This window comes from Bactrocera neohumeralis, chromosome 6 (genome assembly GCF_024586455.1).
Source record: "Bactrocera neohumeralis isolate Rockhampton chromosome 6, APGP_CSIRO_Bneo_wtdbg2-racon-allhic-juicebox.fasta_v2, whole genome shotgun sequence".
NCBI lineage: Eukaryota > Metazoa > Arthropoda > Insecta > Diptera > Tephritidae > Bactrocera > Bactrocera neohumeralis.
In genome coordinates, this window is record NC_065923.1 from 40,943,350 (window position 1) to 41,015,438 (window position 72,089).

The 72,089-nt window shown below is 36.7% G+C and overlaps 5 protein-coding genes and 1 pseudogene across 5 annotated transcripts; 5 read left to right on the plus strand and 1 right to left on the minus strand.

Annotated features, from left to right (window-relative positions):
• Nucleotides 1-7,688: 7,688 nt before the first annotated feature.
• LOC126762864 (cuticle protein 12.5-like) lies at nucleotides 7,689-8,420 on the plus strand (annotated as a pseudogene).
• Nucleotides 8,421-23,990: 15,570 nt separating this feature from the next.
• LOC126762775 (uncharacterized) lies at nucleotides 23,991-24,696 on the plus strand. The gene is made up of 2 exons (XM_050479820.1): nucleotides 23,991-24,002; nucleotides 24,076-24,696. Exons 1-2 carry the CDS (start codon nucleotides 23,991-23,993, stop codon nucleotides 24,694-24,696), a joined length of 633 nt encoding a protein of 210 aa, XP_050335777.1.
• Nucleotides 24,697-44,090: 19,394 nt separating this feature from the next.
• Nucleotides 44,091-44,758, plus strand: LOC126762863 (nematocyst expressed protein 3-like). Its single transcript, XM_050479904.1, is given in 3 exon segments — nucleotides 44,091-44,102; nucleotides 44,173-44,588; nucleotides 44,590-44,758. Coding segments are annotated over 3 exon segments (597 nt in total).
• Nucleotides 44,759-47,282: 2,524 nt separating this feature from the next.
• On the plus strand, nucleotides 47,283-48,047 carry LOC126762861 (uncharacterized). The gene is made up of 2 exons (XM_050479903.1): nucleotides 47,283-47,300; nucleotides 47,370-48,047. The coding sequence occupies exons 1-2, from the start codon at nucleotides 47,283-47,285 to the stop codon at nucleotides 48,045-48,047; spliced, it is 696 nt and encodes a 231-aa protein (XP_050335860.1).
• A 7,767-nt stretch (nucleotides 48,048-55,814) lies between these two features.
• On the plus strand, nucleotides 55,815-56,471 carry LOC126762874 (nematocyst expressed protein 3-like). The gene is made up of 2 exons (XM_050479918.1): nucleotides 55,815-55,961; nucleotides 56,044-56,471. Exons 1-2 carry the CDS (start codon nucleotides 55,944-55,946, stop codon nucleotides 56,455-56,457), a joined length of 432 nt encoding a protein of 143 aa, XP_050335875.1. The 5' UTR covers nucleotides 55,815-55,943; the 3' UTR covers nucleotides 56,458-56,471.
• Nucleotides 56,472-59,853: 3,382 nt separating this feature from the next.
• Nucleotides 59,854-60,545, minus strand: LOC126762879 (uncharacterized). The gene is made up of 2 exons (XM_050479924.1): nucleotides 60,412-60,545; nucleotides 59,854-60,267 (listed from the first exon to the last, which is right to left on the minus strand). Exons 1-2 carry the CDS (start codon nucleotides 60,430-60,432, stop codon nucleotides 59,878-59,880), a joined length of 411 nt encoding a protein of 136 aa, XP_050335881.1. The 5' UTR covers nucleotides 60,433-60,545; the 3' UTR covers nucleotides 59,854-59,877.
• Nucleotides 60,546-72,089: the final 11,544 nt, after the last annotated feature.

The following is a 72,089-nucleotide window of genomic DNA, read 5'->3' on the forward strand; positions in this document are numbered from 1 at the left end:
TATGACACTTTATAGGTTTTCGGTTTCCGCCATTTTGTGGGCGTGGCAGTAGGCCGATTTCGCCCATCTTCGAACTTAACCTTCTTATGGAGCCAAGAAATACGTGTACCAAGTTTCATCATGATATCTCAATTTTTACTCAAGTTACAGCTTGCACGGACGGACAGACAGACGGACAGACATCCGGATTTCAACTCTACTCGTCACCCTGATCACTTTGGTATATATAACCCTATGTCTGACTCTTTTAGTTTTAGGACTTACAAACAACCGTTATGTGAACAAAACTATAATACTCTCGTTAGCAACATTGTTGCGAGAGTATAAAAAGTAAGGTCTAATAACCCGCGTATGTATTATACAAATCACACAGTCTGAAAAATTCTTTCTGCTCAAATACAAATGTTTCTGAATATTTATGAAACATATTTATCACATAAATCGGGGTTACATATTTGGTATATTTGAGAATATAAGATATTAGATGTTGATTAATATCTTCATTAAATTAATAATTATATACTCAATTCATTAAATACATTTGAAAAACAAAAACTCATGCTAAGAAATTTATTAAAAATTGATGACTGAATGCTTTGGGTGGGTGTTTCTTGAATTAAATTTGTGCAGAAATAATAAAATAAATTAGTTGTCACTGCAAAATATGGCAGCATTACTTTTAAGAGTCTCTTATATATTTGTACATATACATACATATATGTATGCATGAGAGCGTGTGAGAATTAAATAACGGCTTTTATAATAAATCTACTTCGTCTTTTCAAATTTGCGCACCTGCCATAACCAGTTTAGATATTATTTTTATTAAAAACATATTCGCACGCCGAGTGCTAGTCGGCCATTCTTGGTCGCTTTTTTCACGTTGCTTCAACGCATAACAGTAAATTCATATGCTTATGGCATACATGAAAACATAATAGGTTACAATTTACCGACGCACTGATTGACCTATATGGCAAGACAAATTTTTAAAATTGCAACGAAACTGAAAGCCCAACAACAACAATTAGGAGTGCTCATGGGATTTCGCGGCATACCATATACCCGATTGCACATTCGTAAGCGGATTTATTCAATGCGTTCACATGTAGCTAATCAAATATGCACAAAACAGTTATGTTAATTTTACAATACTCAATTTTGAAAATTTATGTCACTCCTAAATTTAGTACAAACAGCAATTTACAAAGCAACGTGTTACTTGCCATCACATGACCGGCTAACTGACTGACATTTCAAATAATGGAATAATGGCAATCAAAACGTTTGTTTTGCTCCATCACATGATCACATTTTTACTTTGTTTTATTTTTTCAAACAGCAAAACAAAATAATAATGAAGTACCTCAAGTGGATGCGTCAGCCGCAAGCTAGTACAGCCGTTATGTTGGTGTTTAGTGCTTATGCAGATGGCTTTGTTATTGTAGTAGTATATTGCCCTCAATTATAATTAAATAATTTTACCGAAATGAAGTCAAAATAAAGTCGAAAACTGTAATTTATTCAATCGAATGCATTGACCTCGCTGCAGTCGGCTCGAAAGGGTAACGAAAAGATAAAGACAACGGCTCATCGATAGCTATCATGTATAACAAAATATGATGGAACGTTACTTTTTATGGCGAAGATGCCATAAGTGCACTTTAATGATTTTGAATCTTAAAATGGCAGTTTTCGTTAAAGTTCAAATTAATTTGCGTTGACTGATTAATGGACTGATGATTGAAGTGGATATGCCAGACAAGAAAGCATGCCCCGTAGGAATATGTTAAGTGATGAAAGCTTTTTTCAAATAATTATTTACTAACTTGACGTAGCCCTACATGAAATACTCTAACGGCGTCAAATCGCACGACCGAAGCGGCCAATTGACTCGTGAGATAACACGTTCACCAAACTTGGTTTTCAATAAATCGATTGTGACATTCGCTGTGTAGCTTGTGGCGCTGTCCTGTTGAAACCACATTATGGTCCAAGTCCATATCATGCAATTCAGGCCAAAAATATTCGGTTATCACAGTAACGTGCCGGTCATGATCACCACGGAAGAAGTACCGCCCAATGACGTCGCGGATCGCACCAAACCGTAACTCCTTCGGGATGCAATGGTGACTCATGGAGTACGTGTGGATTAGTGCCTGACTAATAACGCATATTTTGCTTATTGACGAAGCCATTTATCAAGAAATGAGCCTCATCTCTGAAGATGAATTTTCGATGAAAATCCGAATCAATTTCAAGTTGTTGCTCCGCTTAATTCACGAACATACGACGATACTGGTGGTCAAGCGGCTACAGTTCTTGCGTCAATTTGATTTCGTAAGGATGTAAATCAAGATCTTTTCGCAAAATTCACCACAACGACGTCACAGAGATGCCTAACGCTTGATAACGACGTGTGAGAGATTGATTTGTTAGCGGCAGCAATTTCTTGACTCTACGCGAACGTTTTGGACTGTGCACCACAAACAATTTCAAACCGTATGAAACTATGGAAAAGATCCAAAAGTGTGGAAAATGGATACCACATGAACTGAATGAAGAGTAATAGAAAACCAAGAAAAATTTCGCTTCAAAGACACAAAAAAATCAAATGATGAAGAACAAGTAAGGGGCTAAGTTCGGGAACGTTTTACTCTATGATGTAATCAGATTTCATTATACGTCATTTACAATTTTTCAAACCGTGTAAAGTTTTATGAAATCATTGAAAATGATACATATATTATACAGAAAGTGCATGGAAAAAATGGATATTGGAAGAAGGCGTGGTTGTTTCAATGTTTCGAATTTCATTGAAATAGGTAAAGTAGTTCCTGAGATATGGTTTTTGGTCCATAAGTGGGCGACGCCACACCCATTTTCAATTTTTAAAGAAAGCGTGGGTGTAGCTTCATTCTGCCATTTCTTACGTAAAATTTAGTGTTTCTGAAGTTTTTTGTTAGTCGGTTAACGCACTTTTAGTGATTTTCAACATAACCTTTGTATGGGAGGTGGACGTGGTTATTATCCGATTTCTTCCATTTTTAAACTGTATATGGAAATGTCTGAAGGAAACGACTCCATGGAACAGGGTTGACATAGCTATAAGTTTTCGAGATGTACAAAAAACTTAAACGTCCACTTTTCCAAAAAGTAACGTCAAATATGCTCTCTAATGAATTTTATTTTAATTGACACTTTATGTTTTCGGTTTCCGCCATTTTGTGGGCGTGGCAGTTACTTTTGCCCATCTTTAAAAATTTTCATCAAGATATATCAATTTTTATCAAGTATTGCACGGACAGACGGACGGACAGACGTCATCTTTTAGTTTTAGGACTTACAAACAACCGTTATGTGAACAAAGCTAGCAACTTTGTTGCGAGAGTATAAAAATGTATTCGATTCCTAAGCAGAAGTTCGAAAATTCTATTGACATGGTATCCAGAAAATGCCAGAAACCGCTCATTTCGCCTGATATATGAGTATCACTTTTAAAGGTACGGATTTCTTAGAAGGTCACCATGTGGCAATTCACAATTATTCTTGGTAATTTGCTTATGTGGTTCAAGTGTCAAAGTATTTGTATGCATATGTATGTATATTGTAAAAGAACTAAAAATTATGCACAATTTGGCAATTTATAGTAAACCAAAATTGTACTTGACATTGAAATTTCAAAATATGCATTATAATGGCTTACACATTGAGTGAACAAAATTATATAATGATATATATTTTGCTTACAGACTTTTCTTTGGAACCACTGCATGTGATATTGGTTATCAAATAGATAGTGTGGATGCCTTTGATTAAGGAAAAACTCTGGGCAGAAATATATGCACTTCAATGTGTTTGCTGTTTTAGCATTTTCTGAGAAAATTTACTATATTTTTATATTTTTAAAATCATCAGAAAGTAGAGATTTCAGCAAATATGAAATCTACTAACTTTAAAATAAAACTTAATATTTTTAGATAGGAATTTTTGATTGAAAATTAGGGTATTGTTGGATTTTAAGTTGAAAGAAAGTTTTCTCTTAAATGTTTTAAATTACAAAAAACGATTGTTTTTGGAACATAAAAAGATAATTCCCAATTCCCTAAAAGAAAATTATTTTTGTACAAGATAAAATCAAACAGCGCAAAATTTTGGATATTTGAATTTTTCACAGAAATATTGAGTGTATATAAAAAAGTGTTAGCTCAAAAGTTGTAGAACTTTTCATACCCTACAACTTTGTCATATAGTTTTTTTCTTAGCACTTGTAGTTTTGTCGGAAATCAAGATTAACCGTTTTTGACTATTAAAAATTCAACCACGTCCCTTGACGTCCTCTTCCGGACCAAAGATCTCCCGTAAATTATTTTTCGTTTAATTTTTGATACTTTATCTTTCATGTTTTTACTTTCAGAAATGATTATAAAATACTTATATATTATATTTAAATTTGTTTACTCAGAACAAGTCATATATGGTACATATCGAGTTTGTGGTACAGTTTAAACATCCAGAAATAAACGTCAAGGGCCTTACGAAATATATTTAATGTAGTACAAGTGATGAGCTTATCGAGCTGAGTCGTTTTAATCAAATCCAGTTTCACCAATCCAATATCCTATGAGAAATTGTATATTTTAGATTTTGAGATATCGAACCAAAATTTTGCACAAATGCTTTCCTTACCAAGCCTATCATTAGCTGGTACCGCCGATATCGCACTATTATAAAAAAGCTGCCATTCAAACTGATCGTAGAAATCAAGTTCTTATATAGAAAACTTTTTTATATGAAAAGACGTATCCAAGTAAATTGGCATAGCTTGTTCTCCAAGACAACGTTCCAAACTCCGAATATAACTTCCGTTCAGTTGATCGTTCAAACTCAAGTTCTAAGGTCCTTAAGAAACTACCTCAGACTAATTTTTAAAGGAAGCTTTCATGAAAACTAAACATAGACACTAGAGTAAAGAAAGCAGCTAAATCACTTTACAGCTGTGAAAGAATGGTGGGGCTCAAATTGGGACTAAAGCCTCGGGTAACACATTGGCTCTGCACAGCAGTTTTAAGATCGATTATGATATTCGGTATATTGATACCAATAAAAAAATATGAGATAAAGCGAATGGATAGCATACAAAGAGCAGCTACTTAATACATACTTATATGCATCAGTGTAGCTTTCAGAAATAACGCCAAATCAGGCACTAAATGTCATTATACATTTACTGCCAATAGTTGTTCTGTAAGTAACTAGCAGAGAAGTCAGTACTTAGACTGACGGTTTCATCTCTATTGGTCGCCTATACTAAGGAGCCGTCAAAAGTATTTAGTAAGTTCCCCTCCGCATTGGCAACGGCGAATACCGCAGTCGATGGAACGATGAGCTGTACGAGATAAACGACGACATTGACTTAGTTCAGCGGATTAAGAGGCAGTAGTAAATGTTGAAGGAAGTGGAGGAAGAGTAAGACCGCCACTCCGTTGAAAAGACCAGGTTGAGAAGGAGCTGGCTACACTTGGAATTTCCAATTGGCCCCAAACAGCGAAAAGGAAGAACCACTGGCGCGCTGTTGTAAACTCAGCTATAACGCGTAAGCGAAATTTCGAAATCCTACTTATATGCGGTCTCTAATATAGCCTTCCCATCCAAAGAAGAATCACAACAATGAATATATTTATAAGTACTGAAAGCTAAACGGCTTTGAAGTCAATAAAATCTCTTAAGATTTCTTCAAGCATAATGAAAGAATGCCTTGATCTCTTTGTGGATCTAACATCCTATTTCCTATTTCATTGACCGAATATGGGTCAATGTCTAATTGGAAGACGTGGTAGCAGGCTGGTAACAGTATAGAATGGCTAGAAGTAGCCGGAGCATAGGGTTACCAAGAATATCACTATGTCTGCAGAAACTGCCAGAAGGTAGAAGAAGAGGCGAATGCAAAGATTTGTATAGGAAAAGAATCGCAACTATCAGTCGATGTTTCGGAGGTTTCACAGATAAAACTTTCTGTAGTATTGAACTTCATTAGAAGAACAGGGGGGTACAGCAAGGGCATAATGAAGTCAGAGGATTCCAATGGTTTCACAATGGGCCTAGGTGTGTCGTCAGATATCCACTATACCTATCTACCTACCAATACAATGCAAAAATATATACGCAAAAAAAAATAAAAACATTCTGCTTGTGGATTATTTTTATTTCTTTTAAAAAATGAAAAAATATGATATCATTGTAAATGGCCGCCGCCACAGTTGATTGTCATTTGAGCCCTTTTTATGGCATTTTCTATCACACATCCTCACATTCTTAACGGATATTGTCTTTAAGAGCTGCAAGAGTCTGAGGTTTGTTGACATAAACCAGCAACTTCAAAAAGCCCCACAAATAGAAGTCTGGAGCGGTCAAATCAAGCGATCTTGCTGGCCAGTGCAAATCGCCAAAACGGGAGATTATGCGCTCGGGAAATGCATATTTCAGCATATCGGTTGTGGCACGTGCAGTGTGTGCCGTTGCACCGTCCTGTTGGAACCACATGTTTTCCAATCCCAATTCATCAAGTTGCGGCAAAAAGAATTCGTTGATCATTGCTCTGTAGCACTCACCACTCACAGTAACCGTTTGGCCCGCGACGTCTTCGAAGTAAAAAGTTGCGATGACTCCTCTAGCGAAAACAGCACACCATACAGTGACTTTGAGCGGGTGTAATGGCCCTTCGTGGGTTACACGCGGATTTTCAGTGCCCCAGAAGCGTAAATTTTGCTTATTTACGTACCCGCTAAAATGGAAATGGGCCTCATCACACATAATTATTTTTGATGAAAAATCATCTTCCTCTTGGTGGTGATTAAGGATGGCTTGAGCGTATGTTAGACGCGATTGGCGTCGCAGTGCTTCACCAGTAGGCGTCAGATGGCCTGGAAATCTTCGACGAAATTCACGTTGCGCCAAAGTCACCGACCGATTATTGGTCAAATAAATAGTCACCAATAACCCGCGTTCTGGAGCAGTGTAGCGTACCATTGTCTATTTACGTGTATTTCGCATGTGTTTACTACACAAATTGTCAAAACAGAACTGACATTAGAGGTCAATTGCAAAATTTATAGCATCTTCTGATAGGAGGATTACTTTTGCGCCACCCTGTATTTGCAATAAGAAAGTGAGGGAGGGGTTACGTGCAACCTACTAAATGCGAAAATAACCCTTTTTTCTTAGCTACCATTTATATAATATATTTAAATGAATTACGCAGCGCTACTTACGCAACATGGCATTGCATCAGCACATACATATGTCACGTACGAATTTTCGTGTATCGATCGATTCATGAGCGATTATTTTGCGGCGGCGACTTAACTTGCCACAAGTCAAAACGAAAGTGACGGCAACGTTTAATATACTATACATATATTTTTTCGATATTGAATTTAGACTTTCTGAAGCAGAAGAGTTGTGCGTGATTTGAAGGCACGACTAGCTTGTCAATAAGTGGAGTTTTACTGCTGCGTGTAATCCAAAGTACAGCATAAAGTGTGTAAATAACGGTGAATAATATGAGACCCAACCATCCGAAGACACTGTTTTTATTGTATAAATTCACTTTCGTAAAGTAAAGGACCATCATTCGATTGAAGGAAGTGGAAGTGACAACTCTATTGTTTCCGAAATAACTAAACAAAATGCTTCAAATAGTAAGTGAATAAAGTAAAATAGCTAAAAAGTAGCTATCACAATTTTTGATATCTTCAATGTGTTTTTTCAGCTACTGTCAACTTTGCTGTGCCTCCTTTTTACCACTCATGACACTGTCGTGGCAAGTTATATAGACGCACCACACGTTTTCAACGAAGCACCAAATGTTGCTGCATTTGCCACGCCCATACCATGTGACTCGCCGTCCTTGCAGGGTTATGGCGCCGCTGCCTTCGCTAAGCCACTCGTTTTCGCTTCTTACCCTGTTGGTTATGCGCAAGTGCCACAGTACAACTACGCAGCGCCTGCGCCTCCGTTTGTGAAATATGCCGCTCAGCCACGCGTAAAAGTCACCGCCGGCTTGCCTGTAACCACCACATATACAACAGCTGTTGGCTTCGCAGCAGCAAGCGCCAAATATCGGTGCACCACTGGCATTTCCAGCTGCGCCCGCACCAGCCGCATTTGCGGCGCCAACTGCAGCTTATGGCGCAGCGGTGGCTTTTGCTGCGCCGTCACCCTTCTTAGGTCCAGCGAGTTATGCCGCGCCCACAGTGTTTTCCGCAGGCTCCCATTTTAAGAAATTTCGCGCCCCTCTGCCGGTGGCAGGATACTCATACGCCCAGGGTATACCGAACGCGGCGTGGTAGGAAAAGTGGGAATTACAAAGCTTAAGTGTAAATAATTTTTAGTGAAATAAATATGGTTTTTGAGAAATATTGAGTGAATATTTTCTTGTTTCGTATAACTAAGACAAAATATTCGAAAATTTTGTAAAAATTTAGTCGACCATACAGTTATTGAGAGCGATTAAAACGGTTGCATTTTAAGTTATGCGTGCCTACAAGTGCCATTTGGGTTTGAAGGTCAGTGAAGATAACAAAAATTGTTCTTCTCTTTAATCATTTGTCTTCGTAAAAGCCATTTTTTATGACTAAAAGCCCTGTCAATGAAATTAACTTAATATTGACTTTATATATCTTCTTAATCCACATTTCTTGTGTTTATTTGAGCTAATCTTTAAATTGGCTTAAAACCGCAAACATTTATTTAATTTGCCAACAAATCCGAATTTTGCATTGATCAACAGTAATTTACAATGGCATTGCCGTCATCCTAGCCTCAGCAGATCAATTAGTAGTAAACAAAATCGTCAAATCCATAAAATGAACAAATAAACATAATTATAAATTGTTAAAAGCTTTTGAAAGACAATGCGACTGCATATAATTGGACTTAGAGTGAGCGGTGAAGGGAAGTTAATTGGCAGCACAGAAGCGAGAAAAAACAATGTAAACGGCAAAAATGAGATGAGGGAAAAACAAAAAGAGTGTGTAAGTCAAAAACAGCTGATTTTATGGTGAGAAACGCTTCGACAGAAGACACGTCATTTCTTTATATGCAAATAAGCACATACAACGGAGGTGAAATTGCATTAATTGATATATAGGCTTTGAGTCTGTCTTCTTCATGGTAACTGAGGCAAAGCTAACGAAGCCATATCTTTAATATTTTGGAATTAAACAAAGCTAGAACAATTTTTTTTCTTTCCGACATAATTAAGTGCCAAAAAGCAGGGTTATATTGACATTTCGATTCCGAATAGCAGTTACTGAGACAATCATCTGAATCCACTTTCCCAAGGGAGCCTATACGGGCAACAGAAATTCTAGGAACCGGTGCTGTCAAAAGCAAAACAAATAAGAAACAAGTAAGGAAGGGCTAAGTTCGGGTGTCACCGAACATTTTATACTCTCGCATGATATAGTGATAATCGAGATTTCATTATCCGTCATTTACATATTTTTCAAATACCGTATTTGTGTAAAGTTTTATTCCGCTATCATCATTGGTTCCTAATGTATATATTATACAGAAAAGGCATCAGATGGAATTCAAAATAGCGTTATATTGGAAGAAGGCGTGGTTGTGAACCGATTTCACCCATATTTCGTACATGTCATCAGGGTGCTAAGAAAATAACAATTTTTAAAAAAGGCCTGGGTGCAGCTGCCTTCTGCAATTTCTTCCGTAAAATGTAGTGTTTCTGACGATTTTTGTTAGTCGGTTAACGCACTCTAAGTGATTTTCAACATAACCTTTGTATGGGAGGTGGGCGTAGTTATTATCCGATTTCTTCCATTTTTGAACTGTATATGGAAATGCCTGAAGAAAACGACTCTATAGAGTTTGGTTGACATAGCTATAGTAGTTTCCGAGATATGTACAAAAAACTTTGTAGGGGGCGGGGCCACGCCTACTTTTCCAAAAAAATTGCGTACAAATATGCCCCTCCTTAATGCGATCCTTTGTGCCAAATTTCACTTTAATATCTTTATTTATGGCTTAGTTATGACACTTTATAGGTTTTCGGTTTCCGCCATTTTATGGGCGTGGCAGAGGGCCGATTTTGCCCATCTTCGAACTTAACCTTCTTATGAGCCAAGGAATACTTGTACCAAGTTTCATTATGATATCTCAATTTTTACTCAAGTTACAGCTTGCACGGACGGACGACGACGGACGGACAGACAGACATCTGGATTTCGACTCTACTCGTCACCCTGATCACTTTGGTGTACATAACCCTATATCTGACTCTTTTAGTTTTAGGACTTACAAACAACCGTTATGTGAACAAAACAACAACATTGTGTTGCGAGAGTATAAAAAAGTGGAAAGCTTATACTCGTAATACCCTTCACAAATACAAAATATATCATAGAAGATCTAGATTTTGATCAGTCAGCGGCTATATGCTATGTTGGCCCGTAGCCCGTATGCTACGATATTAAGAATGTGATTGCGCTTTTTTGGTAGAACGTTGCTGATTAGTAGGCTTCTAGATCACTTCTTTTTAAACGTGTTTGATGTTCGCGCAGTTTAGAAATATATGTATGTATCTCATTCTGTTGTCCTCTATTTCCTTCCTTACCATAGGAATATCAAGTTATTTATGAATGTTTTCATTACGCATGTTGCACCCGTGATTGTTCTAAGCATTTTAGATTGGAACCTTTGTATTATATCAATGTTGGTTGCACAGGTCGTACCCCACAGTTGAGTGTCATACATCCAAATCGGTTTTATTATTGCATTTTATAACAGGACTTTGTTGTCTAGGTTAAGTTTGGAATTTTTGTTTAAAAACCAATTTAAATTTGCTGCTCTTAATTTCAAGGCAGTTATTTTACTCGCTATATATTTTCGCCAAGTGATCCTTCGATCCTGGTGAATCCCAAGATAAGTTACTTCATTCGCTTGGAGTACTAGGATATTATTTATTTTATCTGTCCGACATGTGTCTGGTCTTAGAGAGAATGTAACAGGCTTACATTTCTGCTCATTAGTATTTATACGCCAGTTGGCTAGCCATTCTTCGACAAAAGTTAAGTGCTGATCTAATACTCTACGGCTTACTAGAGCTGTGTCATCCGCGAAAGTGGATGTCAATACGTTAATAGCTGTTGGAATGTCTGCTGTATATATTATGTACAGAGTTAGGCCTAGCACACTACCCTGAGGTACATCAGCCCTTAATGCTCGTTCTTCTAATATGAATTCTGCTACTTTACCTGTAAATTTCCTTTTTCTTAAATATGTCTCCAAAGTTTCATAGAATTTGTAAGGTAAAATGTTTTTGATTTTCCCTAAAAGGCCTTCATGCTAGACCTTATCGAACGCCTGAGCTACATCTAGAAAAATAGCTGAACAGCTCAAATGTACGTATGAAAATCTATAGCAATGTTTGTGCAGCGCAAATGTAAAATGTAGTAGTATTGAGGCGTGCGCACCACTGATCTAAAGTGAAAAATGTGTGTTTTAGTTAAAACCATAACTTGTAATTTGGATGAAAAAGTGAAAATTTCCCGAATATTTTTTTCAAAAAGTTTTTATTGAAAAAAATTCTTCTTCCAAGCCTTTGGGAATTGTTTCTCAAATACCTGTAAAAAATTTCATGAAGATCGGTTGAGTAGTTCTCGAGAAATCCTTTTAACCGACTTCAAAACACATTTTCGAGAAAAACGTGTTTAAAGACAGCGTACTTAGTCTAGCTAGCCTCGAGCGCACAAGTTTTCAAGGCTGTATCTCCGAAACCATTACTCTGATCAACTTGAAAATTTGGTAAAATATTCTTGACGTTTTGTAGAATTTAATAAGACAATAACTTTTTGAAACCCGTAAATTCATGTAATTCCTTAATTTCCAACAATTTGTTATGTTGTTTTTGAGTATTTTCATATTTCTTTTGCCAAGTCTCGATTATTAACAAAAACAAATAACGCTTCACCGCATTAGGGTCTATTGCCAGCCGAGGAGGGCACATTTCACAAAACGACGTGCTTAGTTCAAGTGTTATGTTGGTTTAACTCTCTCTAAGGCAAGAAAGCCCGTTAACTTCAGGCGCACCGAAAGCTGCAGGGTTTCTTATAACACAACAGGATAAAAAGATCTTTGTCTTAATTTTTTCGGTCAGTTTGCCTAGCAGCCATTTGCTAAGCTACTCCAATCTAAAAAAATTGTTTAAGGATTGTACCGTTGAATGTTAAATTATTCTGTAATCTGTGTCAAATTTCGTTAAGATATCTCGTCAAATAGGAAAGTTTTTCGTACATGGACTTAATCCCGATCATTCAATTTGTATGGCAGCTATAGGCTAGGCTGGTCCGATATCGACGGTCTCGGCAAATATCCGACCGTTATCTCAGAAACAGAGATACTTGTTATATAATCAGACAGACGAACCCGGCTAAATCGACTCTCATCATTAATCTAATCATTTATATTTATATATTTTATAGGGTCTCAGACTTTTCTTCTGGGTGTAACAAACTTCCTGGCAAACTTAATATACACTATTCACTGTATAAAAATAAATATCACTGCTTATGTACATGTCATTTGTCACCACAATTTTTGAACTGATTCCATAAATCGGAAAGCCGGTGAATAAATCTGAACAAACATAAGTGCCTCAGAGCTTCATTCACATGGAAGAAGCAAGACTTTTTGATATCGGAGACAGTTTGATTTTTATCACTACTATAACTTTTGAGTCTGCTACATTTAATCGGAATTAATTTTATTTTATTCGAGTAAAAACAAAATAAGACTTATTTATAAATAATCAATAACTGCGTAATGAAAAAAAAAACTGCAGCTCAACCAGCAGAAGATTATTTTTTTTACGCATGTATATTTGATTTATCCGAGCGGGTATTAGTGTTTGGTCTCTTATGACTATTATAGCCTTGACAGACGGCAGCGTTAATCCGGATTAACGGCATGATTAATCAGATCCAAATTTGTAAGTGACAGACGGCAGCTATGAGAGTTTTTAAGTCTCGTAAACAGCTGATTGTCATTTTTATAATATTTTCAATGAAGATGAATAGAAAAGATAAACATTGCGGTTGTTAGCCGACCAAGTTTTAGGAAACCATTTTATATTACAAAAACGCGTTATTTTTAAAACTGCATCATATCATAAAATTTCTTGTTTTATTATTGAAAATTTGAAAAACAGCTGTGAATGTTGCTTGTTTTTCATTCACAATAGATTAAAATTGGCATTTTTTAACAATGTTGCCAACGAAAATTCAGCTAACTCTCTAAAATTTTGAGGATTAAAAGGGAGTTAGCAACGGAGTTATCTTCACTAACTCTTGAATTAATTCAGATTAATGCAGTTAATCCGGATTAATGCTGCCATCTGTCAATGTTATTGTAAAGCGTTGACAGTTAAAAGAGGTGACTAACGCATTGATTAAATTTTGCTGCATTCCCCGTTGGCCAGCTGGCTTTATGCCTGCGATTTGTTACAACTGGTCTGTTGCAATTATATGCATATAGTTTAGAAATCCAGCTGTCACTTCACGAATCTGACGAAGCTGTTTTCTGTAGCCAAACAACCGGGATTGCGTGTTACCACCCGTGCAGTAGTGTGAACCAATCGATGGATGCCAGTTTGATTAGATATGCAAATTTGAGTAAACTTCAAAATCTTCGTTCCGTGCTTACTAGCCGTTGTAGTTTTTCTTGTTCGTTTCGCACGACACTGAGCGAAGCTGACGCAGCAACTATTCAAATTGATTGGCTTGGAAAAAAAGTTGTCTTAGGTCTTGTGACATTTTTTCCTGCTCTTCGCGTTGCTTTTGTTGTTGCGGTTAAACAAATTTTCTCGAAATTCTTCTGCTCATTCTTCAACGAGTTTAAGCCAAGCCATTTGTTTTTGTTTTTGTTTGATAATTATCATTTTTGAAGCGATCGCGTTGAGCAGCCGACGTTCGGCCACAATTGACCGTGATAAGTGAATTCGTTAGGCATCATTTGTGCGCAGCAGCAACAACAAATGCCAGAGACATAAATATTAACTCTACTTTAGATATTTACTTCGAGTGCATTCGATATAACAATTTTGTATGCTGAGCCACAACGCCAACAATGCCAGCCGTACTCGCGTTTATATGTATTTGTACATTTCTGTGCGTATTTATGGTCATTTGGGCTTTTGTTTTTGTGCGGCGGCACTCATGCACATATAATTATCAGAAAATTCAAATTAGAGTAATCAAAATAGAAGCACGCTTTTACCTTACCACGTAGCGGTTGAGTGGAAGTATTTATGATCGCACACAGATACACATGCGATTATATGTTTTCTGCGAAGACCCATTTGTAACGACGCTGTGCTTTTAACCCTTGTGTGTTACGCTTGCCTAAGCCCATTTTTTGTTCATAAAAGTTGTACTTGAGCTATGCATTTTACAAAATTATAAGCGTCCCAAGTTTGGTTTATAGAGGAGAAATCCAATTTGGCCGTGGATGTTAAGACTTATAATCTAAAAAAAGGATTAATGGATGTCTAACTGTTCGAACAAGTATTAAAATGCTTTTCGAAAATAGTAGTTTCGTTTCGAATTGATTTAAAACTTAAAAAAAGTGCCATCCAAAAAGTGCCATGCCTCTCACTATCAATATTGAGGAAGTTGCGTTGATAACGAGCTTTCAAAAAATTACTCTTGCATTTACGAATTCTATGAAACCAATTTTCGAGTACTTTTTTCACTACAGGGTGCGGCAGGATAACTTCTTACAGGATCATCTAAAGTGAAAAATATGTGTTTTAGTTAAAACCATAACTTGAAACTTGGACGAAAAAGTGAAAATTTCCCGATTTTTTTTTTTTTAAGTTGTAATTGAATAAAATCCTTCTTCCCAGTCTTTAGGAATGGTTCTCAAATACCTGCAAAAAATTTCATGAAGATCGGTTGAGTAGTTCTAGAGAAATCCTTTTAGCCGGCTTCAAAAACACATTTTCGAGAAAAACTTGTTTAAAGACGGCGTACTTAGTCTAGTCCTCTCACTATCAATATTGAGGAAGTTGCGTTGAAAACGAGCTCTCAAATTAAGCGGCACATCTAATGTGAAATTTCGAAAAAATGACTTTTGCATTTACGAATTCTATGAAACCAATTTTCGAGTAATTTTTTCACTAAATTAAATCTTATGTCATGAATAGCACGTAGAATATTAACTTCTAAAGCTTTAAGAAAGCCTGGTTTACTGCTAAAGACCAATGATTTCAAATAAGCCTACAAGTAGTAGTCCAATGGTGTTAAGTCAAAACTTCTTTGAGCCGTTCAGTGTCAAAATTTCTTGAAACAATCGAATCTCCAACCTTTTCTTGAAATAGTTCGGTTTTTGCACGTGTTGTGTGGCACGTAGCTCCGTCTTGTTGTAACCAGATGTTGTCAAGATCAACTGCTTTCCATAAAAAATGACAGTAGTGATGTTTCACACAATAAAGTCACACCAAACTGACACCAGAGCAAAAACCACACCAAACTGACAGCTAAAGCGAATTTAATAGTTGTTCATGAATAATTTTTGGGCTTTCTTCACACCAGATTTGACAGTTGTGTTTATTTACCGCACCACTCAGATGAAAGTGAGCTTCATTGGAGAAAATGATTTTTTTTTTTAAATTGTTATCGTTTTCAAGTTGTTCAAAGGCAAAGAGAGTAAATTCACGGCATTTAAGATGGACCAATGGCTACAGTCCTTGAGCGCGAACAATTTTATATGAATGCAAGCGCAAATCCTTTCTCAAAATTCGCCAGGCTGTGGTTTGAGGCGGTCCCAATTCGTGAAAATGCCTTGAAATCGGCAAATTGCGGCCTTCAGCAATACCTCCCTGAACGGCAGCAACATTTTTACTACTTCAAGCGGTTTTTCGTTTTATTGGCACTTGAACATTATGTACATATCTTGGCAGGTCAAAAACAACCAAAACATTATAACATTAACATTTTTAAACACCGCCGTTTGTCATTTTTTTACTTTCTTTTCGACCGTAGGTCATTGTATAGACAATATCTTCTAGTCGACGTTTTTTATTTAGGTTCATCCACGCAAAAGGCCGAAATCATTAAAACAGTAGACGATCTTGATATAGAACCGCCCAAGATCACGTGTAACTCAAAATTCTCAAAAATTTAATTTTTTTTAGCTGTCAGACTAGATCTTACCTATTTTCCACAAATAGTTTTATGTTGTTTATGGCCGTCCAAATACCTTTCCTTCTTGTGTTTCTTATGTCCGGTTTCATAGTCCATACTTAAGTTGTGCTTAAGATAAAACAAGAAAATATTGTTTTACAGTTCATACTTGAGTTATGCTTAAGTACTTAAAATGGGAGAGTTAAACAGTGCTTAAGTAACAGCTGATTTTTGTTTTGACTTGTTTTGAATTTTCAGTTATTTGCCAAAAGAAGAATAATAAGAAATAAGAAATTATTTTTCGTGAAAAAATATAGAATCGGATTGGGATTTCCACCAGTTCCAATAGGTGCTCCGACTCACTAGCGGTGAAATTCAGGGTTCTTTTGTTGTTTTCATACATTTTAGATATAACTTTCCTCGAAAATTTATGTATTGTCTGTTATTATTTAAATATTTCAAACATATTTTTATGGATGACATTTGTAAAACATATGTTGCCCATAACGTTGCCATATATCATAATAAAAATTTTTAGAAATTAAACATTGACTGTGAAACGCAATTGACTACTCAGTCTGCAAAAATGCTTAGCTAAGATTTTATTTGGGCACAACTTAAGTATGAACTGTGAAACCGGGCACTAATAATCTTTTATATATTTTCCTTAAATTAAATGTTTCATTTCCATACTCATATTCATATTCATTGTTATAATATAAAATATGTACTATTTGCATTCAATTGAAGACTTTATTTAGCATAGTTAGAATGATCTCAAAATGATTGGCGAAAAAACTAGAAGAGTCAATGTTTACAAGCTACAAGTAGACAGGCACAAGTAGTTAGAACTTGATACCAGGTCCAAACCATAATATGCATGCATAAAAACGTCAAAATCAAACCCGAAGCTTCAAGCGAACCATTATTTATGTATTTATGTGGCCCGGTGTTGTGCTGACGGAACATAATTCTCCTTGGTCCAAGCTGGCCGCTTTTAGACGATTGCTTTATTCAAACGGTTCAATTGTAAACAGCATGCGATTTAAGAGTTTGGCATTCCGTAAGGGAGGAGCTGACTGTAGGGGATTCTTAATATTAATCTCACCAAACTCATATCAAAACCATCTTTACCGTCGACCGTTTAGTACATCTTATCGCAAGTGACCACTTTTCATCAAAATTAATCATCCCTCTGGAATGGATAGATTTTGTTGTGCTTAAGCAGCGATTAGCTGTTGGAAATGCGGTCAAATAGATTTCTGTGCTATGTTTATCTCCTGGGTAGTCGACAATTATTAAATAATCGCGCTCTATTTTCAATCTTTAAACTATATTTTTTTACCAATCAGCCTTCCAGAGCGAGGTGCATTTTTGACGTCAAAACTACCGGATCGAAATCGACGAATTTGACCGTGATTGGCTGTTATAGAATCAATAATCATATTCTAGTTAGTCACATTCTAGTTATGTTCATATTCATACTGATAGTAATAGTCATAATATTTTCAAAAACACATACCCTTCATAGTCATTTTCATAATTATGCTGAATCATTTTCACATTCCTTCTTATACTACAACTGAAATCAGTGCTCAATTTTACGCTATATGCATTATATTTCTATATAAAGTTATTAATAAGATTAATGCATATTCTTAAACTGCTAGTTTTTGCTTTCAGAGTTTAATTCTTATTTACACTCTTTTTCGCATTCATGTTCGCTTTGTCATTAATTTTTTCACATTCCTACTTCAAGTAATGCTGCGCACATAAGGGTTAAATAGCGTGCGTGCGCGACCTTCCTCACGCTTCTTCCCGCCCTCTTATGGACTTAACTATATTGCTTAATCGCTTCTGTTTTAGCATGCAATAAAGGCAAATAAATAGTAATAGGCAGACAGAGAATTAAAACAAAAAATTCACACACATACACACATTCATAATGAAGCAACAAATTCTCAATGCAAATATGTTGTCTGTACAACTTGAGACTATGCGCATGCGCAAGCTGTGTTCAAGCTGCAAATGAGCGGTGATTCTGATTCTTCTTGGACAACACCATATGTCTAAGTTGTTTTTGCTCTTCTACAACGTCACCTTCACGCAAATGGATTTTTAAGGTTTTTCGTCGCCTAATAATAGCGCATGAATATTTCCGAATACCACACTAACTGCTATCGATAGTTTTAATCTGTTTGGGTGGCATGTTGTGATTATGTGTTTGGCTTAATTCTGAGGCGCTAAGTTTCAGTTTCTGCAATAACGTCCGCATACCGTATTATTTGCGAAATTCTGTTAATGTATTTTTGTGTGTGTTTGTTGTTATTCTTCGCATTTTGTTTTTATTCAACTTTTAATTAGTTTCACACTTTAAGCGAGCGCTACAGATCGAAGCGCACCTGGTTTGCTTTCCTTGGTCGGTTTAAAAATATATTTTTTTATACTCATTCAACATGTTACTTCGTAGTATAACAATTTTTTCATCTAACGGTTGTTTATGATAACTAAAATCAACAGAGATTTGTTTCCGGATACCTGTTTGAACGTGCGTTCGTCCCACTTTACGTCAAGTCCTATAATCCCTATAGAGGGGTACATGTAATAGGTTTAATGTAGACTCTTATATCCTACTAAACTAAAGCGACATCTCCATATATACTCCACGCCTTTAATTCAAACCAATTACGTATTTATTGTTCGATACGGCTCGTCTTTGGTACTTCTTCATTCGAAGATTCTATGAATTTGCGTTTTTACGGATTTTCAAATATATGAGGCTTTACTGCGTTAGTTGACACGAGTGGAATTGTATAAGATTTTTCTAATTCTAAAGTTCGAATATTTGCATGAATTTTGATTTGACTAATTTATATATACTCTTCTAACATAATGGTACAAAATGTTATAGATTTATTCACTTAACTGTTGTCTGTAGCACCAAAACTATTCGAGTTAGATAAAAGGTTAAGTATGAGTACATAAAAGATTTTCAGAATGACGAGACTAGTTGAAATCTGGTTTAGTTGAAATATGGCTTGCAAAGGAGCCGGTATCGATAGTGGACAATGAGAGTAGCTCTGCCTACCTTCAAATCCCTTATCTGCATACATACTTGACCAACCTACACTAAACTCGGGTACATTGTATGCAAATTATTTTCCATACATCGGAATAAAACCTTGCACAAATAATGCCTTAAAGCTATGCCATCTTAAGTCTACAAATTGTCAAAATCGGACTTTAACTCTTGAAGATCGAATATGTGAACTCAGGATATATGGCTGATTTTTTACCGAAAATATCGGTTAATCTTCGAGATCTATTATTATAATTCAGAGAGCAGCTTCCAGCCAACGCTTACCCGCCATATAGCCGATATAATTATTTCCTACTTTCCACCTGAACATAAACCGTTCTTTTCGGCCATATAACTTAATATTGGGTCGCTTATTTGGTAATTTCGTTTGATGAGAATATCTGAACTTATTGATTTTTTTCCCAACTTAACGTCCAACTGCTTTGCAGTTATTTATTAGAACAGTTTGGCTTGTTTAAAGTTTCTTAACTTTTTTGGAACAGTTTTTCTTTGGGCCCTATGGAAGATAGAAGATCGAAAACAACATTTTCGACATATTTTGCTGTTTTACTAACAAAAGATGAAAATACAGTACTATGAAAGGCGTCCACACCGTCCTAGAAGGCCTCTAGAAGCCGATGTCGTTAAAGCGAATCATTTGATCGAAGCAAATTGTCGAATAACAACTCTAGATATGAAGCTGAAGAATTAAATTTGACTAACGAGACCGTTTACAAGCACATGAAATATCTAGGCTTAATTTCGAAGCTTGACACATGTGTTCCTCATACCATCAAAGACCACCAAAAAAGTTTGAGCCAAAAGCATGTTAAATGTTGCACAAAAAAAATTTCAGACCGTTTGAAAGCTATGGAAAAGATCTAGAAGTGAAAGTGTGGAAAATGGGTGCCACTTGAATTCAATATAGGACAAATGGAAAACTGACAAAACACTCACACAAAATTTCACTTAAAAGACACGAATGAAAAGTAGTTTTGTATCGAATTGTCACTGGCGATGAAAAATAGATTTATTTTAGGAATCCTAGACGAAGAAAATCATGGGTTAATCCACAACAAGGCAATGTTCTGTGTTTGGTGGGATCAGAAGGGTATGGTATTTTATGAGCTTCGAAAATATGATGAAACGCTTAATACTAATCTCTCCAGACAACAAATGTATTGTTCAAAAAACGACCAGGCCAGAAGACATGGCAAAGCAATTTTTTACACGACAATGCACCTGCACACAGAGCATAATCGGTTCAGGATACAATCAAAGTATTTGGCTGGGACTTACCACACCTGCCGTATTCAAAAGTCTTGGCGCTTTCCAATTACTATTAGTTTTCATCAATGGAACACGCATTGGCGCAGACCAGTTCGATTCTTTGGAGGATTCAAAAATTAGGTGTCTGATTGATTTGCTTCAAAAGATGAACCCTTCCATTGGCACGGTATCCACAAATTGCCAGAAAGATGGTCAAAATGTAAAAACAACGTTCAAAACTTTGAATTATATTTTTTTTTACTTTCCCATTCAAAATTAGTATTTCATTTTTACAAAACAACGATATTCTTACAAAACGAAATCAGCCACGTAACATTAAGGACTGTGATTATTTTCTAGAAAGGATGAATCAGCTCAAATTACTTCGAAGGGCGATAGCCACCAAAAAAAGTTATGTGGGATTTCAAAGGCATCGTTTATTTTTAGCTTTTTCCCGATAATACCGCTATTAATTCCGAAATGTATTGTGTTCGAGTTAACAAATTGTTGCACTCAAACAGGAAAGGCCGAAATTGATCAATAGAAAGGATGTTGAATGGGATATGCTATCACATCCGCTATATTCTCCAGACTTAGCCTCTTTGAACTATTAGTTGTTTCGGTCTCTGTAAAATTTTGTGGATGGGAGAATCTTCACCTCAAATCAGGACGTCAAAAACCACTTGGACTAGTTTTTTGCCTGTAAGGATTAAAAATCTAATGAGCGTCGAAACAATCTGTTGCCCAAAAGATGGTAAACGGCATTTGATGAAATTGAAGAATATATATGTAATTTCGTTTTTAAATTGTACTAAAAAAACGAAATTACTTAGTAAATCACTTAACATCTTAATAAAATTAATAATATGAATGAATCTTCACAATGACCGCGAATTCATACTAATTAATTCTTATCAATCTAGTCATAAAAGATCAAAACACTACAGGTTCAGGAGTATTAGGAAAAGTTCGCCAATCTAACAAAATGAAACGCAACCACCAATTTTGGGTATCGAATATGGCAGAAACATGCGGAGAAGACCAGACAGATGAACAAGTTCCTTCAGAAGCGTTCGTTACGACATTAAAACCAGAACCATGCTTTGCAATGGGATCTTATATTATAAAGGAAAAGTTCTGAAACGAAAAAAAAATAGTATAAGGGAGAAATTCTGAGAAGAAGAAAAGGCGGAAAGCCAGAAACACTCGCTTCAAATGACAGTTTTAAGTTAAGTTAAATTACTGTTCGGAACAAACAACCCGTAAAGGTTCAATCAAATAATAAGACTTGTTAGAGATAATATTAGGGTAGTTGGGATATTACACGTAGACTACTGCAGAGTTTATTATGCCCAAGACCACTTTCTTCTTGACGGCGAAGCACACTAGTTTGATCAGGAAGCATAAATCAAAATAGTGTGCTACGTCATCAAGAAGAAAGTGATATTGAACAAAATCTATGACTCTTTGATGCCAAGTACAAACCCTGACTTTAATAGAGTATTGGTCTGTATCGTTAAGCCAGTTTGTGAAAATTGGTGGGGGCAATATACCAACGGACATATCCAGGTCAGTGAAGTAGAACTGTGTATCTCTGACAATGACAACCGCCATCACGTTAATGTTGAGAAGTATTGGAAACAAAATGTTTTTTTTTTAAATCTACATGATATTCATAAAAATTCTTTGCATACTCATCTGCTCAAAGCAGCAAACAACAGCTATGTGATTAATATACATTATCAAACTTAACGCCTAACCAAAATAAGAAAACACTATGAGCTTTTAATAAACTACTTTTTGGAATTTAATTAACTGCACAGAAACAACAAAAACAAAATGTATAAAACTGCCGCTTCACGTCACGCCGAATTCAACGGTTAAGTTTTCATGGTCAAAAACTCAAAGACGACCATCCAACTAATCACGTGGTACGCAAAATCAACCGACAATTTCGCAAAGGGGGAAAACAACGAAGCCAAAGCATAAAGCACTTAAGCCTACAATTAAAACAACGCAGCAAAACTAGCGCAGTCTACACGGACAACAATTCATAGAGGCACCTAATCATTAAAAACGAAACCCAACAATGTTAACGGCACAGTTTTGAAAAATTAGAGGCAACCAGCAAAATAACATGAATCCATGAATCTGGCTTTGCGTAGAAAATGCGGGGTAAAGTCAAATTTTCCCTAGTTGCGCCATTGTATTACCGGAGGCACACTTGCTTAGCGCATCACGAGTGCTGCGAGATGACCCGCCACCACAATCACCGGAAAAACACCAAAACGACAATACAAAAACAATTTGTATGCGAAAAAAACAACTTAATAAGCACAACAAATGAAGGTGCACGCGAAACAAAAACAAAAATGCAACGAAACCAAACATTGTAAAGACTAAAGTCAACGCCGCCGATGGCTGATGAACGTCGGCGCGGCAGATGAGCGCCGCTTGACACTGTCAGCTAAGGCAGTAACTGCGACCAGAGCACGCCAGCACCAAAAATGACCTGAGAGCAGCCAAAGATTTGTTGGCGAGCAACAGGTGAGCGTTAAACACAGCAACAACAAGCAGTTGCTCGGTTTGCGGTGGCTGGCCAACAAGTTGGCGCAGTAAAATGAAGCAATGAAAATGTCAAAAGCAGTAAAGAAGAAGAAAAAAGAAAGAGCAATATAAATTGAATTCGAAAAACACAACGCATTGTGAACGAAAATACACAAATGACTATAAATTCAGGCGAACGAACGGCGAGCGGGCAGCAAAAATGTGTATTAAACGAGCTGAAATGAACGAAATGAAGACAAAAAGCGTCGAATTCATATAAAAAGCATCTTTAGCTTGCGAACAAAGTTTAATCAGTTAAAAAAGCTCGACAAGTTGACAACGGACAGCCGCCTTAGACGATTAGACGAGATCGCGCGATTGCATTGAAAACAACATAAAACAATCGAAAAAATAATTAATAAAAAAAAGTGAATAAAAAAAGTTGAAATTAAAAACGCGAAAAAACGACGAGCTGCCGAGCATAAATACACGTTCAATAGCAGACGACCGAGTTGGCCTTTGAACGCGCGCGCGCAAAACGAAACGAAACGGTGTGTCAATAAAGGAGCTGCCAGACACTTGATTAACACTGCTGCTGGCTGGTGTCTGTGCGTGTGTGTTTATTGCAGTGACTTAGTGATTGCACGGTGTCAACAAAAGACGCAAGCAACGAACTTGCAGTGCAAAAAAAAAAAAGAATTCTGAAAAATTTGTACGGGTGAAAAAAAATTTGCAACGAAACTGTTAGTGTGTGTGTGCTATTTACGCTTAAAAGTTTCAAAACAATTTTCAAACACCATTCGAAAAGCGTTGGAATTTCGCACCAGCGCCCATAAACAAACAAATATTTGTTTCGCCTAATAAACCGAGCAGCAAACAGCGCCTACCCCAAAATGTGGCACTATGTGAGCAAACAAAAGCAAACACAGATATACATACTTGCGTTCAATTATCAATAACCAACACTACCTTTTCCAGACACCCGCAATCTGCCTGTGCGCCGCGCTCGCCGTCATGCAAGCCGCCCGTGCCGCACAGCTGCCCAACTACGTGCCACCTCAGTACTACCACTACCCGACGCCGCGCCATCCGCTCAACATACCCGCCAATGTGGGCGCAGCAGCACAGTATCAATACCAACAACAATACTCCGCGTACGCGCCGCAACGTTACGTGCAACCCCAACAACAGCAACAACAACAATACTACCAACAAGCACAACCCTCCGCCAAGGTGACACAGCAATTCTCCTCGCCTGCGCTGGAAAATGCCGCCTTCACTTCAGCCCTCACCAGCCAGGGTTACACTTTTGGTGGCAATAGCCTTGCGGCCGCATCAGTGTCAGCGGCACGCGCGCTGCCCTCAGCGCTGTCGCTGCCACCATCCATTGCGCAGTCGCTTGAGTCCAGCAATGATATTGCGTCGGAAGGCACCATCGATTCCTCGGATTCTTCCGTAAATCTGAAACTACCGCTACCAGTGAATATAGCGCCCATCAAGGTGCAACCGCTGCCGCTGCAGGCAGGCGCTTCCTTCAGCGAGCTGGCCAACGCAGTGACTTCGTACGGCACCGTTTATCCGCAGCGCAAGCGCCGTTGAAGCACTTAGCTTAGTTTTAATGCGCTGCCTCGTGTGGCGCTGGTGCAAAAGAGGCTGGTTAGTTCCGAGCTAATTTCATACAAATAGCAACAACAAGCACGTCAGCAAAGCAATTTGTTTTTTTGTAGTGATTTAGCTGAAGACCTAGGCGCTGCTCATCATCAATCACCAGTCATAGTTTAAGTTCTACGTAGAGGAGCTGTGTTCTGCTCTGCCGTTAAATATAAGTAACTGTTAAATTTATTGCTAACACGATTGCCAACACATACATACATACACGTTCAATAGACGTTCCAGCCGAAATTGTGCACTTTTAGGCATATTATTTTTCGCAGCACTATTTGTGTTTTCTTAAGGAATTCGTTAATTAAATATTTTATATTTTTTAAAATTTCTAATTTTTATTATTTTTTTTTATTTTAAGATTTTATATTTTTAATAATATAATTTTTTTAAATTTTTTCTAATTTTTTTTATTGATTAAATTAAAAAAATTAACAAATAAATATTTGAAGAAAAATAAAAAATATTGATTCAAAATTTTAGAACAAAAATGCAAAAATTAAAAAAAAGACTAAACAAAATACGAAAATACAAAATATCAATAAAAAAAATTATAATAAAAATTAAAGTTTTAAAAAAATATTAATAAAATGGTATATTAATAAAATGATATTTTTTCAAAATTTTAATTTTCATAATTTTTTTATATTGATATTTCTTATTTTCGTATTTTGTTTAGTTTTTTTTTTAATTTTTGGTCTAAAATTTTAAATCAATATTTTTTTATTTTTGCTTTAATATTTATTTGTTAATTTTTTTTATATTTTTTTCCTTTACAAATTGTTTTTATTATTTTCTATTTTTTGATGTATTTTTTCTCATATTTTTATTTTATAAATAATTTTATTTCATTTTTATTTTTTGTATTTTATTTATCGTTTTAATATTTTTAAATTATTTTTTTTAAGAATTTTGTTTTTTTAATTTTTTACTTTTATACATTTTATACGTTTTTTTTCTTATATTGTTTTCTTTTTTTATAATTTTTTTTTATTTTTAATATTTTCATTTAATTAATATTTTTACTTTGTTTGTATTTTATTTGGTCTTTTAAATTTGTTGTTGTAATATTATTAAATTATTGATTTTTATTTGAATATCTTTTTATTTTTTTTTATTTGAATTATTTTAATTTTTTTAATATTTCAATTTTGTTTGCATTTTATTTGTGCCTCATTTTATTTTGTTTTATGTTTTTTTCATTTTTTTATCATTAATATTTTCATTTGATTAATATTTTTATTTTGTTTGTATTTTATTTGGCCTTTTAAATTTATTGTTGTAATATTATTAAATTATTGATTTTTATTTTAATATTTTTTTTTAATTTTTTATTTTTTATTTATAATTGTTTTTTTATTTGTATTATTTTAATTTTTTTAATATTTTTATTTTGTTTGTATTTTATTTGTGCTTTATTTTTGCAATATTGTTTTAATTTTTGTTGTAATAATTTTTAAACCACTCTTTATTATTTTTGTTGAAATTTTCTATTTGTCTCTTTCATAAATTTTTAATTATTTGCTTTAGTTTTTAAATTTTTTATTTTCAATTCTCTGTATGTGTTAATTTTTTATATTTTTTTTTGATAATCATTCTTAACGGTAATTTTTAATTAATTCTTTTTTTTTTTTAATTTTTAGTGTATAATTTTTTATATTTTTTTATAACTGTTCCTGAATTTTTTTAGCTACACATAATTTTTTATGTATTTTTACTCTCATTGTGTGTGAATGTAGCTTTACAAGTGGTTGTTTAAAATACTTGCCATACTATTTACATATCGACAAAAACAAAAAATACAAAAATCTCAAAAAAAATTTAATAGCGTGTGACTTTTTCTCAAAGGTTTGCAAATTAGCATTATTAAAATTTGAATCCGTTTACTGCGTTATAGTTTCTATATAGCGGATCAAAGCCACTCTTCTGCCGCTCGCTGACTTTGGAGGCCGCCTAAGAGCTACACATATAAACACACATACGTAGATATAACATACATAAATGTATATGTTTGTATGAATATGTGGACTATTGTTTTTCAGATGGAAACTCGTTCATGTCGGTCGTTTTGGTTTATTAATTACAAAAACAAGCAACAAAAACGCACCAAAAACTTCCACTATGCACCACCAACCGATTTGAAGGCTTTATTTCTATTTAGCTTTACAGTTTAACAATTTGTTGTTATCATTTTCATTGACATATTTATGGCTCTGCCATTGTTCGTGGCTTGCCGCCACATGAATTGCACTAAGCAATGCTGGAATTTGCAAAAATAGTTAATTCAATTAATTTTTTTTAGGTTATGGTTACTGGTGAATAGCGTTGTCTTACAACGTCACAATGCTTTGTTAGACATTCATTAATCTTTACGCTTTTGCATTCTGTTTGCTGCCACTGTTGTTGTTGTTGCTCGCTTGAGAGTCACATGACTACTGTTTTTGGTCGTTTGTTGTTTGGCGATGAACCCTTTCACTTTTCAAGCGATGCTTTTACTAAATTTCAAGTTTTCGTCATTCCATTCGTCTGAGGTCGGCGTCCGAAATCGAGTTTTACTGCTACCCCTATAAGAAATAGATAAATGGCTAAATTATGTATGCGTTCAACATAAAATGAAAAATTATACACAGATCGAGAATTCCATAACTTATTCAAGTATTATGACTTTTATTCTAATAGCTTAAGTTATTTTCGGAATTGCAATTTTCTGTTTAGTTTTCAAGTTTCAGATAATTTTGCTGGTTTTAGTTTTCGTTAGGAATTCGAACACATACTAAATGCGTATTTTCTTGTTCGTTAAAAACAATTTCATGAAAATTCAGCTCAACAATTTTTCGTAGAGTTATAAACTATTAACCGAGTTTATCAAACGAAGCTTAAGTCGCATATTATCTAGAAAAAATTCTCTAACGAAAGGAACTAACTATCAGTTGAAGATATTCTCATCCCATACGGGCGTAGTTCGCTGCACTATTTTACTAGGGTCAAGAGCTATACAAACCTTTGGTGTTTTATATGAACAAACGCGGAAGGGACAAGATATCGGAAACCTAACTTTTTAGCAGCTTTCGATTTTAAAAGGAAAAAAAGATTTGAATGAACCTATATACCAGATTCGTTACTTAGTTATTAGGCGATGGTTGAGAGCGAATATAACATTTGATGGTGTCAAATTATCTGAAAATAAGTTTAGTAAACTTTGTTTAAAAAGCGGTGGCATTCGCTTTTTTGTCGTCGTCGTTTTTTAAGGTACATCTTGACATTCAATAAAGACATTGCAAAATTACATTGCATATTCGTTAGTTTTGAATTAGCTGAAGACGTAAATTGGTCCGACAACTTATTTTCAGCATTTTAGGTATAGATGTTATCCACCGTATCTATTCGATAACAAGTAAGAAGGTCTATGTTCTTAAACGGATCAATGCCGGGAAAAAATCTTCAGATATTGGCTAAATTTAACTTTTAAAATATTGCAAAACAATTCAACATTAAATGTTCGACGAAATCATAAATGGATTAGAATCAAATTTATATCTTTTTAAGCTATATTATAGGTCATAGCCTAAATTAGTTTTATAAAGAACAGACAATAGGAAATCTTTATATTGGATATATGGGAGCTAAGGGCATTATTGAACCGATCCAACCCATTTTTGACATAGTATAGGAAAACTATTGCCAGAATACGATTATCTCAGAATTTCTAAAATATCTCACAGTATAACAGATATTTTCGATAAAAAGTTCGCAGTCCACGTGCGGTCCACATATTCCGCATCTGAGGGCTTGAATAGCTTCAGTCCGATTAGGACAATTTTTGGTCACAAAAGGCAACCGTAATAACTACAATTGCTCCATAGTTTTATTCGGATACGTTGGTTGATTCTTGATTTGTATATTGGAAAGTAAAGGAATCAGATGGAATTTTAAATTATGTTATATGGAAGGTAGTTGTGAATGCCGGATCTAAATTGTGAAAAAAGCACTCGGTAATTGTAATTAAATTCTCCGTGTAAATGATATTTCAAAAACCATGTACTTTGCTATGTTGATAGGACTGTCCTTAATTACTATGCCAAATATGAGCGCGATCTGCCAACCAGTTTGTTTACATCAGCTGCTAAAATCGGTACACTTCAGTAGTGCGGTGCGACTTTTGCAATGGATAAAAATATCGAATAAAGAATTTCTCTCAAATTTAGTATTTTTTATCAAAATTTCGTGTGTGGAGTCATGCGAATGTTGGAGAAGGCTTACGGTGATTCAGTTTTATCAAAAACACAAGCCTACGAGTTGTTACAAAACCTTCAAAGACGATCGAGAGATCGTTGAAGACATGTCTCGTCCTGACGTCTTTCGAGCTCTTCAACTAGAGAAAATATTAAAGAAGCGAAGGATATGGTGCTTGAAAATCGTCAAACAAGTGTAAGAAAGATGACAACTCATTGAAGGAGCGGAAGATTGGAAGAGGACTGGAAAAATCGTTTGCATGAGTTTAATACTTCTCGTGGGGATTACTTTGAAGGAAATAAAATTAATATTGATTAATAATTAAATATTTGACATTATGTTTACAATTTCCTGGCACTTTCTTGTCGCAACGTATAACTTACCGAATTTGGTTGAATTCGGTTTAGCAGATCTGGTTTGCACCCAAATGTTGTACTATTAGAGGGCGAGAACACGTCCACCATGCCAAAGACCCACCATAAATGCCTTTTTCCGGTAGAGGTAATTTATAGTATTTCTATTAGTCGCGTTTGAGGCCACTCATCTGCATAACCAAATCTTCTGTGGTACACATGTTCCTTATGCGTACTAAGTTTCATAGCCGAATTTTAATACCAGACTTCACGTATTGACTGATATTTTCTGCAAAAAAGGCCACATACACTGGTGCCCATATACATTATTTGATGTACAAATATGGTAGTAGTATCATTAATAATTTCATCTATTATTGAAGTACGTTGTTCTACTTCTTATAAATTATTGTTACTAGGATAACTCATACCCGCCGTTTTATGGTTCTTTTGTCATTTGATATCTTCAACTTCTGGTCAAAATTCTGAACTTGAGAACCATCGATAGACCCAACAGCAATAGTAGCAATTTAAAATATCCACGCATCGATACTGCTCTCCATCTCTATAGTTTTATTTCAACGAATGACATTTGCTATATAACTACAATAAGGACTGTTTTCCCAATGCCTGGTTAGCAGTCATCCGTCAGTGAAGTTCTGGTTAACTTAAACAAGGCTCCTTCTTTCCATAATGAACCATTTTTTAACCAGAACTTTGACAGAAAACTTCTAACCAGACATTGAGAAAAACGACCACAAAGTTACTAAAAATGTTTGGAAGTAATTCGAGTTATCAGTTCTAATTTCAAAAGCATTAAAATAAAATAAATTTGTGCACGTGATTTGCAAATTCAATAACTGTAATTCGAGGGTGAATCAACAAAAACAATATCAAAGTCTAACATTATAAAATACGACGTTGTTAATAAATATAAAATTTGAGCTACTTACCCTTAATACCGCAACGAAGTGACATATCAATTTATTTTTGGGTATTAATATCCAAGAGCAAACAACGAGCGCTTAGGAGTTGCTGACCTTACCCAAATCGTATGGCCTACGATTGTGATGAGCATTCTAGTAAATGTGTGTAAGCGGAAATAAAATTCATAAATGATATGTGTGTGTGTGATTTGTATTAGCATAAAAAATATCTGGCGATAAATATTAAGGAAGCGAAAGACAAACCATACAAGTTCTGAAATTTATTCAAAATCGCGAAATTTATAGCGTTATAAATGTTTAATAAGTTCTTTGCATTTACATAATTATCTCTATCTGCCTTTAATAGGCTTTGTACTTCAATAGGCTTAAAGATAATAGTCGCAGCAATCGTTTGGTGGCATATGAGTCTATAAGAAAATGTTAATCTTCAATGATAAATAAGAAACCATTAAATTTCAGTTAACAACATTGTCAAATAAATTCTGATTCAAACATTGTAATGAAGAACATAATATATTTTACTACTTGATAACAGAATATTTTGACATAAAGCGAGAAAGAGGGGTGTGAGGTTTGATATCATTTGTTGGTGACGAATTACTGGTGAGGTGACTATTATGGGCATTTTATAGATTGCTCTGTAGTTTTCAACTATATATGTTTGAGTATCGTTAAATTAAAAGATATTGAATAAATTTGAATTACAAATGAGTAGAAATGACCGATTAAGACCAGCTTACATGCTAACAAGTTAATAGTAGAAAGGAGGAAATACAAGTGACAACAAAAAAAATGGTTTAGCACAAAGATTTTAAGCATTTTATTAGTGAACAGGGCTCCACTTCGCTAATAGTTCCTAAGTAAAGTGGTTAAGACTTCTATAACTAATTCCAAATTATTGCGCGGATATGATCTAAAAGCATTTTAAAGTTTATTTATAAATAATGTTTCCTTTAAATCTAACTTTTTCACATTAATCAGAGTCTTTGTTCTGATTGCTACTATGAGTTTACATGGCTGGTACCAGTTTTGACGAGATTGCGATGATGCAATGAAACACCTGCTAAGCCGAAGTGTTTTACAAAAAATAAAGAATGTTAACCCCGATAGCATCGAAGCTAAAGTATCCTTCACAATTGGTGGTAGTCTTACGGTCGATACTTTAACGAAACTCATCAGTCAATCAATTGAGAAATGGAAAGCCTCTGCTTTCATACTTGTATTAACAAAACTGAGACTTTTACAGCAGATTAGGTGTCCGTCAGTCCGCCCAATAGATGAGACTTAAATGTCCTGTCCCTTCCATTAAGGAATACTAAATTGTTGGTGCCGTGGGCAAATCCTTAGTTGAGAGTAGGTTAGATTTAGCAGAATAAAATTCCGCCCTCCGGCTTTCGATTGTTCCATGTACTATAAAAAAAACCTTCACAATTACAAAAGATTCCTTACAGGAACGAAATTCTGAACAATTCTTCTGCGATTGCAATACTGCTTTACATAGGCAATAACTAATGCCAAATTTTGCGAAAATATATCTTCAAATTAAAAACTGTTCCATACAAGCACTTTATTCCGATTGTTCCGTTTGTATTGCAACTTTATTATATAGTGATCCTATATCGATGGTTCCGACAAATGAGCCGCTTCTTGGAGATAAAAGGATGTATTCGAAACTTCAGATTAATATCTCAAAAACTGAGGGACTAATTCGCATATATACAGGGTTTATCCGGAAAGTAATAGGACTGATTTTCAGTCAGTTGTCTCCGAGTCCTTGGAGAGCCAGGACAAACATTTTCGCGCGACGTGTTTCTGTGGGTAGTGCAAGCCGAATATCCAAGATTTGTTAGAGCAGAGGTACGCGATTAAATTCTGTGTGAAACTCGGTAAATCTGCAACAGAGACGTTTGATATGATCAAGCAGGCTTACCCAGATATTGTTCGAGGTCAAAATCGCTATCATTAATACTTCTCGAGATATTCGGCTTTTTAAGTAAGGCTTCACTAAATTTTTATAGATGGTATGTATTAAAAAATCTATGAAAATTGCATGCAGCCTTACATAAAAAGCCGAATATCTCGAGAAGTAGTAATGATAGCGATTTTGACCTCAGACCTTTTTTGTAACAAATAAAATTTTCTAAAAGTTTATCATGTAAATCTTGTCTGTAGCTCTTGTCATTTACGAGATATATACAAAAAAATGCGAATTTCAAGGAAAAATCAGGTTTAGTGCCTCATACTACCTCGCCGGTGTGAGTTACGACTTTGTGGCACTGGACACTTTTGTAAAGTAAATAATTCTGAGAAATATGCGATGACATAAAATACCTCTGACCTGTAGGAGTTTAAAGATAAAAACTCACGATTGTAGTGTATTTACTATGGAACATTTTTACACGCCTTGGTCCAGTTCTTAATGTTAATATTAAGGGCTAAAATTTTCAGGGATTTTTTTTAGGATATTTCCAAGGAAATTTAGTGACGAGACTGAAAAAAATGAATAGTTCAAAAAAAAAAAAACACCCTAATATACACATATGTATACCTTAATCGATGCAGCTCGTCATGCTCATCGTTTATATGTGTACATATGTATATAGATTTCATTGGGTCTTCATTCTGGTTATTTCAAACTTCGTATCAAACTTAATTACTGTAATCTTTATGACTGGTTTTGGGGAATCTACTTTATCACGAACACAAATATTTGAGTTGCTCAAAATATTCTGAAAAGGTCTTAAAGTCGTCAAAAATTTGTTTCATGCGAGTCGAACATACACCTCTGTTAATGAAGATAACAACCAAAAAATTATTGAAGCAGTCCTTGAAAATCGTCGTGTTGGCATCAAAGACATAGCAAATGATCTCAAATTGTCTTATAGGTTTACTTATCACATTTTAGTTAACGGTTTGGGTATGAAGCGTGTTAATGCTAAACTTGTACTAGGTTCTAAGTCTTTAGCAAAAACAACTATAAGTTGAGATCGGAAAAGAAATGCTTGGTAACGTGGCTGAGGACCATACTTTCATAAAAACATCAGTAGGGAGGTTTATGAATATGACGTCGGAACAGTCGAACAATATAACGAATAATGCTTCAAAAATTAACCTAAATCGAAAAAACCACGTTAAGGATGGTCAAAAATCTAGGAGATGTTCATCGTTTTCTTTGATTGCCGTGCTGTAGTTTATCATTAATTCATTCCGCAGGGTAAAACCTTCAATAAGGTATACTACTGGACCTTTTTGAGGCGTTTATGTGAAGCAATCCGTCGTAAATAACGAGATTTTTTCGTACATAATTCATGGATTTTTCACCACAATAATGCAAACTCACCTTCTAGCATGATTGTGGCTGACTTTTTGGCCAGACTGGAAACGACAGTCAGAGAGGTCAGGCATATTATTCGTCAGAAATCCCTTTTTTGTTTTAAAAATTGAACTTGGGAGAATGCCATGAGTCCATTAAAGACATAAAAAGTCATTCCCAAAGCACACTTGTATCGATGAATAAAACTATCAAACTGTTTATGACATATAAGAGCAAAAATAATAAGCAGCAGTCTTTTTTCTATAAAATGTTTAGGTAGTTTTGTACATAATAAAAAAAGAAATTGGTATTTCTTGGTTGCGTTTTTGGCATAATAAAAATTACCACGCCGAAAAGATGTGAATTCAATACATTCAAGTTATAAAAATTCAGCTGTTCGTACAACGTGAAAAACTACCTCTTCTGGATTTCTAGTATAAACAAGAAAGTACATCTGATTGTTTTCAAACGCTCAAACTTTCTGCTATTATCTGACCCTACCATACTGAAATTAAAAAGATAAGAAAAAAATACACAATAAACCCTCATACTGCAAATACCGTTAGAAATTTTGGAATTATGAGGTTTTTGACAAATGATGATGATATTTGAAAAATGATATAAATGCGATCATATTTGTTTATTAGTTTTTTTTAAACGATATGAGTATATTTCATCAAAAATCTTGTTTCTTTTATAGCTTTCATACATATGCACATTGCTAAATCCGCAAAACAGGCACATAACTTAACAGTTAATGGTTGAGGCTGTAAAAACCCATCACATGACCCAACAAGCAGAGCGCCAAAAAAGTTAATGTGAATAAAACCAAAAGGCGAACAGTCAATGAACCCTAAAAATGACTGTGTAAACTTAGTAAAATGAATGTTTGGAAAAAATCATCACGTGATAGATATCTCACATAGTAACAACTGAGGCTGTACATACATATAAATATTCAAGGCGCCTTTTCATAGTTTTTGCCCGTTCTCAAGTTCGTATGCTTATTTCATCCAATGCATTTGAACTAATTTGCATATTTTCACCACTTACTTAATGTGAAAGCATGAGTTAGATAATTCTGTTCTTGTTTTTAAATTCAGTGGCGGAGACGAGAAGGGATCTTATGCATAACTTCACTTGAGAATTCGTTATGCCATGCTCCCATGATCTATTATCGGCGTGTTAAAAATTATTTTTTAAGTCATTATTAAGATTCTGTGCACCTTTTTTGCGCCAACAAACATGATGTGATCCCCACCATCAGACTTCTTACCGAAAATATGCGGAAGACTTTAATACAAATTAAACGTGGAGATGTCTAGACTTACAGTGCTAGTTACAATGATAAACTCGCGTATTTCGTTTTTAGTCTAACAATGGATAGGAATGGGATTGTAAAACTTCTACGCCAAAATTATTTTCTCAAAATAATTTAACGTGTGATTAAGTTAGAAATGTTAAAACAATTAGTCAAAGCCGTGGAAAATTTACGAAGCTTAGTATGCAAATTTAGAAGCTTGTCCAAGGCACAGCACGCATATCCGCTAAGGAACTTAGAATGCAAAGCTCCTCGGCACAACCTGGGGGCTCTTACTCTCTTCATGCATTGGTGCTACACAGCTATTGTAAGATCAATTCTACTCTACGGTGCAGACACTCGTACGGAAATCCATCTACCGAAAACCAATGGAAAGGATTTAGAGGCTCACTGTGCTGTGCATAACGTGAGCTTAAAGAACTCAAACTCTTAAATTGGACCTGCCACCTTTAGACCTTTTCCTCAAAACTGCGCAGCAAAATCGACGGGACGACTACTGTTGCCAAAGAATTTATACATAGAATTTTCGGACATAGCTCGGGGGGTAACGGAAGTTGGGCAAACACAAACTACATAATCCCATTTTTCAATTGGAAAAGAAGGTTCAAAGTATACATAGAAATTGATGGCCTGACGTAAAGGTATGTTAGGTACGCGGAACATTCTAAACATCTATGCGGATGGCTCGAAAATGGACGATGGAGTTGATGCGGGAATATACTGTCCAGAGTTGGGCTACCTTTTAAGTTACCGAACTGCGAAAGACGCTGAGCTGGCCTCTAAAGCACCTGCAGGCAATTCCATAGTCAACAAGGCAGTAACCTCGTACCGCATATATTGCAAAACATAAAAGACGATCTCGACAGAAGTATGGTAAAGAAAATCAAAATCTTATATAACAAGTTACGTGGGTGCAAAACTGCAAAAATCATGTGCAAAACGGTAGATCGGAAGTATACAAAATTCCTATTGGCACTCGATAGAAGAGACTGTAGGAAAATTATTGGAATACTAACTGGTCACTGTCTGTTGGCGACACACGCTCGTAGGATGGGGCTAACAGATCGAGAAGAGTGCAGGGAATGTCTAGAGCAGGACACCTGGGAAACAATGGAGCATCTTCTGTGCACTTGTTCCACATTGGCAAGACTTCGCTGTAAGCATCTGGGGTCCCCACGGTATGATACACTGAATGAGGTATCGATAGTGAGGCCACAGAGTCTGTTAAAACTCGCGTCAAGCGCAGACATACTAAAGGATGACCACTCCTCTTGGACCTAGCAACTGAAGTCCATCTGGTATCGCAAAGGACCAAAACTGGTCTACGCGTGGCTTATTGGAAAAGTTTTGGGTTTATTTGTCGAAAATTTAGCTAACCAGCAGGCACAAAATTACCAAAATAGTAGCATGTAGTATAAATTTAGGAGATTATAGTGAAGAATAAAGATGGCGGTTCAATCAGGGCCTAAAACTTATGGAAGAAATGTAACGAGAATAATAGAATGACGGTAATATTACTACTGGTCCTTAAAAAATTGCTCTTAAAAGCAGTTTTATTGAAATATAAAATATATTTTCGATATCTGTCTCTCTATTCATATCGGTTTGTTCTTATCATATCCGTTAAATTGTTTCATGTTTTTGACTCCTGTAATGTAAGATAGAAGTAGTGATTTGTAAATAAACGAGAGCAAAGGGATTGATAGTTTCATGATTTGTGAGCACAGATATATCCAAAATCGTTCTTAAATCTAGAACAGCAAAACCTTTTCAGATCCTTGCAAAAATCAAAAAATGCAAATGTATATTTGCATGTTCAAGAGCTTACTATACAAAGTTGTTCTAAAGTAAGAATCATTCTGAAACCGTTGGGTAAAAGTTATTTGATTTCCGATTTATATATTTTGATAAATTAACTTTATTTATTTTGTTATTATCCCCCTTAAGAAACTATTCAATCCGCCCGTGCATTTGTAACCTTCCATGTCTTATATATATTATATATAGTATGTACTTAAGTGTATCACAAATGACGTAGACAATTCCACACACCACATCTATATGTATCAGCATTACCGATCTGTTGGTGAGAAATACCAGAAATACAAGAATGCTGATTGAACGCGCTGATAGGTTTCTACTTGTGAGTAACAGCGTCTTAAACGGCTTATCTCGATTTTAAGGCAATTAAAAGGAGGGGAATAAAAGAAACCAAAACAAGTCATAAATTCAATGCTACAATTTTGCATATTTAAAAAACAAAGCGGATTTAAATGGGCGATTTATAGAAAGCCACGAGAGAGAACTTAATAGTTAAAGAATAATAAGCCAAACATTAACTGCATACACATGGCTATAAATCACAATAGTGATAACAGTTTTGGTAGAAAAGCAAATAGATTGTAGAAGGCGCATAAAATTAGTAAAAGTACAATATACAGTTTTTTGAGAAAGACATTGTGGACGTGCGAAAAAACAATGGAATATCGACGTCTGATTGCTTATGATAAGATGATATTACGATAAAATTCGTATGCTTTGAGGTAAAATCTATTTAATTCAATAAACGTCAAAAAGTCCGAAACCAAATCAAACCAAAATCCTTTGGATAGTCGTAATATCCAAATGAACGACACTGGTAAAACTTTCCAAATCTCAAAGGAAAGGAAAGGAGAATATATCGTTTGTGCATATTATGCACCAATACTGGACCGTTTTTCCAATCCTCCAGCCTCAAGATAATGCCCAAGAAATTTAACGACAATGGATTGAGTATCGCCAAACTACGGACTATTTGGAGGCATGAGACAAATCGTGCTAGGAACAAAGTATCTACAAAGTTCAATTATCGCTAAAATCGGTGTATCACTCACGATACTTTCATACAAAAATGTCTGGAACAAGTTTGAGTAAGGCAGAGCACAAGCTTCTACCTTTTCATTTGCAATGTATGATATTTTAACTCCTAAGAATTTATAGTTGCTAAAAGAATTTAACTAATTAACTAAAATTCTAATTAATTACAATTAAACCTTTGAAATATTGTCCAAAATTTTCAAATTGATCCGAGTAATAGTTTCGGAGATACATCCTTTAGAACATGACAAAAAAAAGTTCGACTTTTTGAAACCCGTAAGCCCATATAACCCCTTAAAGAATTTAGCTGCCATCTAAACTAGCCGATCAAAATCAAGTTCTTGTAAGAAATATTTTGTATTTGTGGGACTACAGTGCAACCGATAACGCTTTTTGTTGTTATACTCTCGCAACAAAGTTGCGAAGGAGAGTATTATTGTTTTGTTCCCATAACGGTTGATTGTAAGTCCTAAAACTAAAAGAGTCAGATATAAGGTTATATATACCAAAGTGATCAGGGTGACGAGTAGAGTTGAAATCTGGATGTCTGTCTGTCCGTCCGTCCGTGCAAGCTGTAACTTGAATAAAAATTAAGATATCATGATGAAACTTGGTATACGTATTTCTTGGCTCCATAAGAAGGTTAAGTTCGAAGATGGGCAAAATCGGCCTACTGCCACGCCCACAAAATGGCGGAAACCGAAACCCTATAAAGTGTCATAACTAAGCCATAAATAAAGATATTAAAGTGAAATTTAGCACAAAGGATTGCATTAGGGAGGGGCATATTTGGACGTAATGTTTTTGGAAAAGTGGGTGTGGCCCCGCCCCCTACTAAATTTTTTGTACATATCTCGGAAACTACTATAGCTATGTCAACCAAACTCTACAGAGTCGTTTCCTTCAGGCATTTCCATATACAGTTCAAAAATGGAAGAAATTGGGTAATAACCACGCCCACCTCCCATACAAAGGTTATGTTGAAAATCACTTAGAGTGCGTTAACCGACTAACAAAAAACGTCAGAAACACTAAATTTTACGGAAGAAGTGGCAGAAGGAAGCTGCATCCAGGCTTTTTTTAAAAAGTGAAAATGGGCGTGTTGTCGCCCACTTATGGATCAAAAACCATATCTCGGAAACTACTCCACCGGAAATTCGGTATGTCATATTTTCTTAACACCCTGATGACATGTGCAAAATATGGGTGAAATCGGTTCACAACCACGCCTTCTTCCAATATAACGCTATTTTGAATTCCATGTGATGCCTTCTCTGTATAATATATATATACATTAGGAACCAATGATGATAGCGGAATAAAACTTTACACAAATACGGTATTTGAAAAATATGTAAATGACTGATAATGAAATCTCGATTATCACTTTATCGTGCGAGGGTATAAAATGTTCGGTGACACCCGAACTTAGCCCTTCCTTACTTGTTTTTTTTCTTTTATTATTCTATAAATCTAACCGTGAATGCAGTGCACTTATCAAAAACATGACCTCAAATGTAACGTCATCACTTGTAACATGTGTGAACAATGCTAATATTTTCTACAAAAAAGCCAATTAAAAATTGTGATTTGTGATGGCGTATCTGGTTTTATTATGCAAATTAATAATATGACATACGCTAAAACGAAGAAATATTTACAAGAGCACCTAGAACTTGAAATTTGTGTTTGCATCCGGTCGTTGCAGTCTGCTCCCACAGCTTCACTCATACGCCACGCTGGCCTTGAACAACCCCAATTGGCGCAAAGTAAACAATAAATAATGCGATAATTAATAAATATGACTTTGACCAACACGAGTTCTAAAATATTTGTAACTGTTATTGTTTAAATTTTGCTGTTTTTGTTGTACAAATGTGTCAAATTGACGACAAGCTGAAAAAGTAACTATAAAATGCAATAAGAAAGCGCAGAACTTGGTTTATAATATATGTACATATAAGTATATATTGTCACCTGAAAAGCAAAACAGCGTATCATCAAAAAAATCGAAATTGAGTTTTTTATTGGCTACGATGCACTACAGCACCTTAAATATTTCACATCGTGAAATTTCAAGCTTCCGCTCTTAGATATAACCGATATATAATCAATATATAACCATTTTATAACCAAAACCCAAGTTTTGTTTCAATATGAGATGTTTCTATTATATCGATTTTTAATTTAAAATAGGTTTTTTATTGGTTACGATTCACTACTTTATATTATATATGTCATATCGTGAAATTTGAAGCTTGCGCTCTCAGATATAACCAATATATAACCAATACATAGCCATTTTGTAACCAAAACCCACATTTTATTTCAATATGAGATGCTTCTATTATATCGTTTTTCCTTCGCTTGTAAACTTATGAAAACTGATGTTACGTTATTTTGCATTTTAAGTGACAATATACTGTAAACAATATTTAATCCCACTGCATTAGAGCTTTGACCTTTTCAGCAAACATCATGCTGCCAAATTTGCAATGTAAAAAGTAAATGTGGAATAAACTGAGAATACCAATATTCTCTTGCTCATGATTCAGTCATAACATATGGTATTTATCTAAGCATTCAGGTTTGCCAGAGAAATTTCAAAAAAAAAATATTTATTTACATATTTTGAAAGCAGTTCTCCAGACTTTATATGCGGATGAAATAAAAATAGCTATGAATGACATAAACAATTTATAAATGTGGTTAATTAAGTAAATAAAAATTTCTTTAAAACAATTGGCGACTGAGTGTTAATTCAATTAGCAAAACGGCTGGAGAAAGATTAATATTTCTTTCTAGATATGGTTGGTTAAGCATTCATACATAAGCTTATACATTTAACAGTTACTAGCGATTCTCACTTTCGGTTTTCACAATAATAATTTCAAAGCAGAATTGTTTAATATTAAGACATCATTAAGAGAAATACTTAAGTTTCACCTTCACCTTCGTTGAGTAGTATTTATTTACGCTTAAATTAGTGTATTAATTATGCATGGGCCGCGGTACGCGTGGTCATGCGCTTCTTAAAGCACACACACTCTGCCAACATAAATATATTTTTATTATTATATATATTTGCTGTTGGAATAAATTATTTATCTTTTTTTTTTAAATAAATATTTTATTTTTTTAGCAGTCACAGTACAGATTTGTCAAGAACGGGCCACGGGCTTAATTTGTCCGGCGCTTGAATTCGAACGTCGCAAAGTTGATTGGTCAGTTCTGTGCGTAATTGATGAGCGCATCTGGTTAGCATTTAGAGCAACAACTATGCATAAGCAATAGCAGAAACATCTGTGATGCTATTGATAGACACGAGTACTTCAGTCGAATGCGATCAGTGTTGATATCAGCAGTCAGTTAACGCTCAGTAAATTAAAAAAAATATGTGTGTTTGGGCAAAAATGTAAACTTTCCGTATACTGTAGGCGTTTGATTTTATAATTTGTTTTAAAGTTATTAGGCATATCACGCTTACTATGCAATACACTGTGGTATTTGAGTTGAAATTAAAAAGTGATTGTATTAGGGGTGCTCTGAAAGTACTCGTTCGCATATCGTATTTAGAAATTAATTATTTATGGACTACTACAGCATATGGCAAATCTATCGATCAAAATCTTTGAAATTGAATGTTTTGTATTTGTTAACAGTATTGAAGTTTCGTTCTTGTTGTAGAAAAATATTGTCCGACTTTATTGAAACTAAAACAGTAAGTAGAGTATTAGCTCAGGGAAATTTTCACTGGCGTCGTAATTTTGCTCCAATCAGTCGGTTCATGTAGGCGGCTAATGTCTACTGCTACAACGGAAGATAACGGAACTAAAGTCTACGATTTCAAATCGGAGTTTCTGGACAAGAAGCGCAAGCGTGAACTCACTTCAAAGCAATCCGAATCAATTTGTGCATCGTTTAATAGTCCACAAAGTGAAGCAAATGAATCTGGTAGTGAAAAACAATGGTGATTGACAACGTCCGGTGTGTTTAACGTGGGTATCTGCTGACGACAGCCTTACCCAACGGCGCTCAAAAGCACAGCGGCTCAAATCAATGCGTGACAATATTCCCCGAGGGGCCAGTCCGCATGAGCAGCTTAGAGCAAACTCCAAGGGCTTCTGCTCCCCGTGACACCAGAATTAAGTCTCCGGTCAGAATTCGTAGCCGAAACTTCTAACAGTTGAGCGGTTGGACCCCATACACACACACTATTTGCATAAGAATCTAATCTTACTTCTCAATTAAATGCCTTCGCCACTTAAACAATTTACGCGCAAACGACCTAAATTTTCGGCATTCGTCTCTGTTGACAATTATAACTTCGAAGTCGTATGTAATTTCGTCTATCTTGGAACCAGTATTTACACCAACAACAACGTCAAGCTCTAAATCCAAAGCAGAATCGTTCTTGCGAACATGTGTTACTTGGGACTGAGTAGGCAATTGAGAAGTAAAGTATTCTCTCGATGAACTAAGACCAAATTCTACAAGTCACTCATCGTCCCCGCCCTGCTATATTGTGTAGAGGCATAGACGATGACAATATCTGATGAGTCGACGTTACGAGTTTTCGAGAGAAGGCGAGTCGCACTCGAAGCAACGATTTTTTCTTTGAAAAGCAAACAATCGTTTAACGCAAGTGCTCCTAATTTTTACCAACTAAAAGTAATGTTGGTTGACCTCATTTTACTAGAACTTATACAATCTTTGCCTCTCGATCGGCTCTGTAATGCTTAAGATCTTTTGAATACGTCATAATCCACCTTTGATGTTTAGGAAGGACAGTAAATTTACTTCAGTCGACCGGCACAAAACGTGAAATTATCTGCTCACCTAAGTGCTCCCTTAATAAATTCATTTATTGATATGATATCAAGGAAGTGGTGACGTCTTGCTGAAACCAAAATTTCTGGTATCAAATAAGCCGTGATCATTTTTGAAGAAATATGGGCCGATAATTCCATCGACAAACCAAAAATCATACCATACCAAACCGTTGTTTATCTGGATGAAATGGCAGATCTTGCATCTCTTCTTGTTGCTCTTCGTCCCAAATGCGGCAATTTTGATTGTTTACATACCCATTGGGCCAGAAATGGATCGGACCTTCTTGGAACTTTTTTTCTTGCACAAGTTTTATTTTGTTCGCTTTCAATTTAAGATATCGACATAAAATGCGCCAAGTCCTTCCATGTGTCAGTCCGAGTTGCTGCGAACGGCGACGAATGGACTCTCCACGGCCTTGGTGTACGCTCTGAGCTACGGCTGCTTTATTTTTTTTTCGTGCGTACTGGTGTATGTGGTACAATATTGACCGAAAATGAATTCTGGGTCTTAAAATAGGGGATGGTGTTGCGATTAGTACACTCTGTAGAGCATGATTTGTGCCATAGCTTCGAACGGCTAATCAAAAGCTGTTGTATAAATCTCCAACGGCAGTGTGAACAGTCTGAATTAAGTTTGTATAAGTTTTACGGAAAAAAAGTAAGTTTTACAGTTATGAATTGTCTAGTCCTCGATAATAGTCCTACGCATAAGTTCTAACTAAATAAGTTCAAATGAAAATGTAATCAAGAATCAATAAAAAGAAAGTAGAAGGAATTTTAAATTTTTTAATTTTGACAGTTAAATTCAGAGCTGGTATGATAGCGGTTTTTGAAAGAAAACCTTAAACGCGAAACGTAAATTTAAAGAAGCCATAGGCAAATCAAACCTAACTTTTTATTTGCATAATTTTCGCTCTTAATGCAATTCGCATATCAACTTAATGTCTCATTTACTCAGTTTAAAAATATATGCAAAACCCCAAGACACAAAAAAATACAAATAATTTTGCACAACCCAAAAAACGATTATTCAAGGGTAAATGCGACGGCACATCGATTGTGAAAAGCTAACTCAAATGCAAAAGAAATCACGAAAAGACATTTTTGACCACTTCAGTGAACCATTTCACGTTTATTGCCAATTGCTTATCGATTACATGTCAACTTTTTGTAAATTTCTTTCGGCAATTGCAGCGTGCCGACCACGGGCAGCCAGCGTTACTTGATATGCACACGCTGTAAGCTTAGGCTACGCAAATTAGGCGAAGTCTTCCGAGGCATGTATTGATTTTATTTATTTTAAATAACAATTGAATTTATATTAAATCGCAAATGACTAATTTTACAACACTTTAAGTTTCACTCGCCAATTTACTTAGTTTTTTGAGTATAAAAGGTAGTTAAGTTTGCCAAGGGAATCATACAACCTCAACACTTCCAATTGTCAAGTACAAGCAAACACCAAACAAAAGCAAAATGTTCAAATTCGTAAGTTTTTCAGAAATTTCGCCGATTTTTTGTGTGTTCGCCGTATAAAACTTTTATTGCATATTTTCAGGTGACTTTCGTTCTTGCCGCTCTCGTTGCTTGCGCATCAGCGAAACCCGGTGTTGTGGCACCATTTGCCGCTGCTCCCTTGGCAGCCGCTCCTTTGGCAGCAGCTCCTTTGGCTTACGCAAACGCACCACTGTATGCCGCTGGCGGCAGCAGCCAAATCGATGTACGCAACAACTTTGATGGCACACTTTCATCCTACACAACAACACCTTTCCAGTATTCCGGCCCCTTCGCCAGCCGTTATGTCTCCGGTGTTCCAGCTGCCTATGCTGCCCCAGCTCCAGTTTTGGCTAAATATGCTGCTCCAGCCGCCTTAGCCGCTCGCGTTCCTCTGGCTGCTGCTCCAGCTCCTTTGGCTGCTTTGCCCGCACCTTTGGCTGCTGCTCCAGCTCCTTTGGCTGCTTTGCCCGCACCTTTGCTGCTCCAGCTCCTCTGCTGCTTTGCCCGCACCTTTCGCCGCTGCCCCAGCTCCTCTGGCTGCCTTGCCCGCACCTTTCGCCGCTGCGCCTGCACCTTTGGCCGCCGCACCATTCGCCGCTCCCTTCCCTGCTGCTTACGCCGCTGCCCCAGCTCCCTATGCATGGTAAGGAAGATGGAATATGTAGCAAGTAACGAAAACTGACGGCATTTTGCTTGCAAGTTGCTGAAGCTTGAACTGATTAATTTGTTAAAATAAAAATAATAAAATATTTAGTAAAAATGTTTAGTGTTTAACTTGAAGTAGTGTGAATAGTCATATCTACATAGTAAAGAATAGGTAGATTACTGATTAATTTGTTAAAATAAAAATAATAAAATATTTAGTATTCAAAATGTTTTGTGTTTAACTTGAGAGTTCCGCAGTGCTCAGCTCTCAGCTCTCAATAATCGATGATAGGAAGAGAAAAACAACCTCTAAATTAACAGAACTACTTTCTTCTATTAGCTTTGGAAGCAAATAAAACAAGAAAAAACAACGAAGGAGTAAGCAGAACTACAAATTATTTGGAAGCAAAAAAACAATGAACCAAAACATTGAAATTGATATATAAAATCGAAAATTCTCAAAAATAGGTTTTCTTATAAATAAAGGCTTGGAGGTCCATCGTGAGAGAGAAGTTAAAACCCTTACAAATCGACAAAGCGCTATGAGCCTAATATAAATTTGTTGAGACGGCTAATATCACTGTCACTTTCGTCTTTGTCTTCTTGTCGCCGATGGTAAGAGTACCAAGATATTTCCGCCTCAGTTTTGCAAAGGCTGAACAATGGAGTGAGAGTGCCGTCGACTAGCACCTGCAAAGTGCTCGCGAGCTCCATTGGTCCAGTGTTACAAGGTAAGACCCTATCCCTCCATTCCATGAAAGAGGATGCAATCCGTAGCCACTTTGATAGCAGCAACTTCTGTCAGAAAGCTCTACTGTGGTCCGGCAGCCTAAGACTTTCGAAAAGCTCCTTGCGGAAAACTCCGCTACCAACCTTGCCTCTTATCTTCGATCCATCCAAGAGAAAGCTCACTGCACCTTTTCTCCATTGACTTCTCCCCATCCACATCTCTTCCGGTATGTGAGCAGAGAAAAATCTGCACAGATTGGACTCTACGACGCAGTGATTTTAACTTTTGAGGCATACAGAGAAAGAGAGAATTTCGGTTTGTCGTTGTTCGGAGCTTCCCTGAGCCTCGGAGCATATTACGAAGCGCATTGATGCCGACACGTTACTACGTTTAAAACGACATCAGGTGATTTTGTTGTTATAATTCGTGGTTCACGGGAGATGCCGATCTATTAGGTCGAAAAATTGTATCTGTAAAATTTTTAACTGGGCTCAATTGGATTTTCATATAATTTAATTGTAATGCAATGAAAACTTTTGTGATCAATGGTCTACATTGAGTGGTAGTGTCCACAAACGAAACTCTACAAGTAACTTATAATACCCGTCCTGCTATATAGCACAGAGACAACATCTAAAGAGTCAGATTTAGAAGTTTTCGAGAGAAAGGTTCTGCGGAAGATTTATGGTCCTTTGCCCATATGAGATATACGATGACGTCGAGACAGTTCAGCGAATTAAAAAAAGTGGCTACGCTGGCTAGGTTATGTTGTCCGAAGGGATGTGAACAATCCGGCTTTTAGAGTAGAGAGTAGTAGAGAGAAGTTTTCCCCTCCGTTGGAAAGACCGGGTAGAGAAGGTACTGGCTGCACTTGAAATCTTCAATTGGCGCCAAAGAGCGAAAAGAAAGAACGATTGGTGCGCTGTTGCAAACTGAAACAATAACGAAGAAAATGAAGATTAACCTGGAACTTGATGACTTCATATGAGCTATTCTAGGTTTATAAATATTTCATGAAGCATTTTTCTATTGAATTACTCTAACTGTCATATCTGAATGGCAACCTCAATACTTCTCTTTCAACCACCATCTTATCTCAGATTTACACTCGCATACGAAGGAGATGCTCTGCCGGATGAACCCAAAATGTAGCGATGAAGATCTAGGTATATATATGAGAGTGAAGCGGCGATGTGAATAAAGAGGCAAGGTCAGTTACGCGCTCTCTTAAAATATTGCACTTGAGTAGCTCTCCAACTTTAAAATTTGTATTATATAACTCTACTTTTCCACGTATAGTACGCACCATTGACATATATCCACTCATTATGCATAAAAATGTAAACACAATGGAAACATTATGCTTACATTATAAAATGCGCACTACACCGGTTGACCTATGTCATAATTAGCGCCTAAAATAGTAAATCTTGTTACAACACTCCGCCAGCAATTAAAGCGAACTAATAGTTTACAAGTGAGTGGGCCCACACTTTCCTTCACATTGAATACTAAAGAGCCGGTAATCGGCCGATTGCCACTGTTGACCACCAAAAATGGTCACCCACAATGGTTTAATGGCAATTGACGCCACAGTTCGTCACCAAGTCCAACAAAGTATTGGGTCGAAAGTGAAATGTACAATGGTTGGTCGAGTAATTGTGGGTAATGTGAATTTTTTCATATAAATGGCAGCACTAAAATTAATAATTCATTAGCAAGATAACATTTGCATAGACAAGTGGGGTCTTTGGTAAAACAGCAGTAAACTTCAAACTCTGACAAACATAAGCAAAATGACGTCCATAAAATTCGTAAGTATACACTCCTAGCTTTTTCTTGAACTTTAAAAACTAAGCATTATTTATTTTTTTTAATTGTAGGCTTTCGCTTTGCTAGCCATGGCTGCAGTAGCTGTCGCTAAGCCTTCGTATCCTCTTGCACTGAACTCAGCCATACCGGACCATTTCGAACTGGCTCCACCGGTACTGCCACCAACACATTTCCATGCGGCTGCACCCGCTCCCGAACCCTGGTTACCTGAACCGCATTTCCATGCTGCTGCACCTCTACCGGAGCCTTGGCTGCCAGCGCCTCATCTATTACCAGCACCTGCTCCATTCCTTCCTGCTCCAGCGCCACTGTTGCCAGCTCCAGCACCGATTCTACCAGCTCCTGCACCGCTACTTCCAGCTCCTGCACCAATTCTACCAGCGCCTGCCGCATTACTGCCAGCTCCTGCTCCAGTCCTTCCAGCACCCGCGCTTTTACCAGCTCCCGTAGTACATCATCATCACCACGTGGTGCCCGCTCCACTGCCCGTACCCGTGCCAGTGTTGCAACCCGCGCTCGCCCCTCCAGTATTGGAGCCTGCAGCATTTGTAGCTCCGTCATACCGTGCCGTTCTCGGTCCCAAAACCACCACCCATCACGTGTCAGTCGGTTATGCTTTCCCCACAGCGCATGTGGCTAAAATAGTGACACCTCACGCTCATCTCCATTCCGTGCCTGTGCACTCGGCTAAATTATTGGCTCACCACCACCACCACTCACTCTTCTAATTTCCTTTGTTGCAAAGAAAAAGTGATTAATTAGAGGCAAAAGGAGGTCGATATGCAAGCATATCAAAAGCGAATAGTACCAAAGTCATTTATGTACATACCGTGCATCAGTATGTCAGTATGTATATACCATAGAGTTTAAGTTTTACTTTTGCTCGATTGTTAATTTATTTAACATTTGTTAATTTTAATAATTTTTTTTATTTTTTTCGTATTTATTATTTGTAATGATAGTTACCTTTATAATGATTACATAACCAAAGTAATCGAATAACTAGTGCAATTAAATAAACAAGTAATATTATTGTATGTGCAAAAAAAACGAGACTGGATTTCTTCATTATCAAGAGCATATTCTGTACAAAACAAATATTTCTTAAAATTATATTCTCTAAAAGATTTGAGCTGGTGAGACTCTCGATTAGGTGTGGTTTCTACCTTGTAGGCCAGAAAATCTGCGTTTTTTTCGATTTTTTTCTTATTGAAGCTTAACAAATTGTTTTTGTTGATCCAAGTAGATGAGAGAAAGGAGTACCGAGCAATGGCGGCAACTCGGCGGTGACACCTTCTCATAGCGGAAGTCCTAGCTTCCGTAAATAAAATCTGAAACACAAACGGAAAATATTTTCTTATTCTGTACACTTTTCTGCATCCGCGGTGCTAGAACGAAACAGAAATTATGAAAAATACCAGAAATATGAGGTTTTGAAAAAGAAAATCGATATTTGGCTCTTTATTTTTTACTAATTCCTTTTTTTGTCAACAATTTTCAATATTTGTTTTAGTTTTAGCACCACTGGTGCGTCCTACTAACTGGTGCGGACTTCCACTTGAGCACATACCCTTCTGAATAAGCAACAAAATAAATGGCGATTTTACGATATCAGGAAGTAGAAACCCCCATGAACTATGTTCTTTAATTCTTTGATTTAACGAAAAACTATATCTGCCAGGAAACCCGTTATTTTTCAATATGAGCGCTACAAAAATTTTAGACGGTTTTCATACAAAGTTCATCAATCCTCGCTGGCTTGTTGGCATAGACCATAGACTTTACTTAGCCCCACAGGAAATAGTCTAACGGCGTCAAATCGCACAACCAAGGCGGCCAATTAACTGGGCCATTTCGTGTTATCTCACGTTCACCAAACTTAGTTTTCAATAAATCGATTGTGACATTCGCTGTGTGGCGTGTGGCGCCGTCCTGTTGGACGGAAGAAGTACGGCCCAATAATAAGGCTGGCCCATAATGATGATGCTGATGATGAAAATCCAGATGATTTTCAAGTTGTTGCTCGGCGCAATTCATGACTATACGATGATTCTGGTGGTCAAGCGGCTTCAGTTTTTGCGTCAATTTGATCTAGTAAGAACGTAGGCTAAGATCTTTTCACAAAATTCTCCACAACGACATCACAGAGATGCCCATCGCTTGATAACGAGGTGTGAGAGACTAATTTTGGTCTTCCTCAATTGATGTGCTAGCGACAAAAATATTCTCGACAAAACGAGCACTTATTTGTCTCACTGGCACGGGAATATTTTGTGCTATACCTGTGGATTTAAATTTTTGTACTATACGTAGATATTGGACGTAGCGCTTTTAAAGTTGAGGCCACTGACTCCGAATTTAGGTAATAAACTTTAATAATTTCGACTCGTTGTTGGATCGCATATCTTTCCATGATGAAATTGCAAACCTCACTGAAGAGAAATGTCAAAAAATGACGGGAAAAATATGGCTGTCCCTCCCTCGGTCTACTTTTGTAGCGCCCATATGAAATAACCCTTTTATACCATAAGCATTTGAGGTTCAGTTTCTCTTCTTGTTCTAGCATTTTAATAAATCCAAAAATTGTACTTGAAGCCAGATATAGCAAATGTTAGGTATTCGGATTTGAGTATTCCAGTGTTTTATTAATTTTTCTATTGAGAGCTATTATGCTAAGTCGCAATGCTCTTCTGCCACATAATCAACAGTAACCACAAGAAAGCATATGTACATCATACATTATACATACCAATATTGTTCCCGTATAGTGCAGTGGCATATCCTTCATAAGTAAAAGCAGTTAGAAGATTAAAGTCTATTCACTAAAGTAATATTTTCCACACTGGATCTGAAACATATAGGCATTATCTGGAACAGAAAATCCATAAAATATTCAAATTCAAGGCAGGCACGACATGGGTCATGAGGAGAATGAGTATCAAATTTTCGAGATGTAGAGTGTTTGTACGGCTTATATTTTATCTTATATTATCTTATAGTTTTGCAAAGGAAAAGAAATTGAATAGGCAGCCATTTTTAACTTCAAATTGAGCTTAATTCGCATAATGATATTCAATATTCAAACGCAAAGGAGTTTGCCTTGCTCTAAGCTTTTCTAACAGCTCAGTCAACATATGAAAAAAGAGTATATGATACATACTACATATATCTACATCTTATGGTTCTAATAACCTACTGAAAAGCTCCATTTTCCCTAGGTTGTTCAAAAAAGTTTGGAGGATTCGAGTTGGAGACAAATTCTTCAATAACGAAACAACCTTAAACACCAAAAGCCTAGAAGTGCAAACAATTGCTGACTAAGAAGATGGCGAAGTAAAGTTCTCACTTGAAAAGCAATACTTGAACTTACAGCCGATGAGATAACTTATTTGTGCTTTTTAATTTTTTCACCAAAAATTTGATTTTAATTTATTTTAATTAACCAATAAAATCATATAGATGGTATTAGTAGTAATACCTGTATGGAGCTCAGGGAATGGACGGATCAGAGTAAATTTTGGGGGAAACTATATATATAATTTGTACTTGCAATTGAAGGTGTCACTTATTATGGAAATAATGTATAACTTTGAACTACGGAGAGTTCGATAACTTGGGTTGAGTTTGAACGGCTAAAACATCTTATGTGATCTGAAGATAAGGCCAGTTATTTGAGAAGTATGAAGGAACATAGAAAATCGATACCTAGGCTGATACATCAAAATATTTTGTGCTGTATTCAATTTTGTTCACATGAAATTCCAGCCGGGTGTGTTCAATTTGTCAAGACATATCTATGCTACGTAGATTGGCCACTGATACCAATGTACGAGGTTTGTACAAAAAGTATCGAAAATTTTGAATTTTCACGGGCTACTTGTATCCGATTTTCGATTGTTTTTTTTTTGTGTCATATTTATACTCATATCCCTTACTTATGCTGAAGAGGTGGATAATTTTGAATACGTACTTAATTTTTAACAGCTGTTTTGCTGTTCGCCTTCGAAATTTGCTTATTCCGAAAAATGCATCAAAGAATTTGTATAAAATTGTGTGTGAAAAACAAAATTAAATGCGCGAACGTAATCGGAATGTTTTCTGTGGCATATTCCATCGTGCCATCGATCGCGGCTGCCCTTAGGCCCCCAAAAAGCATATTTTCGGCCCACCAAAAAAAGCCGACCTTCTCAGGACCTCCAAAGTTCTACCACAAAGAGACCGGGATCCTCAACAGGGACCCCTGAACCCTCTCGGAGCTCAATTCAGACCACTCTCCGGTCTAACTGGAGCTCAAAAATCTCAGTTTCCCCTCGGTTTGATACCAAATTGGCTTTCCTCACCTAAAGTTCGTGCTAGCAGCATCCGCAATCCCTTGCGCTTCTATCAACTAAACTCGGTCAGTTCAACCATCTCCTCAAAAGAACTTACCGCTAGCCCAACAACCTCTCCCACGTATCCATGCACTGATCGCCTGGAAAAAACAAGAATCGCAAATACTGGTAAAAGCACAGACTTTCTTCCAAAGGAAATTATAGGTTCTTCTTCTTTTTTCCTAGAGCAAAAGCGGCGTTTATCGATCGTACGAAAAGTTCTCAGAGGATCGAGAAGATGTGAACGACGAAGAGCAAAGGTGAAGGCTTTGCAGTTTTTTTTTTCGATTGCACGGACGTCTTGCATTATGAGTTCTTGCCAAAAGATCGTACGGACATTAAAGATATTCCCCAGACCTGTCCTCTGTCATTTTTTTTGCTCCCAAAACTGAAGGGGACTAAGAAAGGCGATGATACACTACGATTAAGGAGAAAAAAGACCGGAACGAAGGAAGAGCTAAACAAGATCACAAAAATTACTTTCTTAAATTGAAGGGTACAAAAGAGATATTCATGAATAAACACTTTCTTAGGAAATACAAAATTCTCGTCACTTTTTGAACAAACCTCGTATATAAAGAAGTTGACCCGCTGCCGTTGTTTAAATTGCATAATTTTCATAATTTCCCATTTCAATCGTACACAAATCCATATGTATAGGCATACATACTAGCATATGAGTATATATTAAATGGATATATTTATAGCGTGGCATGCAAATGTGCGGGTAAAATAATTCACTCATTTCCAGCACGCAAAATTGGGCAACTCATTCGGCACGCAAAGCACGTAGCCAACTACCGTCTGGTTGAGCCGTTGTTGGTCACAGAGTTGATGCAACCGACGTTGACGGTATACGCAAGCGTACGCACTATCAAATTCGCCATATACCCGAACTCAATCGCTGGTGAAGACAAGAGACCGCGTAAGACGGCAGCAAAACGCAAAGGTGCAAAGTAAACAATTGACCCCGAATACTACATACAGTGTCTTGTGTTGGCACAATTTGCTCACACTTCCCACCCAACGTTTTTCAAGAAACTACTGAAGACGAAGCTGGGTTATTTGTTCTGAGTTAAATGTGAATTAAACAAACGGCAGTAGCTTACCTTTACAATCCACTTATTTTATAACAATTGCTCGCTCTGTCCGAGAGACGTAGGTAGTTAGGTAAGAGTACAGTCGCTTAATTCGAAGCATGATCTAAAACCCTAGTAGTTAAGTAGGTATTTACTCAAAGATACTTAATCTAAATATATGCTGACTCAAAGTACCGCTCCGGAGAAACCGTTTTGAGTTAATTGAAGACATCAAAACAAATTCGACGCGAGAGCTGAGGTCGACTGACATAAACAGCTGCAGTAAACACACTGCTTGACAGATCGCGCTAATTTTTGGTATCATGATTAAGGACCGTTGTACCAATCTAGGAAAAAAAATTACCTGTCTTCCATATAAGCGGGAGATTTAAATGAAGAATTCCCGATACTTTCTGGACAACATATATAATTATCACATGCATAAGTCGTCGATGAACAACTGCTAAACGCCCGCGAAGTTCGTTGGTCCAGTACTAAAACGCCAATGGAGATCCAACTGGATCCCATGCCGATGTGAGCGGGCTTTGCAGTTGTCAACGAGTCCGCTGTGGCCAGGCATTCAAACAAGTAAAGTTGCTTGATGATATTTCTAGTTAGGCCAGATACGCATTGACCAGCTTTATGTGCACAGTTAACGAGCTCAGCGCTTGTATTGTGGCTCTGTTGTCGGAATGAGTGCGAATCTCCCTGAAAAAGGCTACACTTCGTAGCAGTACGTATTTCGCCACCTTAATAGCAGCTGATTCTGCTGAAAAATCACTACAGTGGTCCGGTAGCCTAAGTCTAAGACTGACGGAGAGCTCCTTACGTAAAACTCCGCCACCAACCTTCCCTCCTACCTTGGACCCATCTGTGAAAAAGCTAACTGCGTTTAATGACTTGAAATAAGTAACGGGTAATTCAAGTAAAGGTACTTATTTTAATAGCCGTTTTTTTACAGATCACGCGTACATAACTCCTGTCAAGTTGTCATGTTACTTTTGCTCAGTACTGCTTGGCATTTTATGATGGAAAGACGAACGCCTGAACAATGTTTATAAATCGTTCAACTTTATTGCGAAAGTTCACGTTCTGTAAAGAATGTTTTTCGCGCGTTTCGCTCAACTTATAGTCAACATAATATTCAATAAGGAATGCTGGAAATCAAGTTGGGTGATGGTGTTGCCAATAGTGCGCTCGGCCTACTGGGTTAGCTCAATACGGCATACTGAGCGTACTACTGACAACACCATCACCATCTCAAGACCCAGCATTTCTTATTGAATAATTCGACATAATTTACCACGTCAAGCACGCAGTGAAGAAAATGTAGCAGCCGTAGCTAAGAGTGAACACAAAGACCGTGGGAGTCGATGCGGCCCCGTTCGCAGCTTGGAACGACTTGGCCATTTTACGTCGAGATCTTTAATTGAAAACGTACAAAATAAAGCTTGTGCAAGAACTAAAGCCGCTCGACCTTCACAAGCGACATCGCTTCGCTCTATGGGCTCTTGTTATGTAAAGTCTAAAGTCTATGCGGACAATCTCGCTTTGTTTCAGGCCTTGGTGCAAAATACCACGCGCGTCAGTCGCCAGTTACTAATCGAAATGCTCAAACGAGTCATCGAAAATTGGACTTAACGGATGGACCATCGGAGACGTAGCCGCGACCAACATTTGAAAGATATAATCTTCAAATAATAATAATAATAATAATGCATAATGATCACCCTCCTCCCGCCCAACCGACGCGAGGAGCGCAACCCGCGAACAATTCCGCTCGAGCCGAGTCATAAAAGGCAAGGCGTTGCGATCTTAAGCTGCTCAGCTACAGAAACAATAATTTCAACAGCCAAAATTAAGAATTAGATTAAAGTTTATTATTTTTAAATGTTACTTGTTAAGAGTAGATAAAATAATTTGTTTAATGGTAAAGAGTGAGCCTGTTAGATCAAATGTGCTGGAATGAGAATTGAAATCATGACATATACGGCGGAATGGCTCATTTAACTCAAAATTTGTTCTAGAAAATTTTAAAAGTAAGAGTCTAAACTGCCTGGTAGAGCGAGCGTGAACGTTAAAATTAATATCAGATAAGAGAGATGGGCTACAGAATAACCCATTCATGAGTTTTACAAGAAATATTATACCAAGTATCTCCCTACGACTAGCGAGTGTCGGGAGATTTATAAATCTTAAAAATTAATTTAAATTTGAAGTTTCTATAGCTTTTCTTTAAAAAAGTGGGAAACCTCAGTTGGGTCACTCTTTATTATATTTCGAAGGGCCCTCAAGCTCGTAGAGGCAATATACATATGTACTCATGTAGGTAGGTTTCTGTAAGTTTGATTTTAATAATTTTCGTGAATTAAAATAGCCCACTGTACATGGATACCCAAATACGGCTGACGACCATTGAGTGTATAAGCTGGGATAGTCAGGTATCGCTTACTGTCTAATAACTGTAATTCGCTGTTCACCAAGCGATTCGTCGAGCCAATAAATAACAATTTGCCGACAACTATGTACTAATGGAAATTAAATTATTTCATTACTTGAAGTGATTACGCAGGCGTTGATTGCGGGTGGCGGCTTGTGACACTATTTGGCCAACGTGCACGCATACAATAAGGCAACACAAACATGCTCATATGTGCTTTTGTATATTAGCTATGAATATGCGAATGGGCCACCGCATGTTACCTGGAAGTACGAAAGTCAATTGCTGGGCACATGAAAGACAAAAGTGTGACAATGCCTTGGGTGTATGTGGGTTTATGAGACATTCCATGGTTTTTGTTGCAATTTTCGCATACAACCGAGGCAAACTATTTTTGGTGGTATTAAATAATGTAATGCGCAATTGATTTATTTAAATTAAATTATTAATCAATCGGTTATAGCTTAAAGGGCATTGGTAGGTACAAAATTGTAGTGCGACGAACCGGCGCTTACCAAATATTTTGGAAGCTATGCACATTACTTTACAGTTAAACGAATCGTTGATTTTTGTAAAATTACACTGTACTACTTAGTCGCCTTTGAGCATATGCAATTATTATAAAAGATCTATCAAAGCGTGCGATATGCATCAAAGTCGTTCACAACGTCGGGCAATTAACATCGGCTCACAAAAGTTTTTACCACAAAAAAAAAATTTTAAATATTCCAAAATATGGCCTATAAATTTGTTGTAAGTACTTAATTAAATTTTACTAAATTTGTAAATAAATCAAATGAACCGTTAACATCTTTACCCTTAATTTTGCTTCCAGCTCATCGCTTTGTTCGCCTGTGTCGCTGTAGCGAACGCTGGTCTACTGCCTGCCGCTGCCATTGCTCCTGGCTTTGTCGCACCTTATGCGTCATCGTTCAATGCTCATCACATTAATCACGCCGTTGCGTTGCCAGTCGCTCCACCCGCAGTGCCAGTTGCTGCACCGGCACCCTTCGCCGTGGCTGCCCCACCAAGAGTAGCCTTTGCTGCCCCTGCTCCTGTTGCAGCGCCTTTTGCGTTCGCACCTAAGGTGGCTTTGGCCGCCCCCGCACCGGTTGCCTTCGCTGCCCCTGCTAGATTAGCTGCCCCAATCGCCGCACCTTTGGCTGCGCCTCTGCCATTCGCACCGGCGCCACTCCAATATGCTCCAGCACCTCTGCGTTTCGCTGCGCCAGCACCCTTCCTGGGTTAAAACGATGAAACCACCTGAACTATATAGATTTGTAAATACACTGGGCGCTTATTATGATTAAATTATTGTAAGAGATGCATATTCTTAAACTTTGATTTGTTGATTATTATAGAAAATGTACAAAAATATATATATACGAAAAAAAGAATTATCTTAATCGAAAACTAATTGTTTTATGTGATGTTGGTTTGTACCTTACGCGTTCCATAATATTATATATATGTATATTATTTGTTCCATACGATTCTTACGAAATACTCGTATGCTGCGGAAGGCTTACACTGACGAGAGATTCAAGGTGCTAGAATTGCATTAAGAGATCCATCCTTATTGTGATTGAGAGAGGCATTACACTGGTAAAAAGGAATCTCGTTAGATGGCACAAGGTTTGCTTCATTACAAAAGGTAATAATGACGGTTTAATTTTTACCATATCACATGGTTTAAGAACTAAAATTTTGGGCTATTATTCGGATCGAGGGATACCCAAAAAAGTCAGCTCACTACACAAGACCGAATCTATGATATAATTTGGATAAGTTTAGTACATTAGTGGGAGTTAAATCTGTGGTGCTCAGCCACAATCCAGCAATTGAAATTTAAATATTAAATTACTTTCTGGGTGCGATTAATAATTTAGATTATTCTAAAGAGCAATAAAAGTTTATATTTGATCAAATATAAGGCAAGATAAAGGTTTGTAAAGTAAAGTGTTTAAGTCTTGACCTACCGAACGCTGGACAGTCAAGAAGGAAATGTTGAGTTGTTTCCACCTCATCTGCTTCCATACAACTTCTGTAGGGGACATCTGGTTGGATTGCCAGCTTTACTGCGTGGACGTCAATAGGGCAATGGCCTATTGAAAACCCCAAAACTAGCGAGAGGCTAGCCTTACTGAAGGCAAAGAGATAACTTGATCTCTTACGATGGATTTTGGGCGAGAAAGTTTTTACGACAGCACATGTGCCGATGGAGGCCCATCGCCGTTTTCATATCTGAGTGGATGATCACTTCTCTAAAGAGAGTGCAGCCTCAAAGCAATAAATCTACTGGAAGATATTGCTATAATCAAGAAGTCTGAAGCTGGATCCATCAACCTTCCCACCAAGCATTGACCCATCCGTAAAGAAGCTCACTGTCCCTCTCCTCTGACTTCTTTTTCTCAACCACAACTCCTTCGACAGCATATGGGTAGAAAAGGAGCCGCCAGAGTTCGGCCCATTACCCAAATAATCTGATATGAAGTCAAAGTGAATGAGGATTTCCGAGTGTTCAGAGACGTGTTCTTTTTGGAACCCAGCCTCTCTGAGTCTACGGGCAATGTGTGTAATAATGGATATACTTAATCTTGCCATAAATTATGATACAAAGTTTATAATGCCGAAAAAGCGCAAGTGAAATTTTTGAGCTTTTGAATAACTTACACTTACTTCGCGCCTTCGCGTGGTTCAAAAACTGTTCCTGAACGCATTAACAGAAATTCTGTTAGGAAACAGATCAAGGGAAAATGAGTATATGGATCAGAACTATGAAAAGTCTTAGTCTATATGATCTCCACCAGATGAAAACTCACCGAAGGTCAACTGGTCATCTGTCGACAAAGCTTTTGCAAACTAAGCTTAACAGATGCAAGCAGCTACTTCAGTGGCACGAGGTCAACCATGGTCATGAAGTAGAAGGTTTAAATAAGTAAAACTACAAAACAAACGCAAAGTCTTCCAAAAACCATAAATCTGTTAGTCGAAGGAAACAAAGTGGCCCCCATCAAGCAGCTATAGTGTTTTGATTGGGAGTCTCCTGTAAAATCGTTACAACTCACTTCAGTGTAAAAGGGATAACACATGGAGCACAGAGATTTCAGCAGTACGTTTGAGAAGGCGTGGTAATGCAGTAAACAATACTTCTATGGAAAGCATTACATCTTCCAGCAAGATTCTGCTCCAGCATACAAAACAAAACCACTCAGCAGTGGTTTAAAAGCAATATACCTGGTTTTATAGCTGCAGATCATTGACCATCTGGAAGTTCAAGTTTTGAATCCATTTGTTAGAGTTTTTGGTTAGAGTTGGAGAGCATGGCTTATCTAATACTCCATAGAAAAATTATAGAGTCTCAAAAATTTTTGGTTCGAGCAACGTTGTCAATACTAAAGGTTAGGTTAGGAGTGTCTCAAAAACGATTAGGTCGATGTACATTTTCTATACCAAAAGATGCTGTGCGTCGTGCTATTGATCAATGGCCGAATCGTTTGAGGGCTTTTATTGCATTTGTCAACAAAGATAACAGATCAACACCAATCGACATCAACTTCCAGGAACTGTTTGTTTCTGAAAAAATATGGTTCAGTAATAATTTTTTAACAAATGTAGGCTTCAAATTCTACATTTTGATTATAAACTAGAATATGAATCTCGAATACATTTTTCATCACCTCAAACAACAATTTCGCGTATTGATCCTAAAATTGGCCAAAGTTGGTGTGTATATTCATAACGCAACAAAGCTGGACGCTATTTTCAATATAGAGCGTAAATATTTCGATGCTAGAGGTCAATGTTAAGCTCTAAATGGTTAGAATTTTACAGAATTGAAGTACTTGTAACCAACTCAATCGGCTAGTAAATGTCAGAGTTTATATATCGATATAAAATCTGCACCTCAATGTAAATATATACTTATCTCATGAAAATATTTGATAAACCCTTAGTGCTTAGTATAAGACGTTTTTCTAACAGCGCCTCACGATATCAGATCTTATTTCTACCCTATTGACCAACTCGTACTAACACTTTTAGAAATCTATATTTTTGAATTACATTAAGTTTCAAACAACATTAAGGAAATGAAGCTCGGTCAAGCATCAGACTAGATCGGTAGACATCAAAAAATATAAATGACTCAGTTTATATGCTTTGAATAAGGATTAGGTCCGAACGGGATTACATGAAACCTTTTAGCGAAGGCCACAAATTATTTTCGCATGTCTTAAACTTATGCGTGTGAACTAATTAAACAAAATATTTTTCCGAATTGGCACAGTTAACTTAGAGTTTTTCTGGAATTTTTCGAAGTACATTTTTATGGAGCAAAATGAAGCAAAAACAAATATTTTCAACTAGGAAATAAGAAGTACAATATTCACGTCGTTTTATCTCGACGTCGTTTTATCTTTACGATCTTTAATCTCATAGAGATCAATAAATCTGCTTTTGAGCTACTTGTATCACCAAAAAATCATTTGGAAAACAATAAAAATTAGCAACAGAAACCCCGACAACCCACAGTCCAATTAATCACTGAATTGCCGATTTTATAGCCACACATGGACACACACACACACACAACTCTTTAATAACTAATTAAATATTTTATTTCGTTTCATTTCGTCGGGTTTAATTATGTAATTTAGATTTTCAAACTTTACAACGCAATCAACTCATCGTGCGATTCGCGATGGAAGAGCGGCTTGTCCTCATTGGGTTTGTGCGTCGCCGGCTCCGAGTCGTAAGTGATATGCGCGATGTGCGTCAGCGGTGCCACAATGGCAGTGGCCATGCGCTCGGCTGCAGCGGCCTCCTCATCAACTGCATTACCTGCAGCTACATTTATATCTTGCTTGTCGGCCATTTGGAAGTTCGGCTCAGACTCACTGTTGGAACTTATTATATCGGACGTAGATATTTGCGGCAAAGTGGTTGTTGGATTGTTGGCGGATTCTGACTCTGCGGCAATCACTGCATTCTCCTCCATAATTGGCGCTGCTTGGCCACTGCACACAAACCACAAAAGAATTAAGGTCAACAACCGCATCTGTGAAAGGTGTAGAAAATGTTGATGAGCTCAAGGTTCGCACTCGCGTCAATGAAGTTGAACTTAAACTACTTATTAAGGCACAATTAAGTTTTTTGCTTCGAAAACATATATTATATATTTTTACAACACATAATCACTCACGTCCATGTTAAGGCATGACATTGCTGATATGAGATTTCTGGAAATTTATTGCTATGCAGTTTATTGTAGACTCAGCTCTTGCACTTCTGTAAATTCTCATGTAGTTTTCAATATACTGATGCTGTCCGTAAATGTACTGGCTTTCATTAGACCTTGGCTTCTTAAATTAAACTACGATGGCTTTTTTCTTGTGCATGGCATTTTATAAACTTCAACTTGCCACAGTTAGACCACAGTAAGCGTACAAGAACTCTTGTATGTTATTCCTACGAGTGAGTATGTATGTCATTTTTATGTTCCCTGATGGAAAAACTCGACTTAACGCAATTCTACGTATATCCGTATTCCTTACTTTGATTCAAAAAAAAAAAACTTAATACAATTTTTATACCCTGAACAGGGTATATTAAGTTTGTCACGAAGTTTGTAACACCCAGAAAGAAGCGTTTGAGACCCTATAAAGTATATATGTACATAAATGTCCAGTATATTGAGCTGAGTCGATTTAGCCGTCTGTCTGTCTGTGCGTCTGTCCGACTGTATATATACGAACTAGTCCCTCAGTTTTTAAGATATCGTTTTGAAATTTTGCAAACGTAATTTTTTCTTCAAGAAGCTGCTCATTTGTCGGAACTGCCGATATCGGACCACTATAATATATAGCTGCCCTACAAACAGAACGATCGGAATAAAGGGCTTGTATGGACAACTTTCGCATTTGACGTGGTATCTTAACGAAAGTTGGCACAGGTTATTTTCTAAGGCAACAATGTAACCACCGAAAAAATTGTTCAGATCGGATTACTGTAGCATATAGCTTCCATACAAACTGAACACATAGTTACTAAAAGAAATGCACCTATGTATGAAGGGTATATTAGCTTCGGTGCAGCCGAAGTTAACGTTTTTTCGTGTTTTATTGTTTGTTTTTTGCAATTTTAGTAAGATAAGTAATACTGAATCCGAGGTGAGCGCTGGTCTGTTCAATTCTTAGGTATAGGAAGGCAACTGACTAACTTACTAACTGAAGGTCATAGACTCACTTAGTTTTATTACTATATTTTACTTATTTTATTTATTTATTTTACTATATATTTTACTTTTATTTACTTGGTCGGACGAAAACATTAAAAAAGTTCACAAAATAACTTTGGATGACCGTAAAATGAAGTTGTTCGAGATAGCAGGCACTCTAAAGATATCAACTGAACATGTACTACATAGTACATCATATCATTCACGAATATTTGGGTATGAGAAAATTCTATGTGGAGTGGATGTCGCGCGGGCTCATTTTTGACCAAAAACAAAGACGAGTTGATGCTTCGGAGCTGTGTTTGGAGATGTTCATGCTTAGTAAACCCGAGGTTTTGCATCGATATGTGATAATGGATTAAACATCACTCTCTCCTTTCATTCCAAAGTTCAATCGACAGTCAACCGCATGGACTACACACGATGAATCCATTCCAAGGCGTGGAAAAACTCAACAGTTGGCTGACAAGGTTATGGCGTCTATATTTTGGGTTGCGCATGGAATAATTTTTATAAGCGTCATTAGATCTTTTGGAAGACGAAATAGCCGAAAAGTGGCCGCATTTAAAGAAAAAAAAAGTGCTGTCTAACCAAGATGGCAAAACCCTTAAATTGTAATTCGAATTGCTTCCGCATCCACCGTATTCTCCAGATCTGGTCCCCTGCGAATATTTCCTGTTCTCAGATCTCAAAAGAATGCTCGTTGACAAAAAATGTTCATAGAATAAAGAACTGATCGCCTAAACTAAAGCCTATTTTGAAGGAAAGGACATATCGTCCACTACAAACATTTTTTCGAAAAGTGGAAGTATATCACCCTTGAAGGAAACTGTGTTGAATAAAAAAAGGAAATTTGCCAAAAAAATTTGTTTCGCTTTGATAGTCGGGGACTTTTCAATTGACCTGTTATCATACACATTTTATTATTAATGTATTAAGACGGTAAGATGAAGACGGGCTGATTGGTTCAAAACTTCAAATATTTTTATAATAAAATGCCGAATACACTTACTACAATTTTCCAAATTAAAAAAAGGACTTTTAAATCCAGCGAAACTGATGCATTAGAATCTGCTATCTTTATCGATTGTCCAGTGATAATTTCATGACATTTCATTGATTGGAAGTGAAGTTATTGCGTTTTAAATGTCAGTATGTTTGTGTTATCGGTGCGAAAATGAGCTTCGAACAAAGAGCCAACATTAAATTTTGTTCTAAAATTGGTAAAACTTTTACCGAAACGTTTCAATTGAAGAAACAAGTTTATGGTGGCCGTAGTAGGGTGGACTGGTGGCTTCAACGTTTTCAAAGTGGTCTTGAGGACATAAATGACGATCAACATGTGGGCCAATCAAAATCCATGATCAACGGAAATTCCATCGAAACTGTGCGTGATTTCATCAAAAATCAATCGAAATAATCATTGAAATTCATGGAAATGGAATTAAAATCTCCAAAACATTGACTTATCGCATTTTGACCGAACATTTGGGCTTACGAAAGGTGTGTGCACGGGTTGTTCCACACAAATTGACTGACGACCGAAAATTGCTCAGAATCCAACATTCGATCGACGCTTGTGACCGATTATTTGACCAAAAATCACATTTTAACCATTAACCACTCCCCGTATTCACCTGATATAGCACCGTGCGACTTATTCCTTTTCAGAAAAATTCATTTGCTCATGAAAGGAAAGCGTTATGCAGACGAAGAGGCCATTCAAATGACTTGCACCGGAATACTGGCGGCCATACCGGCCAACGAGCTAAAACACTCGTTCGACATGCTTTTGAACCTTGCAATAAGCTGTATTGAAGCAGAAGGACACTATTTTAAATAAAATAAATTGATTTTACCGAAAAAACCATTTAATCTGTTTTTTTTTTAAGTCCTGTTTACTTTGGAACGCACCTTGTATATAGTAAAGTTAGCCGGATGTTCGAAAAACGCGATAATAGTTATATGGATACTAGGGTAAGTTTTCGCACGATTTTATTCATTTTATCCACAAAGATACTCGTTTTCACTAAGATAACTCATATATTGGTCAATATAGTATATGCGGTATTAAGTAAATCGGAAGTTCAAAAATATTTGTGTTAAATATATGGCGGCAAAGAGAAGCCTTCATCCGATTCAACCCATTTTTGACATTTAGGCATACTATTACCAGGAAACGATTTTCTTCGAATTTCAATAATAGATTTGAATCAAATAGTCAATATAAGAACTGGGGTACACATATTCGGTGTGTGGGAGCTTCAAATTTTGCATGAAATATAAAATTATTGTATATAGAAAGCTGGATTGGGTTTTGTCTAGTTTCGTCGGTTTGAGTAAGTTCCGAGGTATGGATTCTTACCTAAATGTAATCGGTGCAACGCCCATCGTTTTTGCAGTAGAAAGTGCCTGAAAAATTAGTCGTGAGTGAGTTGATTAACCTGGACCTTTTGGACCTTAAGTGGTTTAGTACACAATACCTATTAGAGGACGGGGCACAACCTTTTTCCAAAGATGTCCTTTGCGCTAAATTAGAGGTTTATATCTAAATTTAGTACTTAGAAATTTCATTTTATGGATTTTTGTTTAATGGCGTATTGTAGGCGTGGTTCGATTCGTGGTGAAACAAACCACCGTTAGGTGGTTGCAAGAGTATAATTTAGTCTATACATATATGGGAATTATGTATATAACCTTTCATAGATTGTTTGGTTTTTTGTTTAGTTTCAAAGTTTTATGGTTTACCAAATTTCTTGCCGGGTGCGCTTCCACACATACACAAATTCATATGCAAGCTGTAGTCGGTTCTTTTACTATTCTGTTCACCATGCTTGAGTACGTGATTGTCACCGATGAATTTATTGCTTCCCCATCGTCGTTTTTATGGACTCACGTATTCTTGGCTTTCTTTTTCTAATGCTTTTCATGCAGTGCTTCCACAGTTTAATATTTTTACAATACATAAACACATACAGTATACTAACATATGTGTATTTACATACGATATATGCAAATGAATTTTCTTGGTAGTCACTTAATAATTGGCTCGAAACCCGTTTCAAGACTTGTCGCTCTCCAGCCTTTCTTTCCTTCGATTGCTTTCTTTTTGTATTCCACTTTCAATAGAGTTTAACGAAATCAGTGTGGTTGTTGTACGGTTGGTTACTGCTTTCTGGTTTGTCTTCATTTCTGTGAACCATTGAGGACAACTGCTTCATCATTCGGTTATCAGTTACATATCTTTAAGCGAGTTGCAGCACCACAAAACTTGTCGTAACTTCATAGTCAACTGGTTTTCAAGTTCAAGTTTATATTGTTGACATAATCAACCGGCATCAAAACATGCTGACATGCTTTAAGAAAAATGCCACAGGATATATGTTCGTATATGCATATGTGTGGTCGTGAGGGTCCACTGTATAATTGTATAATTACCCAGCAGTAAAATATCATACTAGTTCGGCAAAATACAAGATTACAACTGCAAGTTTGTGACCGAAATCTAACTAGTACAAAATGGTGCAATAACTTGTTCGCAGAAGATTTGACTTGTACTAATTATAAAACGATTAATTAGTGAGTTAAGTTATGTTACTTCAGCTATATTATTTAATGAATTTAAAAAACATAATATACATATTTATAAAAGTTATGGCTTTAATGATTTCGGATTACTTCGCAAACGAGAAAGTTTTTTCACATCTATTTTGAGGTAGTATGAGAGTGGTGGTATGAAATTCGTATAAGTCTCTTTGACCGAGATCTTACAATTGTCATCTTAATGGACATTTAAATGAAACAATAACAGTTCTTGTTGGAAAAAGTTAGTCGTTTTGTAAAGTCATTGTTAAGTGTTGTGGTTTATGGCTAGTTAATTCACGGGAGGGTTTAAAAAAGCTTCTAGTGGCGCTTTCATGCTTACATACATACAAGTACACAACACGTTTGAAGAAATTTATGTTTGGATTTGAATTTTTAACTTATTCAATTTAGCTGTAAAGAATTTTCCTCGAACGAAAATAAAAATTCAACAATTTCAATTTGTGTTTCTGCAAAATTGGCAAAGACTTTTTCGCCTGAACTTATACGGGTATACATGCTTTCGTACATATTGTATGTAACAACCAATACACTCAAGTAAGCATTATTTCATAATATTTCACTGTATTTTTCGCCCTAGGTAAGCAACTCACTTTGGATCGTAGGTTTATTGACCTTTGAATCTTATTACATGAACTTTAGGCAACATGAACACTCATAATAAACGGATATTGGCAAGAATACGGGAACTCATGCGGATAATTAAATGTATTGCAGTAATATTTAAATTAATTCTTTAGCTGGAAGAGGGATAATATTTTTTAAATCAAGTGAATCAGTACTTAAAAGAATTTAAAGACTTTTAGAGAAAGCTGGTTTCGCATAATTTACTGTTAACTGGTGATCCAAGTAGCCTTTTTTTTACATATCACGAAAATTCACGTTCTGTAAAGAATGAGTTTCACTTCGCTCAACTTATGGTCAACATAATCGCCCTACTGAGCGTACTATTCGCAACACCATCACCCATCTTAAAACTCAGCATTCATTATTTGATAATATTCGGCCAAATAGACCACGTCCAGCACACAGTGAAGAAAACATAGCAGCGGTAGCTGAGGGTATACACGAAGACCGTGGGGAGTCGATTCCGCGCCGTTCGTAACCAATCGAAGTGACGTTTGAAACGACTTGACGCATTTTACGTTGAGATCTTAAATTGAAAGCGTACAAAATAGAGCTTGTGCAAGAACTGAAGCCGCTTGACCCTCCCAAGCGACATCGCTTCGCTTTATGGGCTTTTAAAAAGTTTTAAGAAGATCCGACCTTTTCGAGGAAAACTGTCAACACGACCTATCATCGACGGGTGTTTGAATTAGCCCCCACTGAATTAACCCCCACCGGGCAAAATGACTTAAGCCCCACTAATTTTACAACAAAATTAAAAATGGCGGAAAGTGGGGCTATAGTCAACGAAAGTATAGCGTGGCTTTCTTAACACCTATGGTTTCAGGGACGTATGCAGTAATAATGCATTTCTGTTTGTCCTGATAGTCAGACTGCAAAGTTTCACACATATCATCTCGATGTTTTCTCCAAATATTTTGTGATTTTGGCAGCATTACAGACTTGATGGGTTTGAGACATAAAACATTTGGGCTGAGCCAAATGTTATCCAACATTACAACAGTGAGGTCTCTAATTTTCAAGCGATGATTTTAAAGCATCAAATCTTTGCTCTCGCCGGTAGAAATTTACGGTCGTTGTACCACTTTTCGATGTTTTTTGTGCCATAGTGTGATCAGCAAAAAGCAAATTTTCCAAGTTGTCCGCATAAGAATACTCATTCCGCCAATAAAATTGATACAAGCTTTTTGCTGAACAAAATCCAGCTTTGTAAAAATCGAAAAATTCATTTTTGTTGTATACGAAAACACGTGTAATTTGAGAATAATGAAACCTTTTCAAAAACATATGCTTTGCGTATATTTAAGACAGTCCAACCTACTTCCTAATGCCCGAGAGTTTTAATTGACAATTTCACAGTAGCATTTTAGTTTTCGTATAGTACATTTACATGAAAAGGAGAAACACTCCTTTGATGGGCGTAATCGCGTCAAATTAAGGAGGGATACCTGTGGTTTAAAAATCTTTAAAAGGTTGGCGTTGCCTTCCCCTAATAAGACTAATGTATATAAGTATCTTCCAAATCAATAAAGGAAAAAAAAAATAAAAAAAAAACCCAACTTTGCACAGCATTAATTTTTTCAACCCCCCCGGATGATAACCCCATCCACTTCCCACATTTGTTAAAAACTACTTATAGTGTCATAATTCAATAATTAAATTCAGCAAAGACGTAAAATTTTGATGGCACGACAAGGCTCAACAGGAACCAGTTTCAAAATTGTACAAGGGGATCTTCGGATTTGAACCGAATTCGGCGGGAAGCATTATCCTCATATTTCTAGATTGCAGCGCGAAGTGGGCAAAATTTTACTACAACCACGCCTACCTCCCATATAACACAATTTTAAGTTTCATCCGATTCTTTCACTTTCCAAAATCGGGATAGAACTTTCCACACCTCTGGAATGTGCCATCTTATGACCAAAAATTATCCAAAACGGACAAAACTGTTCAAGCCGAATGTGTGGAACTTTTTTTTATCGAAAATATTGGTCAATCCGTTTATACCGCATATATTGGCAAATATGTGAATTATCTTAATAAAATTGATCAAGTTTTGCAATAATGGTGCATCCTTGTGCCTTAAATAGATAGGGGTGAAAACTTGCCTACGACCCCATAAAACTTTGATTTCGTCGAACAAAGATGTTGAACTCTTTCGCAACATTATAATAACGTTTTGATACAACCTGAACTAATGAACAAAAAAAATGCCGCTATTGTCTGAACTAGGATAAATAAAAAAAAATTCAGTAAATGGCGACTGTTTGAATTTTTTGCCCGTTTTTTGGCAAAGATCAAAATTTTTTAATAATCCTAGTTCCAACCATAGAGAGATATATAAAGAAGGTCCACACCAAATTTCAAGTTAATCGGTTTATTAGAACTAGAAATCATGTCAGAAGTGTTGAAAATAGTAGTTTCGAGAAAAAACGCGATTAAAGATTTGAGTTTTGCAGGCAGTATACGCTGCGTCACTGAAATAGCTTAAGTCGGTAAATAATAGGAATTTTAAAAATATGCCAGTCTTTAAGAATATGCAAAAAATCGATTTTTTCAAAATTCTAGACTAGAATACCCCCTTAATTAATAGCTGCCATTAAACGAATTTCCTTTGGACGATGTATACTTTTCAATTAAACTCCTAGTGTTTTTCTTTCAGGCAAAGCTTTTTTAGTAGATTACAAAATGTTTAAATAGATTTTTCTACACCTCAAAATTTTCAATTTTGACATATGCTACTTTTTCGTGTAAAATCGGGCATGAATATAAAATTTTAATGGAGTGACATGTGTTTCTGATTGTGTATTTTTATGACCTTTCAAAAAAATGATAATAACGTGTGGCTGGCTATCATGAAGCAATAAATTATCATTAGAACGATAACAATAAAGTTTGCAGTAGAAAATTTCGAAAGCTTTTATCCCAAGCACTTATGTATGTACACACTCGGGAGTAGGTATTACATGTAACTTGATAGGCCGGGCGATCTGTTTAAATCACAAAAATTGGTCACAGTTAACGGCAGTCAGCGCGGAGCACTTCCATGGCGGCTTAATGCATGCTGCGCCGGAGTGTGGCAAGCAGTGTAATAGTGGCATGCAGCTACTTTTCTATTCCCCTATTTGCCTCCACGGCATTTTTGCTTCGCCTGTGCAAGAAAAGCGAAATTAAGGCGTCCAAATGTGGAAAACTCGAAATAATTCAGCGAAACTAGCTTAGAGATACAAACTAAATCATATTATACAACACCAGCTATAACAGCGTAGCGCATACCTCCAGCTGGCCAGGAGTTAGAGTCGACTCACTGAACGACTGAACCACTGATCCGCTAAAAAGCAGAATGAAAGTGCATGCAGGCCGATAAATGAATAAGTACTTGTAAATGCGCACTCGCATTTATACAGCTGGCAAATAAATGAAGTGAGACCACCGTAAAATGAAAAGGAGGCCTCCCTATTCCCCAATTGTATTCGGTTAACAACAACAAAACAGTGAATAGCACAGCTGTACTAGCAACTGTTGCTGCGCTTGGAGTGTTTTGTGTGCGTTGGATTGTTGCGTGATTGGCAAGTTATCGTTGGCGCATGCGCGACATGCAATAATTCACAATTGTCTAAAAGGCGTTGCTGCGGCTGCGAATTCTCCGTGTCGCCTAATGCACCCGCTTTGCAAATGAGACAAATGACGATAATTCGCTAAAAATAGATAAACGAGGAAAATTCTTATGATTTACGATTGAATGTGCATACACATATCATCCATTGTGTGTCAAAATCACATATTTCTTTTATTTGTGTGGGAGTTGAGAAGGTTTACGTGCCTTTAGGTGTGAAGCTCACTTTGTCAAACGAGTTTAATTCAAATTGGGCGCACCAATCCAGTTTTGACCACTTACATTTTGCTTATTTCTAATAAGGACATGAGGTCTATGACAGTAGACTTTTCCTCTTAGTAGATAAGAGCAACCTATTATTTCGCCTCCATTAAAAAAAGGCTAATAAGACGGGGGTAGTGTAATAATGTCACAATTTTCAAACCGCAGTGGTTTAGCGTGGAGTTCAGTTATAGTTTTTGTGTTGTAACGGTTATCTATTCCCGGTTTTGGAGGTAAGGTTCAGATAAGTTGTCATCGAGGCCTTCCAACGGTAGGCGCAGGAAAAGTGCTGTTTCGACGGGGTCGATCCGTAGGTTGAGGGATGTCAGATGTGTTAGTGGGTCAGGGTTAGGAAAGGGGTGATTAGAGCGTTACGAGGACTCGTTGCATGCTGGACATATATTTGGTATGTCAGCGTCGATTCTGGATAAATAGAAGTTTAACCTGCTATAGTATTCAGAACTAAGCTGACCAGGGGTCACTCCAAATTCTTGCGGCAACTTGAGCCTCTGCAATGGGTGATGGTTTGAATCCAAGTACGCCATTCTCTAAAAGGGAGTCAGTGAATATGTTAATGGCTCCACTGTCCACTGCGAATGGCGGTCAGTGCATGTCTGAAGTTTGTTGCTCCCCAAATCTGAACGGTGTACTGTCTAGTGTCGTCGACCTTGTTAAGCAAAAACATCTTGCTGTTCTTATAAGGCATCTCCGCTTTAAGCAGACGACTGCTGGGATGGTTTCTGCGGAAATACCCCTGCAGAAACTGCTTGGAGAGGGGTAAATTATGTTTTTTAACCGGAAGCTTACGGATCTCACTGTGTAGGTGTTTAATCGGAGACATCAAAAGCCATTCCGTTATAGTCCGGAGTGCAGAGTTCTGGCATGTGTGAAGCTTCCTCGTCTGCGTTGTAGTTAAGGATCAGCCGGCCGATTGCCTTGTGTGTTGCGAAAAAGTTTCATTATCTTTTCTTTATGTACTGTCAGCTAGCGACTTTAGGATTTTTTTCCGACTTTATACTTTGGCAATAATCGCGGTCGTATGAGGAGTGAAGGAGCACAGACTATATAGTGTTACACATAAAATCTTAAAATTATTGACTGTCGGAATTTTAACGTCATCGACTGTAATATTAAGGTCTAGGCTTTGCTCTTTCGCCCAGTTCGTTAATATGATCGCTGTGGATTTAGTGGGGGAGAATTGTATTCCACTTGCAGCGAAGACGCAAGAAAGGTCGGAGAGATAGCCGTTTACTTTTGAGCACATGTTATCGATTACATTGGCCAACTTCATTATCGTGCCATCATCAGCGTACGAGGTGATAGAAATACCCTCTGATGGTTGAGGGAGTTTCGAAATGAAGAAATTAAATAGCAACGGAGTGAAGACAACACCCTTCAGAACCCACCGTTTAATTGGTTGTCGACCGCTCAATGTAATTCATCATCTTCAATCCGCGAATTGTTCGATGTTCTCAAGTAGCGTTATATGGTTGACTAGGTCAAAGGCTTTTGACAAGCCTTACGCTATGAGGATTGTTCTCTCACAGGGTGTCGGTATATTCTGTGAAGCCAACCCAGGCAGCTTTTTTAAAGTTAACAAAGGTACAGTTGTTCACAAAAATAAAGTCAGGATGTTTCTGGATCGAAATAATTATGGGCAGATGATCCGATGCGAGAGTTAGCATAGGTCGCCAGGTTATGCTAGTTATCAAACCGTCGCTAACGATGATAATATCGGGCGAGCTTTTACAGGTGCCCATAATTTTGGTGGGGATTTCGTCATTTATTGTGCAGAATGTCAAATCGTCCATCGGTTCCGGCGTTCCGTACGATCATTTGGCAGGCAGGACTGCCATTCACGTGCGGTGTGCAGGCCAGAACACGTCGGGTAGTGACACCAGCCAGTACTTGACTGATGTAGCGTTCCGACGTATGGCGATATGACACACAGAACAGACTGTGCACAGGTTGGGAAGCTAATGTCGCACTAGTTACAGAGCCTTTTAGCTCAAACGCAGAAGAAAAAATCCTCCGGGCCCTGGTTGGACTCAATACCACTATGAGGCAGAAGAATGTGGAGCAACCATGCTGCAAGAGTTCCTTCTGTGATGAGTTAGTTTAGATTTTGATGAAATTCAGCTTGCTCTTATAAACACAAGGTTGCCTTCACTACATACATAAATAGCCTAAGAATTCAATGTTTGTTATTTGATGAAAAAATTAAAGAACTATAATTATATTTAATTTTGTTTCCTTAATACATTTTACATCGAGTCTTTTATCTTCAAAAATCTTTATATTAGGAATAAGAAGGCAAATGGAAGTACTGATCCCATTTTACCTCTTTATGATACAAAAACCCATTTTTATCGTGAAAATGTTCTCTCTAAATTTCAATTATGTACTATCTCAGAAAAAAAAAGTTTGGTCCATTTAGCTTTAAAGGCTTTTAATATACATACATATGAACTTTTAGCTTCATACAAGGCGGGACACGCCACTTTTGAAAAATTTAAAATCACTTCGATGCTCG

Bases quoted from the DNA above. Each gene is read 5' to 3' on its own strand.
- LOC126762879 (XM_050479924.1), bottom strand. From the start codon at position 60,432: ATGTCATGCCTTAACATGGAC. The intron at 60,268-60,411 runs GTGAGTGATTAT...CACCTTTCACAG, and splicing joins TGTCATGCCTTAACATGGAC to ATGCGGTTGTTGACCTTAAT.